Consider the following 72,089-nt stretch of genomic DNA (forward strand, 5'->3'; position numbering starts at 1 on the left):
AGCCATTTGAACTATCCATAAGGAAAGAGGCAAAGTAGGCTTATGTTTCTGAAAAATACTGATTGTGACTTTTTGGTCCGATAAGCCTATGCATTCCTAGTCAAGACTAAACCATTGAAAATCTTAAAACACTTGGGTAAAGAACTTGAATAATAAGAAAAGACATAAAATGATTAAGTGCATAACTCAGATGGAGCATTCATCTATCATGACTATTAAATTAAAATGCTCTCATATTCTTATATGGTTTATGCCTATATGCCTATATGTATATAGCATTGCAGCACTATCCATGATTCAATAAATGGTTAAAATTTCTTTGATGGATAGTTTATGTCCTTTCCTAACTCGAACTACTATTGATCTATATTGAATATCTTGAGTTGATTATACTACTAGATTGCATGCTTGTGTTGAATGTCTCATGCATGGCGAATGCAGTTAATGTGAATTGCATGCTGGTAGTGGATTATAGGTTCTCGCGTGCTTAAATTGAATTATATATTGCTTGCTTGGATCTATTAGGTACTGGTTTTATGGAAAAATGTCCAATTTACAGACGGTATGCTGTCGAAATTTCAGTAGATTTTTTCCTAAATAAAACCTTATACAAAGATGATTATGTTGAAATATATAATAAAACATTTTTGAAAGGATGATTGAAAACTAATTTAATATTAAACTTCATCCTAACATAATCATCAAATATTTAGAAAGGCTAAGACTCATCCCTATAGGAAGCACATTAATGACTTATATGCATCATTTCGTTTCTTTTGAAATATTGAGGCTCTTTTGAAAATCCTTGAACACTATATCCAGCACTTAAAGATTAATGATTAGATATGGAGTGTACTTGGGTCATGACCTACATAGCATGCATCTATGGTCTATAGGGACAACTATACTGATGAGGATAAATATAATTGACAGATATTCAGTATAGTTGGTTTAAGGAATGCAAAATAGTTGCTTATACTACTTGGCTTGTTAAATGAAAATAATTTTTGATACGTATAAGTACTTAAAAGCATCTAAGCTATCATTCAAATTGAAACAGGAAGCATCTAAACATAAAGTTCTATCATGTTATGCTCACCAATATTTTTAGCTTAGATCTGGCTTAAACTCTTTGTGGCATGAGGTTAATTGTTAGGATTTTATTGAATATTTTAAAATGAAAATATATTGATTTGTAGCAAGTTGTTTGTGTTTTCCAATGATCTTGCATTTAAATTGTCTGAAATTTTTAGGATCTATATGGTTATCATATTTTGGTTATCTTATGAAATCATGCTTAAATGCTAAACCAAAACATTGATGCTTGCTTGTGCCTTATTTTAAAATATCTCTTTTCAGCAAACAACCCATGGTGCCATTTTGCAAACATTATAAGAGGGATATATATTATAATTATTATATACATATATATCTTTAAACTACATAACTGGTTCGGTAACTTCAAAAAAATGCATGTGAACTTGTTGGACTATTTTTATGCTCAAATCTTCTATTTGCTTTCATATGTCGTGTGTTTTGAACTAAAATCTTTCACGGGTCTTATGAAATATTTGAACTGAAATAGTTTGTGAATAATTCTGGTCTGACCTTGTTTTCATGTCATTTGAATCATTTAAAAGACCAGTTTTATTGTTTGTGTGCTCAATTGTTGAGATTATCTTTGTCATTCATTTTGCATTGTATGACTATTCTATCTCTTGAATGATTGAAAGTTATATCTCTATTTTATGTCTTGATCATACTGGATTGATTGAGTTGCTCATCATGGCAAAATTGTATTCTCATACTCAATTAGGTCGTTAGAATACATATTGCTTTTGGGAAATATTCTATTTTCAAATGACATATTGCTGAAGTTTTTTAAAGTTTTCCCAAAACCATATTTGTATTTGAATGATAATTATCTTTTATTTGCCTATACATACTTAAATGTTTATCTAAGCCATTTTTGTTGTTGCCAAAAGGGGGAGAAAGGGGCAAGTATTTGTCATCATAAAAAATAAGGAGAATGTTAACCTCACAGGTCATATCCGGTTTTGATAATGACAAATACTCAAGTATTTTATGGTTATCGAGTTTGTGTGCAAGTATATATTAGCAAATCAATTGATGACACATGAAGACTTAAAGTCTAAAAAACCCAAAAACTTCTTTTATTGTAATTAATATTTGCTCTATTCGGGTCTATAACAGTAAATATAGGAAAATATCTATAATATTCTCTGCATATCATGCATGTAGGCTATTGTAAGCTCAAAGACCTTAGAAGGCCCTTAGGTCTCTACACAAATGCACAAAATAGTCCCCATAATCTCTTACATTATCATGGGAATCAATTAAAATAAATTGGACTTAATAGGAAAAATCGGTAAGAGGTCGGGCGACTGAACCTGTGGTGCTCAAAACACCTCAGGCACCCGAACCATGGACTAGTCAACATATTGACTTGAGTTCGGAAAACCGAAGTAAAATACACGTACCATCCACAGTCAACCAAACTACTGATCTGACCTTTCCCAGCAACTCGGCAGCCTGAACCTCAATGTTCAAATCATCCTCAGGCGACCAAACACATGAGTTTGGTTAATCGAACTTCAGATCAGGCACCTGAATCTTGGACAATGCGGGAATCGCCTTGGTTTGACAAACCGAACCTATGCTCAAGTGACCAAACTTCAAAAACTGATTTTTTTCATTATCTCTGTTTAGGCGACCGAACCTTGGATCGGGCACCCGAAAACTCTCAGGTTGTTTTATTTTTACCGTGGTTAAGCACGGCTAAACGGGGTTAATATTTCTTAATGGTTTTAAAACAATATTAATAATTCCTCCTATGTCCTTAACGGTTATAATTTGCCTTACTTCTATATAGTATAGGATTACCAAGATCATTAGTGAAAATCCCTCTTAAATTCAAATAGCCTATCTTGCCTATACTATTTCAAATACTCTTATACATTCCTTCCTTTGATCAATCCAAGTATTGTAAGAGTTTTTATTGTGCTATTGCTTCATGGTTGTTAAGCAAGAGTAATCCTACAAATTTAATTTGATAAATCTAGTATTGGGAAAAACTCATTAGTTTGAGGATCTTAACATTGTTATTGCAAGATTCTTATAATAATAATTTTTGTGTGCAAAGTATTTTACAAACTATATTTTTCAAACAACTCTTGTGCTTATTTCATTGACGAAAATATTTTTGCGTTGGTTTGAATATTGATGTGAGCATCTTTTAAACCCTAATCTATTATTGAGATATGTTATATCATGTTTTAAAGATTAGCTTGTTAGAACACTTTTAAGCATGTTTGAGATTATACATTGCTTATTGTTGCTTGCACAAAATCACATCACCGAGCTTACAATTGTAAAGTATACTGTTGATGTGTGGTTGATTGATTAGTGCTTGTACTTAGTGGTACAAATCTGCTTAGTTAAGAAGCATTTATCTTTACGCAAAATTGTACTATATTGGTTTTATTCCAGGTGTGGGTCTGAAGAGGGAGACTAGCCCTATTGAATAGTCCCGGATTGACTTAGATTCGATTAGGAAAGTTAGGTGCATTATCTTGGTAAGGTGTAGACTGAGGTTAGCCCCATTAATTGACTTGGTTGGAAATAGTGCCGCTCCACTCATTAAGTGAGTATTAGTGGAATTCTCGGGCTTGCGAGTTAGAGGCGGGGATATAGACACACTTGGCCAAACTCCGATATAGCCCCATACATGTGAGTATGGGGAATTCTCGCTTAACAACATTGAAATCATGAACTTTCAATATCAAAAGATGTTACAAGATTTGAAGAATACATAATGGAAGAGCTAGAAAAAAGATGAAGGAGAAGATTCTACTTATAAGATCAAGGAAGCCCCATAGGGCTATATCCCCATAGAACAAAGTCAGAAAGAGACGCAGTAAGTGTGGACATCAGCAGCTGATCTTGCTGAACCCATCGCTGGTAATCGACATTAGGTTTGCTGTGAAGCTGGGAAGGAGGTGGTGATGGATCCATACCCAGTCAGAGCAGAAGGCTGCTGCTCCTTCAACATCTACGGCGCCGGCTGCTCCTCCGTCACCCTTTGCTGCTCCACCTACTCTGCCGGACATGTTGACATTAAGCCATCGGCCGTTGAATTTTTTGCTCCCCCTTGTATATATATATATATATATATATATATATATATATATATGTGTGTGTGGAGTTGTGATATGTGAAGTGAGAAGTGAGTGTGGTGAGTTGCAGCGTGCATAAGAGAGTTGAGTGAGAGTTGAGTGATTGTATCCTCCTCCTCCTCTGTATTTTTTCCTAGTACATAGTAATCTCTCGCTCCCGTGGATGTAGGCCGGAATTTGGCCGAACCACGTAACTCTGGTGTCAATATTGGTATGTGTGTGCTTTATTTATTTTTATCCATTAATTACTTGATCTGTAAAACCCCAACAAAGTGGTATCAGAGAGTATTGTTGGAGTAGAATTTCAGATCGGAGAAATTTCCCAGATTTTGAGCCTTTGTCCAGTAGCTCAAAATTTAATTTTGAGGCTACCAACGAACTCCACTCGTCAAGACGAAGCAAACGGTGTCAACCGGAGCTCCAAACAGCATCAGAAGACGTCGCACGTGCCCACACGCGCCGGCTACTCTTCGGGAAGTAGCATCACGCGCTTTCACGCGCCGGCGAACGTCCGGCGCACATTCGCAGGAGGAAGACGACGCCACGTCAGCGCCACGTCGCCGGGACCCGCGCCTCGTCAGCGTCCAGTCAGCCTGACGCTTCAGCGCCACGTCGCCAGGACCCACGCCGCATCAGCGTCCAGTCAGCTTGACGCGTCAGTGCCACGTCGCCGACCACGTCAGCGGCCATGTCATCCGGGACCCCGCCAGTCAACGACACGTGGCGCCTAGTCAGCAACCCAGTCAGCGCCACGTCAGCAGCTGAGTCACCTGCCACGTCAGCTTGGGTCCCACGCCACGTCAGCAGTGGACCCCACAGTGGGCCCAAACGCCACGTCAGCAAACTGCCACGTCAGCATAAGTTGACCAAGAGTTGACCAATTTTGACCAAAGTTTGACCAGGCTTTTCAAGGCCATTCTAGGTCCGTTTTTCGAACAACTTAAGCCATTTCCAGGGTTTTCGACCGTTCCAGACGCAACCGTATATTCAGTTTCTCAAGATTCTATACCAATTTTTCTGTACAAGTAAGTTAGTGCTTAAAATCAATGGAGGAGTCAGACTCGGGGTACTATGATCAAGCTCACAGCCTCCAATTACACTCTGTGGAGGTCTCGGATGGAGGATCTCCTTAATTGTAAGGATCTGGCAGACCCTTTGGATTATAAAGGTATGAAACTAGATTCCGTCAAAGATGATGATTGGAGAAGAATGAATAGGAAGACCATTGGTCAAATCAGACAATGGATTGACCACAAGGTATATCATCATGTCGCACAAGAGACTGATGCTTATAGTCTTTGGGAGAAGCTGGAAAACATGTACTAGGCCAAGACTGCCCGCAACAAAGCCATGTTAATGAGACGGCTTGTTAATCTGAAGTTAAAAAGCGGGACCTCTATAGCTGAACATACTAGTGAGTTCCAAAACCTAGTAAATCAGCTTTCATCTGTGAAGATGGATCTTGGCGATGAAGTAGAAGCATTGCTGCTTCTTAGCTCCTTACTAGACAGCTGGGAGACATTGGTTATTACTCTCAGCAATTCAGCTCCTGACGGCAAACTTACCATGACGATGGTAAAAGATGCCTTATTCAACGAAGAGGCCAGGAGAAAAGAAACAGGTGCAGATCAGTCACAAGCCTTTGTTACTGAAACCAGAGGCCGACCTCTATGAACTACCAGTACCAGAAGTCGAGGTAGAGGCAGAGGTAGAAGCAAATCTAGAGGAAGATCCCAGAATCGCGGCAGATTCAGTGATGGTAAAAATTGGCAGAGAGGGAAAATCTCTTGTTACTATTGTGGCATTGAAGGCCACATGAAGAAAGATTGTTGAAAATTTCGACGGGATCATGGTCAAAACTGCCAGCAACAAAAGAAAGAGGAAGGTGAGAACTCGGTCACCTTAACCCAAGATATATCAGTTTTTTCAATTGATGAAGATACATGTTGTCATATTGGGAACCACGACACTGAATGGGTGGTAGACACAGCAGCCTCCTACCATGCCACTCCCCACAAAGAATTCTTCACGATGTATAAATCTGGAGATTTTGGTACAGTAAAGATGGGGAACACTAGTTCTTCTCAGATCGTGGGAATCGGAGACGTGCAGATTGTGACCAATATTGGTTGCACCATAACACTAAAGGATGTTCGACATGTCCCAGATCTTCGACTCAACCTTATTTCTGGGGCAGCCCTTGATAAACAGGGCTATGAAAGCTACTTTGGGAAAGGTGCTTGGAAATTGTCAAAAGGTAATTTGACAATAGCACGAGGACGCATTTACTGCACATTGTACAAAATGCAGGTGAAGATTTGTACTGATGCCATCAATGCAGTGGAAGATGAAGCATCACCAAACCTATGGCATAAGAGACTCGGACACATGGGAGAAAAAGGGCTCCTTACACTGGCGAAGAAGGCATTTATCAAAATCACAAAAGGTATTGCCTTAAACCCATGTGATCATTGCTTATTTGGGAAACAGCATAGAGTTTCATTTAGTTCCTCTATGAAGAGAAGGTCAAAGCCATTGAGTTTGGTATATTCTGATGTATGCGGACCCATTGAAGTAGAATCAATCGGCGGCAACAGGTATTTTGTTACCTTTATTGACGACGCTTCAAGGAAGGTGTGGGTATATTTTCTGAAAAAAAAAGGACCAGGTATTTAAATATTTCAAGGAATTTCATGCTATGGTGGAGAGGCAAACAGGGAAGAAATTGAAGTGCCTCCGGACAGACAATGGAGGCGAGTATACTTCCAACGAGTTCAGAGCATACTATACTGAACGTGGTATTAGGCATGAAAAGACGGTCCCACGTACCCCACAACATAATGGTGTAGCTGAAAGAATGAATCGAACCATTATGGAGAGAGTTAGAAGTATGCTCAGTATGGCTAAATTACCTAAGCCATTCTGGGGGGAAGCTGTTCGTGCCGCATGTTACCTTATCAACAGATCACCGTTAGCACCACTTAATTTTGGAATTCCAGAGAAAGAATGGACCAGAAGAAAAGTTTCTTACACTCATCTAAGAGTGTTTGGGTGCAAAGCTTTTGCATATATATCTAATGAGCAGAGGCAAAATCTCGACGTGAAGTCCATTTCATGTATCTTTATTGGCTATGGAGATGATAAATTCGGCTACAAATTATGGGATCCAGAGAGGAAGCAGGTCATCAGATCGAGAGATGTGGTTTTCCATGAAAACCAGGTGTTTGAGGACTTTGAACCACAAACAAAGTCTAACCAGCCTAGTTCTAGTGCTCTAGTCATTGTAACGGATCCTACACCATCATATTCTCCCACAAACCATGGAGAATTGCAGGATGATCCTTTGGAAACAGATGTAGACGGTGTTGAGCAGGGGGAGCAACAACCCCCTCCACCAGAAATTGCAGAATCATCACATCAGTCAGATGATGAAGTATATCCTCCTCCAGAAGAAGTTGAGCCCAGAAGATCTGAAAGAGGTCTTGTTCTGATTCCGTCGAGAAGATATCCAGAATCAAAATATCTTTTACTCACTGATGAGGGGGAGCCAGAAAGTTTCCAAGAGGTCCAGTCTCATACCGACAAAGCCAAATGGATAGAAGCTATGAAAGCAGAGGTGAATTCTTTACATAAGAATCAAACGTATGAACTGGTAAGACTTCCCAAAGGAAAGAGAGCACTAAGGAACAAATGGGTGTTCAAGCTTAAGAAAGATGGTACTGGACAAATTGTGACGCATAAAGCCAGATTGGTCGTCAAAGGTTTCGAGCAGAAGAAAGGAGTTGACTTTGACGAGATATTTTCGCCAGTAGTGAAAATGACAACAATTCGAGTCATACTCGGATTAGTAGCCAAGTTAAATCTAGAGCTTGAACAAATGGATGTGAAGACAGCCTTCCTACATGGAGACTTGGAAGAAGACATCTACATGGAGCAACCAGAAGGATTTGAAGTTCCAGGGAAAGAACATCTAGTCTGCAGGTTGAAGAAAAGTCTCCACGGTCTTAAGCAAGCACCGAGACAATGGTATAGAAAATTTGACTCTTTCATGGTGAGTCACGGATACAAGAGAACTGCAGCAGATCAGTGTGCATATGTTCAGATATTCCCTGATAGTAGTCTTGTCATACTACTACTCTATGTTGATGACATGTTGATCATTGGTCAGGATGCAAGCAAGATCAACAAGTTAAAGATGGAGTTGTCTAAGTCTTTTGAAATGAAGGACTTAGGCCCAGCTTAGCAGATCCTAGGCATCAGGATCCATCGTGACAGGAAAGCCAGAAAGTTATGGTTATCACAGGAAAAGTATATTGAACGGGTAATCAAAAAGCTCAACATGGAAAGTGCCAAGCCAATAAGTACTCCACTGGCTAATCATTTCAAGTTAAGCAAGAAGTTGTCTCACTCATCAAGGGAAGAAATGTCAATAGTCCCATACTCATCAGCAGTTGGAAGCTTGATGTACGCAATGGTGTGTACGAGACCAGACATTGCCCACGCTGTAGGCGTTGTGAGCAGGTTTCTTTCCAATCCAGAAAAAGACCATTGGGAAGCTGTGAAATGGATTCTCAAGTACTTGAAAGGTACATCAGGATTATGCTTATGTTTCGGGGAAGCTGAACCAATCTTGGAGGGTTACACTGATGCAGACATGGCTGGTGATCTTGATGGAAGAAAGTCCACATCAGGTTTTTTGTTCACCTTTGCAGGGGGAGCTGTATCATGGCAGTCAAAATTGCAAAAGTGTATTGCCCTATCCACAACAGAAGCAGAATATATTGCCGCAGCGGAAGCTGGGAAGGAGATGTTGTGGGTAAAACGGTTTCTTCAAGAGTTAGGAGTCAAACAGGAAGAATACAAGGTACATTGTGATAGTCAGAGTGCACTGGACTTGAGCAAGAATTCAATGTACCATTCCCGAACAAAACATATTGACATTCGCTATCATTGGATACGTGAAGTGATGGAACAACAACTATTGAAGTTAGTCAAAATTCATACTAAAGAGAATCCGGCAGACATGTTAACAAAGGGGGTAACTTATGAGAAGCTCCAGCTATGCAGGGATATAGCTGGGATGGACGTCAGTTGAAGATTAACATATTATTCTCCTCCTATGGGTATGGAGGGGGAGAATTGATGGATCCATACCCAGTCAGAGCAGACGGCTGCTGTTCCTTCAACATCTATGGCGCCGGCTACTCCTCCGTCACCCTTTGCTGCTCCACCTACTCTGCCGGACATGTTGACATTAAGCCACCGGCCGTTGAATTTTTTGCTCCCCCTTGTATATATATATATGTGTGTGTGGAGTTGTGATATGTGATATGTGAAGTGAAAAGTGAGTGTGGTGAGTTGCAGCGTGCATAAGAGAGTTGAGTGAGAGTTGAGTGATTGTATCCTCCTCCTCCTCTGTATTTTTTCCCAGTACATAGTAATCTCTCGCTCCCGTGGACGTAGGCCGGAATTTGGCCGAACCACGTAACTCTGGTGTCAATATTGGTATGTGTGTGCTTTATTTATTTTTATCCATTAATTACTTGATCTGTAAAACCCCAACAGGTGGCAGGAAGGAGCCATCAATAAAACCAAAGAGTTGATGGCCCTTCAAGAAGGGAACCATCTGAGTTTTCTAGAGAAGGTAGTTGTCGATGGTAAGTTTAGTTGTAATGAAATGAGAGGAGGTAGGGAAGGATGAGGGGTTAGGGCACGGTGGTGGAGGGCGTGAAGGAGGAGAGGGTGGAGCAGTGGAGGAGTCTGAATCGGAGTCAGAAGCCATTAAGACTACTGTATGTTGGATCGAGACGTGAGTCCAGTGAATGGCTTTGATACCATGTTAAAGTGAGAAGAAAATGCAAGAAAGGTATATGATAAAAGGGCTAAAGAAGATACTGAACAACAAGTTCATCTCTATTATTAATCTATTATCTGCCTGACGTACACAGTGAAGGTTCGAATATATAGGCAATTAGGCAATTACAAATAACGACATAGCAGAAAAATACAAAATTATCTTGCCAGCTCAGCCATTCTATTAGCTTGAGATTCCACTGGAGTATTGGGCCGTTGGGTGGTTTCCTTACTGTGCACTGAGAGCTTCATGTTGGTGTGCTGAGGTGGAGATGAAGCTGTATCTCCAACACGCCGCAGCACTTATATGGGCAATTTTTAGGCAATTTATTGGAGATGCAAGTAGTCGACATGAAAAAACTAGTATAACAAGGAGCAGGCTAATCTATATACATCTGCTCACACATTAACCCCTACCATAAGCAAAGGTTGAAGGAATTTAATTAAAGATTGTTTTGCATCAGAGTAGGAAGAAATTCCAATCCTGGACATGAGAATGGTGGAGCATACATTACCTATCAAGGAGTCTTATTGGCTATATAGGGCAAATGGCCCAGGAAATAGTCCTACAGAATGGAGAAGAGGCAGAAAGACTGATACGTGGAGTGTTTATCTAACATAGTTTTGGTAATTGAGAATGGAAAATTATGCGGGAGACCCAGTCTCCATTGACGGGGGAGCAGCATGGCCCATAGAATGAAGTCTTTTGTATTAACCCTTTTCCCGGAGACCCACTCTCCATTGATGGATTAGTTTTCTTATTTTAATTAATTCTAACTTAGGTTTTATCTCTGTGTATTCCATTAATTTTATATTATCCAGTCATGTTTTAAGATGCTAGAAAAAAGTTATAGTATGAATTAATTATAAGTTAGATATACACAATTTTTTTGTCCAAGAGAAAAAAAAAAGATATAGATAGTTATGAATAACTATAAATTAATTATGAATATTTATTTATTGGAGAAAAATGATTCTAAGTTTGTCATATAGTTCGTATTGTTTTCTATTGATATAACTATAAATTAATTATGAATATTTATTTATTGGAGAAAAATGTTTCTAAGTTTGTCATATAGTTCGTATTGTTTTCTATTGCCATGACTTTTTATGTAACTAATACTTTCATAAGATTTAAAAAAAAAAAAAAATAGAAACAAATGTTTATTTAATTAATATTTTTTTTTCTGCAATAGGACACACACGATGCATGCATAACATGTTTTAATTGGCTTTTATATTATTAATTATTTCTCTACTTTTATTTTTGTTTAGTCTTATAATTTAGTTAAATTTATATATTTCTAGTGTTGACACATTATCAACTTATATTAAGTTATTGGACAATATATGATTCAATAATATTTTATTTGAATATAAAAAACTATTTTTTTAGAATATTTTAAAATAATTATGAAAAATAGACATCAAAGGAAGAATGGTAGTTATAAATTAGTTAGCAATTTGTTATAACTTACTTATGTGTTAGTTTTAATTAATCACTTAATAGTCTTTTATATTACATTTTTTAAGGGCACTTTAGATGGAAAAAAAAAAGTAGGCCGAAGTGTGAAAATTCCTTTATGTAATTATGAATTTGTGCATGCATAAAAAGGACATTCTCAATTGTATTCTATTAAAAATCTCACATACCCCTATTTTATAATGATATTTTTACTTGACAATGAGAAAATAAATTATTAGATTCAAGGGTGAGGTCAATTTTAAATAGGTAAAATTTTAAAGTTTAGAGTGAAAAATATGTTAAAACAACTTTAATTTATCGGTTTTTTTTTATATAGAAACTTGATTATAGTACATGGTTGGGGTTTAGCTCCCAAATACAACGAATAGTTTTGATCCTTATTATTATTATTATTATTATTATTATTATTATTTGGGAACTTACACACTAATTGAGCTCATTTGGTAATTTAAAGAACTATTTATAAGCATTTTTCCGTTAACATAAAATTTAAAATCTATTAATAAAAATGAATTGCATTAGTACTTGAATTCACATAAATGAGAGACATACTTTAATTTGGATCTAACAAATCTTAAGTTAATATAACGTTTAATGAATTAAAATAGTAAGCTATACAAGACTATGATCCCTAACAATAAGACACAACATTAATAAATGAAGAGAGAGAGAGAGAGAGGGTATTGGACCATTTGGTCGTCGTATGAGCTGAATCAGCTGATGGTGGGCTGGGCGCGCTCCTTCCAAATTCGCACCAACGGACCCTACCTGAAACCGTGTTCACAACTGCATTCCAAAGCACTCCAACTCAGACTCTCTCTCTCCTTCCTTCCTCTTTTTGCTTTCTCTACCGTTTCTTTCACTGAACTCTTCCCCTTATTCTCCTCCCCTTGCTGTGCTTACTGGAGCCATGCCCATCGCAAAGGACCAAAAGAACATTTGAAGGCCAAAATCATGTGCGGTGTGCGCGGATGCTGACTATCAAATCGTGGATTTTTCAGCTGATAAGGTACCGTGTGTTTACCAAGATTCATAGTCTTTGGCTCTTGGTTGGTCTTGGGGAATTTGGCTTACTTGTGTTGTTCTGATGTTCTTGGCTCTTGGGCTTCTTGTGTTCTGTTGATCTTTTGGTGGTTTCGGCTTTGTGGGTGCTGTTGTTTTGGAGTTCTGGGGAAACCCGTTTAATGTTATTTGGTAATATGTTGATCATTGTTGTGGTTCGATCATAAAAGTAACATGGGATTTGGCTTTGAAATTGTTATTTATGCTTAGTTATTTTTTTCTAATAGATTATTGTAATTGGGAAATTTATATTTGTGTAACCATATATGTGCCATATACAATTAGATATATTCATCTTCTTTTTTTTCTTTTTCTAAAATCTGCGAGCAGCAGGTGTCACAGGCGAGAGTTAGACAGTATCAAGGAATTTCTCAGTATATATACACACACATATATTGTTTTATGACAAATGAGGATTTAGAACAAAACATGGATGTTTGGTGGAGAAAATGTTTCCCACGAGCAATTAAAGAAGTAGAGCTAAGCAGTCAGAATTGCCATTGCTTTATTCAACTTCAAGATTGCCCTTCTGCTTCCAATATTACTTAATCTGAAATTTTTAAAAATTTGTGAAAGAAATGTATCAAACATCTTCATACTCTCTATAATTCAATTCAATATTTATTACGAGGGTTTGCTTTAGGGTGGGTAATATTGAAGGAACTTGTTAATTGAGTTTTTCTTTGTTTCTTTAGAGGATAAGTTTGTACTTTAGATGGTTTTCTCTTACACTAAGGTCAACAGCTCAGGCGAGCTTTGATGCCTATAGCTGTTGCCTGCCGTTTCTTTTAATCTTGCCATGTATTTTTCATTGATGACCCTGATACAATCTATAATCTACATTTTCACTGCTCTGAGCTATGCTAACCTGTTATATATTTCTATTTTTTTCTGGGTAGTTGGATCATTGTGTAGCACCAAGATATTTGCCTCTGTTATCCACTTGATTAATATATATATATATATATATATACATATTTTATTTGACATCTTTATTGGATACAACTTCCTTTTAATCTCTTAAAGGGTGCTAATACTGCCGCAATGTTGCACTGGCTGGTATCATATCTCAATGTTGTAATCTATATATATTTATTTATATCTACATATATATATATATATATATATATATATATATATATATTAATATGTACCACTGGGTAGAGCAGGATCCTTTTGAGCATCTGCCATATTGTAATTTCACTGTTATATTGTTTAGTTGTTGAGCAGTCTTTTACATCTTCAAAGTAACGTGGAAAACTTATATTTATACATATTTCCCATGAGGTGAACATTTTACCTTCTAATTTTATTTGTCATTTTCATTGCTTGTGTGAACAAGGTTTCTTAAGTACACAATTGACATAGTGTCTGCTTTGGTTCCATCACAATGAATCTGCAGCTATTCTGCCCTGCAAGATGATTTCATCGTTTGAATCTGAAACAAGACCAAAGAATGGTTGATCAAGCTGATTTGGTTATTATTGGTGTCACTGTTGGCGTCGCTGTTGGCATTATAATAGCCTCTCTTGTATTTTTTGGCATAAAGTGGTTCAGAAAGCATTCTCGTCTTCAACAAAGCGCAAATGAGCATAATACAACAACTCTTCCTATGCGCACAAATGGCCTTGATTCAAGTATTGATTATAGTGCATCTCTCTCAAATTCCATAGTTACTCCAGGACCTAAGTACCCTGCCAAAAGTTCTCAGCCTTCTCGAAGGAGTCATCCTAGTAAAGATGGGTTTGCTTCGGCATCTGGCATACCAAGATATGCTTACAAGTATGTAATTTCCCAAACCTTGGAGTAGCTTATGTTTGATGGATCATCTTGTCAAAGTTGTTTTGTTTCATTACAGTCTTTAAAACATTTTCTTGGCTGATGCTTCACAGTATCTAGGATGAAATTGCAAGAATTATGCCGTGCAATTAGATCAAGCTAAATTAAGAGTAAAGGAAACTGTAGCCTTTTATATTGAATTTTTATCAATAGATATACGCCAACTTTTGATAAATTTTTCTGTGAATGCATTTGCACCAGTTTTAGTGCTATCTATGGGTATTCTTCTATTAAATGTAGGTCATCATGTTTTGCGCCACCACCACAACCTCCAGTGTTTATGGCCTCCAATTGACATTGTAGTGCCTTATTCCTTAACTAAATCTTTTCCACAGCAGTTATTAGTTTTTATGTTTCACATAAAAATGAAATCATTTCGAGAAGCTCTCTTGCATATTGACTTGCAATTGTGCTTCTGGCTAGTGCATGTATATGCATAGTGCCTTTCTCGTTCACATTTCTTTTCAATTAAACACTCTTTTCATAGGCAATTTGTGTTCAAGCTGCTTGCTATTCAATGTCCTAAAGCATGGGTGGCCCTAGAGCTAATCACATGGCTCCCTTGTTACACCTTTTGTTGTAAAAATTCTGGAGATTTGAGGCATGCAGTGTAGAGGATATCATTAATAAAGTTTTCTCCTATTTGCCACTGAGGAAGCTATACATTTTTTCCTTTGATAAAGAAGTTAATAAATCCCTCTATGATGATGGGTTATAATAATTGCGTGAAGCATTCATTAACGCAAACCTGAAAATGTGATATTCGCTGTGGCTATTGATGTTTAACGCCTTTTTTAGTAAACTATCAAATAGCCTTAAATCTTGTAAAAGTTTTGAGTAAAGAGATCTGCAACTTATTATAACGAATAGTTAAGAAATTGGTTGGAAAGTACCATTTTCAACTTATTATTACTAAAGTACTAGTGCTCACCCTTCATGCTGCCCCTTGAGGATCACGTTTATCCAGAAAAAAAAAAAAGTATAATTAGCAAGGTGACTATGCCATAACTTGACCAATCAAACAAGCACCTGCCATGCGAATAAGCACCTGCCATGTGTCAGATTGGGACATAAAATAAGTTGGGTGCTTCTCCACGAGATTTGGCTACATGCGGGAATTCCTAGAAATTAGGTTGAGTTAGTATGAAGATAAGCACGTGCCTTAGAAACTCAGCTGAGTACCTTGCCAACAACTTCCATCTTTTGGGTTTTCAAGTGAGGTAGAGATATGAATGATCAAATTCATAGAATCTCATGCAAGAAGATCAATAATGATGGATATGAAGGGGGATTTGAATTTGAAAAGGAAGATATCAAGGCACATAAAGATAAAGCAAGAGGGTTAGAATCAAAGGATTTGAGAATTAGGATCCTTTGGGAAATAGTATAGTTAGGGGTTAAGCTGGACTCATTGGGAGTAATCTTCCTCAAGATTAAACACATGTCATTTCAATTTATCCATTTCTGCAATGTTATTTAGTTTTTATCTTTTCATCTCAGTTCATTAGCTAGAATAAATGTAGTTCTAATAATATTTCTTGTTCTCTCCCCCCCCCCCCCCTCCCCCGCCCCCTTTCATTTCCGTTTCTTCCAATATTCTTGTCCTAATTTTTTGAAGATGCAACCTAGATCTACTCCCTATATCCTATTTCATACTAATTTCCAAGTTCCCACGTCAGGAAGCATTTGTTGGAAACAAAAGCATAGGCTTTCAATGTGAAAAATGTTGTTCTAACAATGAACAAAAGTCTCTAATCGGTTTGATCTTGACATCAAACATGGGCAAGGTTTTCCTTGGGAACATATTTGCTTTAGAGAAAATAGGAATAGTGGTAAGGTTTTTGTTGATATTTTGAGTGATTATCTCCAAGCTGTTACACCTCTGTCCATAATCGAAGATTGTCTCCTTCTTTCCTTTTTTGTTTCCTTTTTTGTTAGCTGACATAATAGATTAGGATCTCAATGATTTTTAGTTTGTATCTAGGTATTTATTGCTTTCCTAGATTAGTCCATCATGATCTTAAACTTTAGGATTCTACCTTGTACAGTGGCTATTTATACCTTCGATTAGAAGAGAAGTGTAAGCCTTTCAAAATCTATTTTTGACTTGGTGTTAAAGCAGGTTCATATCACTGCTGAATCTCATATTCTTTGCACCATGTCTAATGACACCTGAATCAACCTCAACACCAATTATCCATGTTCAAACAGAAAACACTGGTTTCACAACCAGCGTCATTCTTACTGAAGTCAACTATGATGTATGGTCCCAAATCATGGAGATGCAGATTGCATAACGTGAGAAGCTTGAGTATATTATGGGAAAAACATCCTTTCCATAGACTACCGATGCTTCCTATGCTAAGTGGTATGTTGAAAATCAAAAGGTCAAGGGATAGTTGCTCACTTCTATGTCGTCGGAGATTATGAAGCACTATATTCGATAGCGCACTGCACGTGAAATCTGGGGTGCTCTTGCCAAAGATTTCTTTGATGGGTCAAACAAATCGTAGCTTTTTTCACTAAATCATTAAGCCTTTTCTGCCAAATTGGTCAAATGCCCTTTATCAATCTATTATGGTGATCTAGTAGAAATCTTCCAAGAATTGGATCATCGTGATAGGATTGTAATGAAAGATCATGATGATGTTATTGCCTATAGAAAATCAATGTAACGATTGTGTATGCACAATTTCCTGAATGGACTAGATGCAGAATTTGAACAGATCCGAGGTGAGATTCTCAAGAAGGATCCTATACTGGATCTTGAAGAAGCCTATGCATACGTACATCGTGACTCTGTTCGCAGAGCAACGCTAAGTAGTGAACCTAATCGTGTTGAGTCATCTGCCATGGTGGCTCGCTGTGCCAAGCCTAAATAAGATCAAGTAGCTGGTCCCATCACTAACCAAAATCAGTCATCTAGATTGCATAATCGTAGCTATGAAATTGGAACAGCAAGATTAGAACGTATTTATACTCATTGTGGTGCAACTGGACATAGTAAGTCACGATGCTATGAGCTAAATGGGTATCTAGAATGGTGGGATCATGCCAAGGCACCCCGCAAAAGGAACTCAAAATCAAACCACCATGCTTTAGCTGCAGTGGCCAAACCTTCCACCAACACTCCTGAGGAAGTCTCATCTTTAATTACTACATCTGGTAAGGTTCTTCGTACTTATGCTCCTATTAGTAATTGTGAATGATAATTGATTCAGGTGCTACTGACCACATGACCTTTGACAATTATCATATTCAGTCTATGAAGCCATTTGAACAACATATAGTATCCACAGCAAATGGTATTCCCTCTCCTGTTGTTGGAGAAGGTTCTATAACTCTTACTGAAAATTTGAGTCTAGAATTTGTTCTGGTTGTTCCTACCCTCTACGATAACTTATTGTCCATTTCTCAAATAACTCTCACTTTGCATTGTATTGTGATTTTTTGGCCTAACCTCTATGTTTTTTAAGGACATCCGAACTTGAAAGACAATTGGTTATGGTACTAGAAGAAGGGAAACTCTATTATCTTGATCTAATGCCAGCAAACTCCCATCAGTTAGCTCAAGCTTTCTCAGTGAATAAGTCTGCAACAACACATAATTCTGAAATCTGGTTGTGGCACAGACGGTTAGGTCATGTATCGTTTGGATACTTGAAGAAATTGTTTCCAAAGATCTTTACTCAGTTAGCTATTTCAGATTTTATGTGTGACATTTGTGAATTGGCTAAAAGCCATCGTGTTCCATTTCCTACAAGTATGAATAAAAGTCCATTAGCATTTATGGTTATTCACTCTGATGTATGGCGTCTAGCAAATACCTCCTCTATTGGTGGTAAACATTCGTTTGTTTCACTTATTGATGATCACACCCATATGACTTGGATTTGCTTAATGAATTCGAAAAATGAAGTTTGTTCATTGTTCCAGAAATTACACAAAATGATAGCCACCCAGTATCAATCTAATATATAGGTTCTCTGCAGTGATAATGGTGGAGAGTTTGTTAATCAAAATCTGAAACAATATCTAGAGGTTCATGGCATTACCCATCAAACAACTTGCCTTTCTACCCCTCAACAAAATGGGGTTGTGGAGCGCAAGAATCGTCACCTTCTTGAAGTTGTACGTGCTTCCTTGTTTGAAGCTCAAATGCCTACTAGTTACTAGGGTGAAGCTACCACTGCTGCACCTTACCTCATCAATCATATACCTTCTAGTGCATTACAGTTTCAGACCCCTTTTAATGTCCTTCATGGGGCCTTGAGTGCTCCTACTGTGTCAAGTTTGCCACATTGAGTATTTGGGTGTGTAGACTTTGTGCATCTTCATACGCCATTAAGAAATAAGTTCGAACCTCGAGCTCTTAGGTGTATATTTGTTAGCTATGCCCAACATTAGAAAGGCTATCGGTGCTATAACCCCCCTTCTGGCAAGTTGTATGTCACTCTTGATGTTGTAATTCCCGAGGACAACATGTATTATTCTACTCCCAAGTCTTCAATTCAGGGGCAGAATAGTAACAAATTGCAAACCCTTATTCATCCTCTTGACAACTTGGATCTTATAAATGGTGAAAAATTGGATGAGAGGGGTGAATGTCCAAGTGGTGAATATTTGGATAACAACAATGAATGTCCAGATAATAAAAATGAGCACAATTTGGAGGATGAGAATAGTCAAGATCAAATAGAAGTGGTACAACTAGTTACTCAGCCAACTACTTCCCCCTTCCACGGTGTACCAGTTGATCAAGTGCATCAAACAGCCGAGCCCATGTCTGAGTCTTAGGTAACTTCTGAAACTCAACTAAAGGTACTGCCCAATCGAACCACAAGAGGAAAACCTGGAGTAAACTATGAACGTCTTCTTAAAGCTAAGTCTGAGTATCCTATAAGTAATTTTGTGTCTTAGCATAGATTATCAAAGGAAAATGAAGCATTTGTGAATCAATTATTTACTATATCTATTTGTGGTAAGTTAGGTGTAGCTACTATAGTAGATAAGATAAGGGAGGGATGACTCAGATGGTATGGACACTTGCAACGTAAGCCACATAGTGCACCTGTGAGGAAGAGTGACTTAGTTACTATGGGGGGCAGTAGAAGGAGTAGGGGTAGACCTAAAATAACTTGGGAGGAGATAGTGAGTAAGAATTTAGTATCCTTGAATCTATCAAAAGAAATGGTCTATGATCACATAAATTAGTGGAAAAGGATTCATATAGCCGACCCTACCTAGTGGGACTAAGGCTTGGTTTTGTTGTTGTTGTTATCTATTCTTAGTAGTGTGTAGGAGGCTTTGAAAGATCCTAGATGAAGGGAAGCAATGAATGAAGAAATGAGGTCCCTCCAAAAGAATTCAACATGGGAAGTGGTTGACTTACCTGTAGCGAAGACACTCGTTAGATGTAAGTGGGTTTTCACTATTAAATACAAAGCTGATAGTACCATTGAACAGTTCAAAGCAAGGCTTGTTGCCAAGGGATATACTCAAACCTATGGGATTGATTATATGGAGACATTTGCACCCGTGGCCAAAATCAATACTGTTCGTATTCTACTATCTCTGGCTGTGAATCTTGACTGGCCCTTATGGCAATTCAATGTAAAGAATGCTTTTTTGCATGGAGATTTCCAAGAAGAAGTATATATGGAGCTGCCTCCCGGATGTATTATGCAGACCAAAGGAAGCAAACAGGTTTGTAAATTGAGGAAGTCCCTATATGGTTTGAAGCAGTCCCCTAGGGCGTGGTTTGGAAGGTTCACGAATTTTATGAAGTCTATTGGATACAAGTAAAGCAACTCATATCTTACTCTCTTCTTGAAGAATAATAAAGAAGCCATCACAACTCTTATTGTGTATGTTGATGATATGATAGTGACTGGAAATGATCCTGAAGAAAAGAAGGCATTTCAGAGTCATCTTGCCCGAGAGTTTGAAATGAAAGATCTCGATCAATTAAAATACTTGCTTGGAATTGTAGTGTCAAGATCAAAGAAAGGTATTTTTCTATCTTAACGAAAATATACCTTAGATCTGTTGAAAGAAACTGGTATAACAGCATGTAGTCCAGCCAGCACTCCTATGGAAGAAAATCTGAAACTAGGTACCCATCCAAATCGGGTTCATGCTAACAAAGAACGTTATCAGAGACTAGTTGGGAGGTCAATGTACCTCGCGCATACCAGACCTGATTTAGGCTATGTACTAAGTGTGGTCAGTTAGTTCATGCACTCTCCAGAAGAAGAACATATGAATGCTGTCATTCAGATCTTGCACTACTTGAAATCATCTCCAGGAAAGGGAATTCTGTTTAAAAAAGGGTACAACTGAATATTGAAGGTTATACCGATGCTGATTGGGCTGGGTCAATCAAGGATAGATGATCTACATCCTGAATACTTCACATTTGTAGGCGGAAATTTAGTTACTTGCGAAGTAAGAAACAAGAGGTGGTTGCTAGATCCAGTGCCGAAGCTGAGTACAGGGGAATGGCCAAGGCAGTATGCGAATTACTATGGATCAAGAATCTAATGCAAGAGTTACATATTGAGCAGATAAGGCCTATGAAACTATATTGCGATAACAAGGCAGCATGTGATATTGCCCACAACCAAGTTCAACATGATCGAACTAAACATGTTGGGGTTGATAGGAATTTTATCAAGGAGAAACTGGAAGCAAAGTTTTTTGAAGTTCCTCATGTTTGATCACAAGACCTGCTTGCTGATGTGCTGACCAAGGCAGTGTCCAAACAAACATTTAACAGCTGTCTCGACAAGTTGGGCATGAGTGATATCTATGCACCAACTTGAGCGGGAGTGTTGACATTTTGAGTGATTATCTCCAAGCTGTTACACCTCTGTCCATAATCCACGATTGTCTCCTTTCCTTTTTTGTTTCCTTTGTTGTTAGCTGTACATAATAGATTAGGACCTCTGTGATTATTAGTTTGTATCTAGTTATTTATTGCTTTCCTAGATTAGTCCATCGTGATCCTAAACTTTAGGATCCTACCTTGTACAGTGGCTATTTATACCTTCGATTAGAAGAGAAGTGTAAGCCTTTCAAAACCCATTTTTGACTGTTTTATGCAAGGAAGGGTTTCCAATGGGTTCAAATCTTGTCCCAGTTGCCTGGTTGCTGGGGCTGGATTTGGAGGAACCAGCACATGGAGGTAGTGGAGCATTTTACAACCATGCCCCTCTGTTATTTAAAAAAAAATCTTCTACTCTTTTTCCCTATAAGAGGGTTGGTATCCACATGGATGCAAAAGTTCCATTTTAACACTCGCTACTGTTGGAAACCTAATCATCATTAGAAATTGAATCCTATTTGAGACACAGACAGTTTCATGGATTGAAAGTGACAGGTCAAGCAACAGAAACAATCTGGCACTTTTAAGTGACGTTTTGAAAAGATGAATTGTTTCAGTGTGAAGTATTAGAGTGGTTAACCTGGCACTGTGAAGCTCGTTGACCATCTAAGCTTAGACATGGTTCAAACATGGGTATCATAAGGAAGCAAGCAGATTCTAAGCACTGAAATTTTGGGGAAAGTGAATAAGTTTATAAAGTTGTAAATATAATGATGGGACTCAGGATCCACATAAACTCCCCATGTGTCATATTTGTTCTCTTATATTTTACATTGCAGATCCCAAGGGCTGAGAAAGTTGAAGGTTTACATAAAGTTGACAGATGATACAAAAATTATTGCCATATGTTATGAACATGTTTGAACTGGGGTATATAGAAAATAGTGCCCTTGATAGAGAAATTTTTTTTTTTTTTGGATAGCCCTCGCTTATGGCGGAAGAATACCGTAGTTACAAGGACACATGGGATTTACACATAAACTATAAAAACCATCCCAGGTAAATGACATTAGTGTTTATTGAAACTTAGTTAAGTTCAGCTTCCACATAAATTCCTGGAAAGACCAGATGTTGAGTTGCATTTGATTTTGAAGAAATTTAACAATAAACTGCCATTTCTTCACAGTTCAATGTATACAGAAGTTACTTCACTCTGCCCAAAGATTTCAATTGCAAAAGTTTTGGTTCTTCTTCGTCTTCTAACCTCTTCGCCAAAAAGGTGGGGATGCTAATGAAATAAATTAAAAGATAGGAAATAGAATCCCTGTCTTAGTTCTTATATCCTACATTAATGCTCATACTTGGGAAAAAATTTCAAGATAATGCCTGAATGACTATATCATGTACTTTCCATTGCATACTCCTTGGCGTTTAATTTTCATTTAAATATATATTCCTGCCAATCGCAGTTATGGTTGTTGTTCAAGTTGTAACACATTCTGCCATTGATGAAAGGGGTGAAATTGTAAAGACGCTGTGTATGCAGTGGCCCACCCAAGTGAAAAATATAGGGGTTGAGTTGTGTAAACTTGAAACCATTTTTCCTTTTTTGGCTGTGTGACACAGACCCTGGTTTAGAGTACAAACAACCCACGGAATTTAGCCACTAAGCTAGCTTATTCAATTGCTCTTTGGTCTTCTGAAATTCTGTTTTTAGATTATTGAATTTGCAATTATAACTAGTTAGGTCCTTGTCTTTTTCAGAGATATCCAGAAAGCAACCCAAAACTTTACAACTATTTTGGGAGAAGGATCATTTGGTCCAGTATACAAAGCCAAAATGCCTACTGGTGAGATCATTGCAGTAAAGGTGCTTGCTTCTAATTCAAAACAGGGCGAAAAAGAGTTTCAAACAGAGGTAATGGCCAGATAAACACTTGGAATGGGAAAAATTATTTTTCTTTATTCTGGCTGAACATCTATTTTGTCACATGCAAAGACTATTAGACCTAATTTTGTAAAAGGAACATTTTTAATAAATACACACTGCATGTTTGGGGGAAGAAAAACTAAGAAATTAAGGGTCTATTTGTTATCATTTCTATTTTCTATTTTCTGTTTTTGTTTTTGTCAGTGAAGAAACAGAGTGTTAAAACACATTTGTTTTATGTTCTAGTGCTCAACTTTTATTGTCGGTTTTTAGCTGTTTTTGAAAAATTGAAAACCAAATTTTATAGTTTTCAATTATTTTGGCAATCTGTTATTGGAATATTTTAATATCCAAAAAATAACTTGTGTTTATTTATTTTATAAGTAATTTTTACTTAAGATAAGAGAAAATGACCATATGAGGTTTAAAATATAATTAAAATAAAAATATCTATAAAATTTTGAAAAAATAATGAAAACTATTAAAAAAGATATTTTTACTTTTCAGTTTTATGTATCACAGGATTGTTCTGGTAAAGAAAATTATGAAATATAATAACTAAGTAATTACAATAATTTTAGTTTTTACAATATTTTTAATTTGTATTCTTTTGTTCTTTTGTTATTTTAAGCACATTTTTTAATTTTTATTTTGATTCAAGGACAAAAATTTCAATCAAAATTTTAATAAATTTTAGTTTTTGAAACATTAACCAAGATTGCTAGTTTTCAGTTTTTAGATATTTTTTTCTGTTTTTAGTTTTTTTTTCTTGTTTTCATTTTCATAACTTTTTATAGGAATGCCAAACAGCCCCTAGTAAATGCTTCAGCTTTGTATTCATTATTTTCTATTAGAACTGTTTCAGACCATAGTTTCTCATTTGTGAAATTTCAGAATTGGAAAAATGTATTCTTTGTGCTTTAAGATCAATAGAAATCACTCCCAGAAACTATGCAGTTTGTACTTTGATTGGAGCCTCTATCAAAGCATGTTCAGTTCTGCAATATGGGCAGCTTTTTCCTTTGTTTCCTTGCAGGTAGTTCTGCTTGGTAGGCTGCACCATCGGAATCTTGTGAATTTATTAGGATATTGTGTAGATAAAGGCCAGCACATGTTAATTTATGAGTTTATGAGTAATGGAAGCTTGGGAAATCTTTTATATGGTAAGCTCATAAACTTCTCTGGTTAGTAATGTCAAATTGCCTTTTTTTTTTTGTTGTTGTATTAGTGAGGTCTAGAAATTTTTGCTGGTTTTTGAGTTTGTTATTTGGATAGAACTAAGTGCTTCCTTGCATCTTTTGAGAGTTCCATGATATTTCCTACATGAACTTGGAGCATCTTTCCCATTCCTTTTTATAGTGCACTTAGCTGGAAACTTGGACTAAGACTTGCCTATAAAAATGGTAACTATTGAAGTAATAAGTTACTGTTATCATTGAAAACGTTGGTACACCTATAAAGTTTATTTTATATGCTTAAGAATATGCTTTTTGAATTTGATAAATATAGGGTCATAAAATGCTGTTTTATACTGTATTGATGTGCTACTTCATTTCTATTTACATTTGGAGCTTGTGGCTACCTTACGGAAATGTGCTAGTCATCATCCAGAGTAGCTTTGATTGGATATAGAGAGATCTAGATTGAATGTAAAACAATTGATTTTTTGTTAGAATCTTTACTGCCTCAATGTGATAATCACATACCGATTGAACAAATAGATACCATGCTTCAGTTTATATGCATTTTCCTTTGTAAGATTGTGTTTTATGTACCAACTCTCAGTTTTCTGCCATGTGTGGGAAATTTGAGTTAGCAATGTTTATTCTACAACGGACCAATCACAGCAATTGCATATTTTCTTTCTAGATGAGGGACTCAGGTTGAAATTTGAATTACAATACATTGCCTAGAATGATGTAGAAACATCTATTTTGTTTAGTTCCAAATTAAGAATCGTTTTGGTGTAATGCACTTAGGTGAAGAAAAACATGTTTTGAGTTGGGATGAAAGGCTTCAAATTGCTCTTGATATTTCGCATGGAATTGAGTATCTTCATGAAGGGGTATGCTGGGACATGTAATTATTTTTTTCGTGAAAAGCTGTTTTTTTTTTTTTTCTTTTTATTTTTGTTTCCTCCCTAATCAGACAACTATTGGTTCAGGCTGTTCCCCCCGTCATACATCGGGACTTGAAGTCAGCTAATATATTGTTGGATGAGTATATGAGGGCTAAGGTAAACCCAGAAACGAATGACTTGCAGGACCTAAATTAACTAATAAATTTCCAAAATTAGATCACAGGGTTTTATTGCAGTGGTGCTTTGTTCCTTCAAGAACAAATAAGAGAGAGATGATTTGAGGTGGTGTGAGTTTGGGTTTGAGACCATCCTCACTTTTGTAAAGGGGCATGGTAAACTAATAATGACTATATTGAGGCAGAAGATTAAAAAAAATTGTATGAAAAATAAAATAATTCATCCACATGAAGCACAGAAACCTGCATTTGTGTGCTTGCACATGCATGGTTGTTATTGAGCTCTGCTTCTTTGCTGTTCCCTTTTCAGGTATTCACTCTGTCTGCCTGATGCTTAACTTCTTCCCATTTGATTAGGTTGCCGATTTTGGGCTGTCAAAGGAAGAAGTTTTTGATGGTCGTAAGTCAGGCTTGAAGGGTACATACGGTTACATGGACCCTGCTTACATATCAACTAACAAGCTCACAATGAAGAGCGACATCTACAGTTTTGGGGTCATTATATTTGAACTTATCACAGCCATTCACCCACACCAGAATCTATTAGACTATGTCAATCTTGTGAGTTTTTTTGTTTGCCACGAGAGTTCATTTTTCCTTTGGTAGTTCTGATTGCCCTTCTTTCTAACTTCTTTCTAACACACAACATTCTAACTTTTTCCCTTTTTAAGGCGGCTATGAGTTCAGATGGTGTAGATGAAATACTTGATAAGCAGCTCGTTGGAAGATGTAATCCTGAAGAAGTAAGAGCTCTGGCTCATATTGCTCACAAATGCTTGCACAAAACACCAAGAAAGCGGCCATCAATTAGAGAAGTTTCGCAGGCTATCTTGAAGATCATGAAGAGACGTCTTACCAAGGAAGATACCATGTCTTTTGCAGGAGATTTTTCACTAGTTGTAAGCCGCATAGAGCATCAACAAGTAGAGTTGAGTAATATGACCAGCATGAAGGAGAGAGTAACTGAATGACCAACTATTTTTTTCCCCTCTCTTTTGATGGGCAACAACTAGATGATATCTTTCCTGTTACTGCCTTTCATTTCGTTGCTCCTTTCCCACTCTGATCCCTTTTTCAAACTTGGGAATTATTGGGGATAGCACACTGCACACACAATATAGGAAAACAAACAGGGGGGTTTTCTGCAGAATGAGTATTTTAATGACAATATAATGCAATCCCCATTCTGGTCTGAAGGTCGTCATTCTACGCCCAAAATGGTTTAATGGCAACACTGGTTAGAGGCCAAGTATCAATCTGCTGATTTTTATGGCTGCAGGAATTGTCTATTTTCATGACCAGGCAGGAAAGCATATAAAAATTAGAATATTGATGTCCACATGAAATTAGAACAGGGATGAAAAGGCTTGTTTAGACATTGTAAATGGAAAAATGTCAATGTGATGAGTGCGCAAATGGTTATCGTTCAATTAAATGAGAGTTTTTCGTTGCATTGATGTCATTAATTTTTTTATTTATTTTTTTGAGTCCATTGAGACACCCATTGATTCTAATATCCTTGGTTTGAACCTAAAACGCCTTTTTTTTTTTTTTTTTTTCTGAAAAAAATAGTTATTTGAAAAAGTACTTACTTAAAAGTAATATAGAATTGCTTACTACAAGTACTTTCTTAGACAAGTGCTTTTGTTAGAAAAATATTTTTTTTATAAAGTACCTATTTTCTTAAAAAAGTAGTTTTGAAAAGTACTTTTGGAAATAAGTACTTATTTAAGTGTAAACCAAATATTACATATTGATACTAGTACTAATAAAAACCAATTTTTTTAGAAAAAGTAAGTACTTATTTTTAAGACATTTTAAAAGGGCTAAGACTGCAACTTCTTAATTATAATGGTCTTGTTAGGATATTTTGGACTTGGAATGAACAAGTTTTAAACTAATTGAAGGAGATTTAAATAAAAAATTTCTAAGTTTGAAGAAAGTGACCTATATTTGATTAAAGTTGGGAATTTTTTTTTGAATGCCTTGACTCAGAATCTTAAGAAAGTCATCTGCTTGGGGGAACTACTCCCACAAGAGTGGAAGGCCTCTAGATGAGTGGTGCTCTCCCATATGCTCTACTCAAAAGGGAAGTAGTGATGAGCGTCTAGAATGGCCACGGTGTGTATACCCTTTGCATGTTCATTTGTATAGTGGACTATTTTGGTGATCTTCTTCCAAAATTTGAGGCCAACACTTTCAAATGCCTTACTTTGTTACACTAGATCAAATGTTGAACCAAGTTTAGACCCTTGGATGCCCTCCTTTGCTTCTCAGGCAAAACGTTGAATGTGTGAAGACTTTTGTTTGCCTCTAAAGATCTTATGGTGCCTTTTTAAGGGAAGAAAATCAGTCTCTGTGTGTGTGTGTGTGAGAGAGAGAGAGAGAGAGAGAGAGAGATACAAGGCTTTAAATGCATATTTATTAAAGGTACATTGTTGAATGTTTATTTAAAAAAAGATTTAATATAGATCATTGCGTAGAAACATGATTAGGATTTGAATCCTTGTTGATCGCAATTCGCATGTTGGTGTGTTGTGTAGTCCTTGATGTTGGTCTTTCTTAAGGTGTTCCAATATGAACCTCACTTTCTCTTATCGCATGTAGGAAGATTTGGGAGAGTTTTTCCCACTTCATCCTCACCAAGGGCTTGTGTTAGAGGCTTGACTAGCCTATAACATGCACGCGCCTTGCGTGTGGCGCCTTGCGTTGCTTCACACGCATGGATTTAGACTAGCTTTTACACTGTGTTTTTAAATTTTTGAAAGATTAATAGACTTACAAGGTTTTTTTTTTTATCAGTAAATGATAAATTATATTGATCAAATGGATATGTACAGAAACTCTAGCATACCCTAGAGGAAGGAAGCAAAACTTCCATCGACAAAATATACACTATTACATCAAAACCTGGGTATTCCCAGGGGCAAAAAGCCATCAAACTAACCAAAAATAAACCAAAACCAAATATCAAAAATGCAATAAAAAATATCTTAGAACTCAAATCATCACCAGACAGAAAGCCATAAAAAATTATGAATATCCAATCCAGGAGGAATCAAGGTGCATCACCCTCCAACAAGTAAAGCCAAATGTCGAAGAGAGGAACGAAATCTTTAAGCAGCCCTCAAGCTTGAAGAGGAACATCAACTTGGCCAGTACACCATCCACAATGAGAAAGAAGACCAGGCCCAAGATGAAGACTAACTTCAAGAAATCAAGAAACTCCAACCGCCTCAGAGTATTCCGAAAACCCATTGAGAGATAAGAAAGAAAAAGAAAAGAAATGGAATGAAAATGGGATGATAGAAAGGGAAAATTAGGAAACAGTTTTTTTTTTCATCATCTGAGCTAACTACTAACTGTAAATTAGATGCCAATCCAAAAGAGAACAAGTCCCTTCAACGAAGATCCAAAAGCAGCACCTCACACAGAATAAGACCCCAACACTTCATCTAACAAACTGACCTTTACTGTTCACACCAGAGTCCAATAGCTCAAAGCAGATCTTCTATATTGAACCTGATCCACCAGAAATGAAACACACCAACTTCCAGCACAACCAGATTAATACTGCAGCCCAACACAACAACATCAACAAAGGATAATACATTCAGTCTTGTATTAATCCTGAGATTAGGAACTTAAGAACCCTTCTTCACAACCCCAGAGAAATAGTAGCCTGGAGAGTCATTTCCGATCAACATAGCACAACATAACTAAACCAAAATAAAACATCAAAATAATCAGCAGATTAGGTAAGCAGGCTGAGCCAATGTAAAGCAGGCAGTAAGCATCAACAACTGGAGACACCTGGAACAAAAACCATTACTCCAGCCCCTATAGTAGGCCAACTCCAGAATAGTCCTACCATTACAACTCAAAACCAAGCCTGAAATCAGTAAAGATCACTCACATTCTGCCGGTTCCCAAGTTTTTACAAACCTGGGAAATATGTCGAATACAGTTCTGTATGTATGCATTTGAATAACTCGAACAATGGCTTCTAAAGGAGTGACCTTACCCTAAAATATCTTCTTATTGCTAAAGTGCCATAAATAATACACTGTGGTAGCAAAACAAACTTTTTTAGCCACTGATTGAACCCCTGTACCTCTAGCTTCTTTATGCATCCATTTTAGAGAAGCCTTAAGGGTGGTTAAAGCTATTGTGATGCCCAACCAACTCCTCAGGTGACCCCAAACTGCTGTTGTAAAAGTGCATTTAAAAAAGAGATGGTCTATTATTTCCTCCTCCTTATTACAAAAGCAACAAGAATGGTTAATCCCTTCCACATGAATATTGTCAGTAGTAGCTAGTCTACCTTTTGCACCAAGCCAGAGAATAAAGGAATGTTTAGGAGTGCAACCATTCATCCATACAACATTAAACCACGGAACCTTACTTCCTTTCCTTCTCCAGAAATGATAGACTTCTAAACATGAGATTTTGTCACCAATCACCCATTTCCTTAACTGATAGTCAGCTTCTTGTTGGTCTCTACAATGCAGCAATACATTATTCTTAATTTCAATGATCATCTTAAACAAAGGAGAGTCCTCATGTTTAGAAGAAGCCTCCCAAATGTTACAGCCTCTCAAATAATTCTGATTTATCCATTTCACCCATAGAGAATCTTTTTTATCATGAATATTCCACAAAGCTTTTATAAGGATAGCTTTATTCCATGTTTTAAGATCAAAAACTCTCAATCCCCCTTCTTCTTTTGGTAAACACACATCCTTCTAGGCCACCAAGGGTTTCTTCCTATCACCCCATAAAAACACCCTACACAGCTTGATAATGTACTCTCTGATAGAGCTGGGAATGGGAAAAATTGAAAGCCAAAAGCACTCTGAACCCTGAATAACTGAATTGATTAACTCTAATTTCCCAGCATAGGAGATAGAATTCTTCGGCCACAGACCAATATTATTGGATATCTTACTAATTAGTGGAGAATAGTGCATCGCATTCAACCTAGTCGATGCTAGAGGGATGCCCAAATAACGAAAGGGGAATTCACCACGAGAAAAACCAGTTAGCTCCATAATTTCATCAAGATCATTATCTCTAATACCTGCAGTAAAGATATTAGATTTCAGTATATTCGCTTCAAGACCAGAACACTCTGAGAATTTCCTCAAGCACTCCATGAACAACCGAACCGAGGAAATATCCCCCCTCGAAAACAAAACCAAATCATCTGCGAAGGCTAGGTGAGAAATCTTCAATTCCCGACATTTTGGGTGGAAGTGAAACTCAGAATAAGCTTCTAGAGATTTTAAAAATCTAGAAAGGTATTCCATGCAAATTAAAAATAAAATAGGGGATAGAGGATCCCCTTGTCTGAGTCCCTTTTTGCCTTAAAAAAATCCATAGTAACTCCCATTTACTATTCATGGTTGCATTCTTGGACTGTGATTACAATTCATATCCATCACAATATCACAATGACCTTTTTGCCTTCCTTTCTGTTGTAATGCTACATCCTTGTCTCTGTTACACATGTTATATGGCTTATTAGGCAATCTTGGATGGTTGCGATGTTTATATTGGATGGGTTTTGTGGTGAACATGGATTAGACTATGGAGATATCATAGGATGCTTTCTAAATGTCATTGTGATATTGTGATGGATATGAATTGTAATCATGGTTGCATTCTTGGACTGTGATGTGTGATGATTAGACCCACATATGGTTGTATCTGATTTATAATATATTAGAAAAACTTTACTTTAAGGGGAACACCAAGTGAATGACCTACCTCCCTTAGTGTCCTATTGGGCACTAAGTGAGCATCTTTAGGAATGCTAAGGGGTGGGCTCTTGACATCTTTGATGGGTATCTTGGGCTTTCATGTCGGATTCAAAGCCCCATTGATGAATCATTGGAAAATGAAGAAATGCGTCCCTCTTGACCCAAAGGTTGTGATGTTCACTTTTGTTGGCCCTTGGGTATAGTCTTGGGTGAGTGATGACTTATATTGTATCGGACTATTGAGGGACATTGATCATTTGTATGTCTGTGTTGAGCAGTGTATGGAGCCATTTCCATTAGCTCTGTCTAGTGAGTAGTAGGTGATGGGTGCTCTTACATGAGGATTGCATTGTGGGTATGAGTGTTATCCTTAGTGCTTGGGATTGTGATTTCAACAACCTTACTGTTAGAATCATGGGTCCTTAGTGAGATTGTCAATTAGAACAAGAGTTGTTATGTTGAGAGACTTGACTATTGAATTGGACATTAAAGTGTTTCTACGGATAAGGATCAGTAGGCTAGACAAGACTTGGTATGAGCTTGTTGCTGCACAAGCATGGCTCTGCCACATTTTAGGGAAACTAAGGTGTTGACTTTGTGAGTCCTATCCCATTTTGATTATGACAAATCCAAAGTATCTTACTTGTGCATCTAGTATTTGAACATATTCTTCTAATGGAAGGCACGATGATTTGTGGTACAATGGAGGCCATGAGGACCTGAAAGCTTAATTCACCTGGCGTGTGACATAGAAATGTGAAGAGTAACAGTTGAAGAATGAAAACATTTTTTTTCATTTAAATTGTAATTGCATTAAGTTTGGTCTGTAATAAGCATATCATGCATGATGTGGTTTGATGCTCAAAATGACCATAGACTAACTTTAGGATCCAAAACCTTTCACTTAAAATGCCATAACTCATACAAAAAGGGTTGATAAGTTTTTTTTTTTTTTTTTTGGGATCAAAAGCACGACTTAAATTATGCTTTAACTAAGCTCGACTGACCGGCCTTGTAGTGACCCGAAGAATAATAGTATTATAATAATAAAGAGGAAGGAAAATGAAAACATGAACAGAAGGAGGCAGTAGACTTCGTCGACGACATTGCATTTTTGAGGTAATAATAATTTTAGGAAACTACCAGGTTTCGTCAATGAATACTGGGATTCATCGACGAAGGTCTTCAGGATCTCGTCGACGAGGCTCCATTTCGTTGACGAGAAAATACCGAGCGAGGGTAATGGGCTACTATGAATTTCGTCGACGAAGGGTAAGGTTCATTGACAAATTTCCTTAAGGACTCGTCGACGAGATGACGTGGCTCATCAACGAATCCGCAGTATAAATAGCCCTAAACTGATTTTTAATCGCAGAATTTCAGCCGAAACCCTCTCTCTCTCTCTCTCTCTCTCTCTCTCTCTCTCTCTCTCTCTCTCTATCTCTCACCTCTATGGCTCATCCTCCTTCTTCCTTCAATTTTGGCCCCGTTAGTCACCAGATCGACGATTTGAGGCCACCACGATGCTCTTGACGGAGTTCTCTTCAAGTCTGCCGGAGCGGATTGTTGGTGAAACGAAGTTGGAATTCACCTCAAATCTAGGGTAAGGTCTTTTATTCAGTTTTTTGCTTCCTAGCAGTTGTAGGAAATGATGTAGGCCAAGAAATATTGATGTTTTGTTCTAGAATTTATGTTTTCAGGGTGTTGAGTGGAGAACCTTGCGGGTGTTGGACCCGTTATAGTAGGGGATTTTTAGCACAAAACAAGTAAGGGAAATATGCTATACTAGGTTATATGAATATGTTTTCAGTATGAAATTATAAATGTTCCACCAAAGTATTATTTACAGCAGAGATTTATACAGTTTATCAAATGTGATTAATATGTTTTAAAATTACTGTGTGGCTTGAGAATATAGATATAGTGTAGAAACATGTTTTACAGTATTTTCAGAGATGTGTTTTACAGAATATATAGACAATGAATGTATTTTACAGAAATTACAGAAATACCATGATTATATAGTTTTACAGTACCATGACATACAAATTCATAGTTAATTACAGAAATACAGTTGATATAGAGATACAATTTTCTACAGCGTCATGGTTTATACAGTTATTACAGAATCATGGTAAAATAGATAGTTGTATATAGAGATTTATTATATAGTATCAGACCCTGTTGGACCATACAGTTACAGAGCACGGTATCGTAGCTACATATAGTTTATAAAGTGCAACTACCTATTCAGATAATACGTGGTATAAAGGTCGATCGCATAGAACCCACGAGTGGACAGGCTCCCTATTAGATATGGGTTAAGAAGGGCTGATCAGACTGTGGAGTATAGTGATTTATTCCTGGTTGGCCAGCTAGGGTAAATTCCGCCTACGGACCGCACAACCCTATCATGGAGGGTTAAATCATGACACATAGTTATCCACAGGGAAGTTTACAGTTATTATTATGTTTATACAGCTTTACAGAAATAGAAAATGTATACATATATTAGCAGTATTTTGAATAGAAATCTAAAGTACAGAAATGTTAAGCAACAGGTAAAAGATGAATATTATATTTCTAGTATTGTGTTTTACAGATTCAGTGATACATGACTATATAGTAATAGATTTTCTCAGTATTGTAGCTCAATTGCCACACACTAGTAGTAGCATATTTTGTCTTACTGAGCTTTGGCTCATCTCAGTGTTGAATTATTTTTCAGGTGAGCCAGTTGAGCGAGCGGACTAGGCTCGTAGATAGAGAGGTCACAGTACTAACCTGTCAGAAAGAGTGAGTATATTTTGGGAGTATTTTTATATAGCCCTCACCTGTTGAGGATATTGGGGGAATAGTCAAATATGTGTATTTTGGGAAACCTACTAGCACTCTGGTGTTGTATATAATTATATATGGATATGTTTATTTGATTTCTGCTTCCTGCTGCTTAGGTTAGTGATTGGGTTCAATCCAGCATGGTCTCAGAGCATGTTAAATATCATAGTATATATAAAAAATAAAAAAAACCAAGTTAAATAGAAGGTCGTTACAGGCCCCCTTATGTGTTATAAGCCCCCGTGGACCGCCCTTAATATTTGGGCAATTTTATATAGCCTCGTCTGACCGTCCATTGTATACTTGAGAAAGCCCAGCCGACTGGCCTTAGTAAATTGGCTAGCTTATATAGCCCCGACCGACTGGATCATCTGGCCAACAGGCTATTTCTCGGACTTTAAGGAAATTGCCAAGGGCCAGCCGACTAGCTCGTTGCCCAATCGACTAGACCCCTCTAGAATTTGAAAAAATGGCTTAAGGCCAATCGACCAGAGCAACACCCAGTCAACCGAACCTCTCGGGTTGGGCAAAATTTTCAATGCTAAATATCATTACTTTTTTAATTAAACAATTCTAAAATGCCCAGCGTGTCCTTAACGATCAAAATTCTTTAGAAATTTTATATAGCCCACTTATAAGCATAATTAGCAACTTGATTAAGCTTGAAATTCTCTCAATTATTTTGTGCAATTATTTTTCTACTCTCACATATACAAGCATACTTTTCATACTCTTTCTTATACTCATTTGCAAAATCATCTTAAAAAGAGAGCATTAATTCATCTCCTTCATTTGCAAAATTTATTGCAACTTGAAGATTGTTTGAATACTCATTCTTGTGGGCATTATACATTTCATTTAAAAGCTTTTACTCCCACTTATTCATTAGATTTTGAAATCATTTTTTAGGGTAAGCTTTGAGTTCTTCCCATATTATTTTTTGTTGATAAATATTTTTGAGAAAAGTCCTTATAGCTAGTGAACCTTTGTGCATATCCATTGCAAGGTTCAAAAGCTCATTTTGTGTTTATTGTAAAATATATTTGTGAGCTAATCTCCAACATCTCCTACACTTCTTTTTGAAAAACATATTTGGAGATACTTGTTGAGTTTTAGATCTTTGAAATACACTTAGTGAAAATTACATATTTGAATCAAAGATCATTTTCATTATCATCTCTCACACTATTTCATAAATATATTTTTGAGATATAAACTACAAATACTCTACTGAGCATAAACTCCCATCATACAAGAGTGCATTGAGCTTTATATTGTACACATTTTCTTATTGTAGAAGCACTTTATTTGTACACAATATTTTCATATCTGTGAACCGATTTTACTCCACCAGGTAAGTGAGCTAGGGAGACTCCGCCCTTTAAGGAGAACCGGTTTGACTCCACTTGGTAAGTGAGTTAAGGAGACTCCGCCCTATAAGGGGACCTGGTTTGGCTTCGTCCGGTTAAGTGAACTAGGAGGGCACCATCCTGTAAGGTGTAACAGTTTGGCTCCACCCTATAAGTGAGCTAAGGGAACTCCACCTTGTAAGGAGAACTTGTAAACGGCGTTGCTCTGCCCGGTTAAGTGAGCATATAGTGAATGCCCAAGTGGGTTGGCTTGAGGTGAGGATGTAGGTACGATTTACTAACACTTGTAAAAACCAAGTGTCACGCTTTCCCTAAACTCTTTACATTTCTGTATTTGCTTGTTTATCTTTATCTATTGAGATTACTGCAATCGCATTTAAATACTGATTGTGATTGATTGGGAAATACTAGAACTATCATACTTATTTAAATTATTTGAAAATTTATATATTTGCTTGATTTGTGTTTGATTAGACAGACCCTAGGTTGTGCAATACTGGTTGCGATTTTAATTTGACCTATGAATTTTAAAATATCCAAATCACCCCTCCTTCTTGGGATTACACCAAAAATCACATTTGGTATCAAAGTCTAGTTGCATTTGACTTAATCGTTTTTGTAAAAGATCGTAATGACTTATGTTAGTGTAACCCCTTTGGAGAGGGACAATCGTCCACACATCCACTAATTTTAATTGGTGTTAATTACACCTTCTGGAAACAAAGAATACACATTTTTATTCAAAATCTTGATTAAAAGGTGTGAAGGGTTGTCTCCAAAGGAGATTTTATCCCTATGAAAAGTGTAGAAGGAAAAAGTGTACTTAAGACTGAAGATGAATTCACTAATGATGATATGAAAGGAATTCAGGTTAATGTCACTGCCATGAATGCCTTATACTATGCTTTAGATGTTAATGAGTTTAGTAGAGTCATGGCATGCCAAACAGGTTAGGAATATATAGGGAAAATTAGAGTTTACATATAAAGGCACTAGAGATGTAAAGGATAGTCTCATTGACATATTAACTAGTGAATATGAGGCATTTAGGATGACCTCTAGTGAATCCATACAAAGTATGTACACTCGATTCACATATATCACTAACTCGTTACATGCCCTTGGTAAGACTTACCCTATATATGAAATGATCAGGAAATTTTTTAGGGGTCTACCATCTGTCTGGGAAGCAAAATATATTGCCATAGCCGAAGGAAGAAACTTAAAGGCAATGATGTTGGATGAGCTCATCGAATCGCTCATCATCTACGAAATGGAAATAAATAAGAGGATGGGAGAGAAGTACAAAGCAAAGAAAGTGACAACTCTAAAAGCATCCACCAATAGCTTTAGTGAAGGTAGCGATTAGGAGTCAGAGGATGACATGGCGTTGCTAACTAAGAAGTTCAACAAATTCTTCAAAAGAACGGGAGATCACCCAGAAAGTTCCAGAGCTCGAAGTCAGAAAAGGGAGAGTTAAGAAAAAAAAAGCAAAAATAAGATCCTCCCACTTGTTACAATTGTAATGAAATCGGGAATATTAGACCAGAATTCCCACTACTGAAGAAGGATTCGAAAAGAAAACGAGGGGAATGAAAGTCGGCACATCTTGATATAGACATAGTACCAGTGGTTCAGACATCGAGTCCAAAGACACTGAAGTCGTGAACTTGTGTTTAATTGCACATAGTGACCACGAGGTACATTCATTATGTTCTTTATCGTCTTATTATTCTAGTGATGATTCTGATGTTGATAGCATGCCTACATATAAAGAACTGTAGCTTGAGCATATTCGTGTTCCTAAATTGCTTGATAAAATGACTAGGAAAAATGATGATTTGAAAGAAAAAATGTAAAGATTTATCTAAATGTTTTGAAAAAGAAAAGGAGACCTATTCCTCTTTAATGAAAGAAAAAGATTTGAAAATTGCTAGTCTTAAGAGAAAAATGGAGGATAAATCCAAAATCATTTATAAATTCATGGAGGGCCAAAACAACTTTGAAAAACTCCTTGGGGCTCAAAGAAACTTTCTTGACAAAGAAGGCCTTGGTTTTAATGGAAAAGAAAATAGGAGGTAGAAAAATCTTTACATGGGATATTTCATACAAGAATCAAAATTGTATATTCCATCTAAAGACTCCTATAGGCATACAACGTGTTTTAAATGTAAAAGAAAAGACCATATAAAATTTGATTGTCCCATTAAGAATGAGGATGTTAAACTTAATAAGGTTTGGAAAGTCAAGGGAGATTCCGGCACTAACCCCTATGGACCCAATAGAATTTGGGTACCAAAAGTAGTCACTTGAATGTTTATTGCACGTATGCTTGAGGTTGTACTCCTCTAAAAATAAATGGTACATGGATAGAGGCTGCTCAAGGCATATGATAGGAGATAAGGCCAAGTTCGCATCCATCACACCAAATGATGGAGGATTCGTGACCTTTGAAGGCAATGCAAAAGGCAAGATCATCGGGGTAGGTAAGATCGGTAAGGAACCCTCTCTAGTCATAGATAATGTTTTAATAGTGGATGGTTTAAAGCATAACCTGTTGAACATAGGTCAATTATGTGATAGAGGTTATAGGGTGTCTTTTGAACATGATAAATGCACTGTAGAGAACATATCTGAGAACAAAATATTGTTTTCTGTTGAACGAAATGAAAATGTCTACACTACCGGTTTTGATAACTTAGCCTCTCAATATGTAAAAGGCTTTTCTACTATAAATAAGGCTAGTTAGCTTTGGCATAGGAGATTAGGACATGCTAGCATGGATTTTTTGTCAAAGCTAGTTAAAAGTGAATTAGTCAAAGGCTTACTGTTGGCCTTACAAGGCTTAAAATCTTGTTATCTTGTTTTGATGCTAACAAACAAGTGAAATTTAATGTATTTGTGTGAGTAATGATATTTCAGGGTTCGTATATGTGAAAGTAAGGTCAAAGTGCCCACAAGGATCAAATATGATGAAAGTAAGGTCAAAGTACTCACAAGGATCAAATGAAGCTTAAATGAGCCAAGACATGAATTACTTGTTGAAGAACATGAGGACATGAATAAGTTGTTGAAAGTCAAGTCATATTAAAGTCAAAAGAGCCAAAGAAAAGCAAATTAAGAAAGCTTAAAGAATATGGAAGCTTGAAGAAAATATGGATTCAATCCAAGGACAAAGCATGAAAACTCAAGAACTTAGAATGTTAATATTTTAGAAGTCTCATGTAAGTGCTTTAATGTTTAAAATATCGTTTGAAATATTTTGAAACTCTTAGGTTAACTTATTAGACCTAGATACTTTTTAAAATACCTGAATAATATTTTTATAAGGTTAAAAATTATTTTAAAAAGGTTAGAATCATTTTTGGAATAATGAGCACCAAAAAGAGTTTTTTCCCAAATGCTGTCAGTTTTTATACAGCTGCATTGAGGTGAATTTTTATCTATCAAAAACTCATTATTTTAAAAAATAGTAAACATAAAAGTTGTATGATTTTATCTTAGCTTTCTTTTGACACCAAGAACACCTAATTTAGAGTTATAAAAATAAAGTTATGGCCAAAACACTGAAATGGGGTCACTGCTATTAGACATTAAAAAATTGTTCAACGGGCAAATTTTTAAAATTCTAATGTTTTAAATTATAGCCGTTTGAACCTTAAATATTCTAATAAATAGGGAAATTCTTTAAGGAAACTTTTGCAAGTTTGAAAGCCTATAAATACATGGTTTTGCAAAACAAATAAAATGCTAAGAATTGAAAATTTTGTTTTGAGAAGTTGAAAGTATTCTTGTTCTTCCTAAGTTCTCTTGCTCACTCATTGAAAAATTCTTTTGCTGAGAACTCTGAAGTGTTGATCCTTCTTCCTTTGAATTCCTACTGCTAATCCTCTTCTAAGAAGGATATTGGTGAATTCTACACTTGAGCTTCATTCTATTTCCTATTGATATTTTACATTTAAGTATATAGTGTTGAAATTGTACTAACTTGCTCTTTGAGAGAGTATACTTGTACGCAGATTTTATCTTATGTTTCTTGTAGTTCATTGATGTTCCAAGGTGTTTGGATCGTTGGCTAAGCAAGGGGATATTGCTTAGAGAGGCGGACTCTAGCCTATGTAAGGAGTGACCGAACGAGGGAATATCGTTTGGAGAAGGCAGGCTCTAGCCTTAACCAAGGAATGTTGTAATCGGTTTTGTTCCACCAGTCAACGGAACAGGTTTAGTGAATCCTTTGGTGGTTTGCCAAAGGCGAGGACGTAGGCTGGGTATAAGCCGAACCTCGTAAAAATCTCCATCTCACTCTCTCTTTCCCTATTCTTTATTTTCAGTTCATATACAACTGCGTGGATGATTTAAATATCTAAATTATACATACTATGCATATTTGGAAATCAAGTAAACTTAAAATTCAATTTTGATTTGGGTTGCGGAAACCGAAAGGGAGTACGTTGGTTACACCATATCTTACGGAAACCATACGGGAGTACGTTACTTAGTTAACACCCCAAAGATAAATTTACCAAGAGTTTATTTGAATTCTAAATATTTGGAAAGAGTGATTGGATATATTTATACAGGGCTTTACTTCAGTAAGCATAAATTATAATTCATAATCACAGGGCTTATATAAACAAATAAACTATCTCAAGATCTTATATTACCAAAGTGCTGAATACTTTATATCTTTGTTTGGTTGTTTGTTGTTTAACTTGTACTTGGCAAATAAATTGATTGTTTGGTTTGAAGATTGTGTTTAATTGATTGGATAAAAGAACTAAGTTCTTGATTGATTAAGGAATTAAAAAACAAGTCAAGAATTGGTTAAAATAAATAAAAGAAGTTTAAGGTATTTTAAAAGGAATCAAAAGAAATTTTTAGAATCCAATTCACCCCCCCTCTTGGGAAGCTATTCCTAATTTCACTTACCAAAGACACAATTTGTGAAAGATAAAATATGTTATGCATGTCAATTAGGTAAGCCAACTAAATCTAGCTTTAAGAAAAAAGAAAATCATCTCCACTACTAGGCCACTTCAAATGTTGCACCTAGACTTATTTGGTCCTAATCATGTTCAGAGTCTAGGAGGTAAATCATACGCCTTTGTAATTGTTGATGATTATTCTAGATTCACATGGGGTATTATTCCTTGCACATAAAGATGAAGCATGTGAAAAATTTTCTAAACTATGTTGAAAAATTCAAAATGAAAAAAGCTATACAATCACACATATCCGAAGTGATATGGGTAGAGAATTTAAAAATAAGGATATAGAGGACTTTTGTGATTCACATGGTATATCTCACAATTTTTCTACACCTAAGGCTCCATAATAGAACGGTGTAGTTGAGAGACAGGAAATGGGTAGAACAATGCTTAATGAACATAACCTACCCAAATACTTCTAGGCTGAAGTAGTTAGTACTGCTTGCTATATAATTAACAGAGTTTTAATCAAGCCCACTCTCAACAAAACCCCTTATGAATTGTGGAATGGACATAGACCTAATATCTCATACTTCCTCGTCTTTGGATGTAAATGCTTTGTGCTTGGAGATAAAGATAACCTAGGGAAATTTGATGCAAAATCCGATGAGGGAACTTTTCTAGGTTATTCCTTAGATAGTAAAGTCTACTGAGTATTTAATAAAAGAACATTGACTGTTATAGAGTTCATCCATGTAGTGTTTGATGAGTCAAATCCCTTCACCAAAAAAACTGATGGGGGTGATCTTGATATAAGGAAGGGAATACAAAAAATTATCCAATAAAAATAATGAGGGTATGAGCACAAAAATTAAAGAAACATCTACTGAGGATAATCAAGTAGAAAGTGAGATACATGAACTACCTAAAGAATGGAAATTTTTGAATAGTCACCCCAAAGATCAAATCATAGGTGAATCATCTCAAGGTGCAGCTAACCAATCATCCTTTAGAAACCTGTGTAGCCACTTTGCATTCTTATCTCAGAAATAGCCTAAGAATATTAATGAGGCCATCGAGGATGAATCATAGGTAATGTCCCTGCAGGAAGAGCTTAATCAATTTGAGAGGAACAAAGTCTAAAACTTGGTTTCTAGACCTGATGATCATACTGTTATTGAAACTAAATGGGTTTATAGGAACAACAAAGATGAAAATGGAATAGTAATTAGAAACAAAGCCAGACTAGTACCCCAAGGGTATAACCAAGAGGAAGGTATAGATTTTGAGGAAACTTATGCTCCTGTAGTTAGGATGGAAGTCATTCGAATGTTATTAGCATAAGTTGCTTTTAAGAACTTCAAATTATATCAAATGGATGTTAGAAGCGCATTTCTAAATGGCTATATCAATGAGGAGGTAAATGTAGAACAACCTCCAAAATTCGAAAACCACAAATTCCCTAATCATGTTTATCGATTGACTAAAGCCTCATATGGATTAAAGCAAGCTCCTTGAGCTTGGTGTAAGAGGCTTAGTGGTTTTCTACTAGATTATGGGTTTACTAGAGGGGAGATAGACACAACACTCTTTATAAAGGCTCAAAATGATCATATGCTCGTAGTACAGATATATGTAGATGACATAATATTCGGGGCTAAAAATGATAAGTTGTGTAATGAGTTTTCCAATTGCATGCCAGATGAATTAGAAATGAGTATGATGGGTGAACTTAATTTTTTCCTTGGACTTCAAATAAAATAGGCCAAACATGGAACATTTATATGCCTATCAAAATATGTTAAAGGCTTGCTCAAGCAATTTAATATAGAAGATAGTAAAATTTTAGGAACACCTATAAGCTCTTCCACAAAATTAGACAAAGATGAGTAAGGTAGACTGATAGATGTTAAGCTCTGCCGTGGTATGATTGGTAGCCTGTTATACATAACTGCGAGCAGACTTGATATTATGTTTAGCGTATGCATGTGTGCGAGATTTCAGGCTGCACCTAAAGAGTCTCACTTGTTAGAAGCCAAGAAGATACTTAGATACCTTATTAGGACTATTGAATTAGGATTATGGTATCCTAAGCATACCTCTTTTGAGATTGTCAGTTATTCCGATGTTGACTTTGCCAATAGTAAAGTAGATCGAAAGAGCATAAGCGGCAACTGTTATTATTTAGGACAATCTCTGGTTTCCTAGTTTTTCAAGAAACAAAACTTAGTTGCTCTGTCCACAGCTGAGGCTGAACATATTGCAGTTGGGAGTTGTTGTACTCAAATGCTTTATATGAAGCAACAACTCATGGACTATGGATTGCATTATGACAATATTCCCATAAAATGTGATAATACTATTGCAATAAATATAACAAAGAATCTCATCTCACACTCACAAACTAAGCACATAGAAATTGGACCTCATTTTATTCATGACCATATGCAAAATGGGGACGTGGCACTTGAGTTTGTGTGCACTAATGAACAATGGACCGATATATTCACGAAACCTCTTTAGGAAGACAAATTTATATAGATTCGATCTGAATTAGGCTTACTGCATACTCAAGAAGTTGCCTAGAGATTTAATGAGTGTATGACTAAGGGGGAGCAACTTAACTTAAAAGATACTACGGCTCTGAAAATTAAGCATTCTTACAACTTTATCTTGTTTTACATTTATATATTTTATGACTTGTGAGAAATGCAATTGCTATCCATTATGTATTGATTTCTTGATTTTATTTAATTGATTTTTATTATCTGGTATTTTGAACTATTAATTAACTATATTTATTGAGAATACTGGATTGCATGCTTGTATAGAATCTGCAAAATTGTTGCAGAATTTGTGTATGCATGTTGGTAGTGAACTAGGTTATTGCATGTCTGAATTGAATAATCATATTTAATACATGCTATCTAGTTGATTGTGTTGGAGAGTTTCTCTAAGCCAAGGATTTCTTTAACAATTTATATTTTTACCTTAGCCTTTTCTACTAATGTAAAAAAGGGAAGAAATATCCTTGCAAAATTGGGAGTATAAGTGTAACTTTGAGTAAAAACTATTTGGGGAACCATACTTGGCATCTGAGCTTAATTGTCAATCCACACTTTGTATCTGAGCTTCAATATCAAACTTAAATGCATGTAATGTCTTCTTTCCTTAATATGCTCGAATTGTACTAGAATTTTTAAATTATGCATATTCTTAGGGAGAGTCTTTTCAGGATATACCCACTTTTACTCTTGCATTTGTCATTATCAAAAAAGGGGGAGATTGTTGACTTTATGAGTCCTATCCCATTTTGATTATGACAAATCCAAAGTGTCTCATTTGTGCAACTAGTATTTGAACAGAATTTTCTATTAGAAGGCATGATGAGTCAAGGTACAATGGAGGCCATGAGGAACTGAAAGCTTAATTCACCTGGCGAGTGACATGGCAATGTGAAGAGCAAGAGTTCAAGAATGAAGACACTTTTTCATTTAAATTACAATTGCATTAAGTTTGGTCTATAATAATGCATATCATCCATGATGTGGTTTGATGTTCAAAATGACCATGGACTGACCTTAGGATCCAAAACCTTTCACTTAAAATGGCATAACTCATACACAAAGGGTTGATAAGTTTTGTTTTGTTTTGTTTTTTTTTTTTTAATCAAAAGCAGGGGTAAAATCATATTTTAACTAAGCCCGGCCAATTGGCCCCCTTATGTGTTATAAGCACCAGTCGACCGACCTTAATATTTGGGCAATTTTATATAGCCCTAGCCGACCGACCATTTTATAGTTAAGAGAGCCCAGCCGACTGGCCTTAGTAATTTGGCTAGTTTATATAACCCTGGCCGATCAGCCATAATAGCACATTAAAGTCCTCATCGACTGACCTTCAAAGACCAGCCAACCAGATCATCAAGCCAGCAGGCCGTTTCTTGGTCTTTAAGCAAATCGCCTAAGGCCAGTTGACCAGCTCGTTGCTTAGTCGATTGGACCCCTCTAGAATTTGAAAAAATTGCTTAAGGCTAGCTGACCGAAGAGGCTCCCAGTCGACCAAACCTCTCGGGTTGGGAAAAATTTTCAGCGCTAAACTTCATTAATTTTTTAATTAAACAATTCTAAAATGCCTACTGTGTCCCTAACGGTAAAAATTCTTTAGAAATCTATATATAGCCCACTCAAAAGCACAATTAGCAACTTGATTAAGCATGAATTTATCTCAAATATTTTGTGCAATTATTTTTATACTCTCACATATGCATGCATACTTTTCATACTCTTTCTTATACTCATTTGCAAAATCATCTTAGAAAGAGAGCATTAATTCATTTTCTTCATTTACAAATTTATTCTAACTTGAAGATTGTTTGAATACTCATTCTTATGGCCATTATACATTTCATTTAAAAGGTTTTACTCTCACTCATTCATTAGATTTTGAAATCATTTTTTAGAGTAAGCTTTGAGTTCTTCTCGTATTATTTTTTGTTGATAAATATTTTTGGGAAAACACCTTATAGCTAGTGAACCTTTGTACATATCCATTGCAAAGTTCAAAAGCTCACTTTGTGTTTATTTTAAAATATATTCGTTAGCTTGTTGCGGGATAAAATGTTGAATAATCTCCAATGAACTTTCCGATCTCAATGGCTTGAAAAAGAAGAAAATGAGTGGCTTGGAGGACCTAGGGTGTACTCCTGGGGATCACTTCGATACCTAAGTAAGGGACTGCTTTATAGAGGTTGCAAGCAATAGTAAAGATGGGTTAGAATGAGATACCTTAGCCTCTTTTCCGAGTCCCTATTTATAGTGAAAGAGTTTGACTCGAGAGTGATATGTCATTTATTGGTGAATTACGGTGCAGGCATGAATCGCTTCGGTTATTACCCCGTTGGCGTGGATTGCTCTGGTCATTATAAGGCAGGTGTCAATTGCTCCGGCCAAGCGATTGAAGTGGGCGATAACTAGCCTTATTAATGTTGTGCTCTGGTTTCCTCTAGGTAGGTGATATATTTGGGGTCTATCAGTTCACCCCCCCCCCCTTTAGTTTCAAATCTTGATGTTCGTTTCAAAAGTTCGAAAGTTGTTCCTGTTGGGCTTCGTGGAGCCTAGTTGTGTTTGACCCGGATGATGACCTGATCTTAAATAATGTTGCATGGTTTTTTAATGGGAGATTTCTTACTTAGGGTTAGTCCATGAGCACTATGGCTTGGGTTGATTTTTTTTACACCCTATTCGGTTGCTTCTTTATCTATAACTTGCTGAGCTGGGTTTGGGGCGTGCTCAACTTATCGGAGCTGATTTTGCGGCGCTTCTGGCTTTACTGACATAAAATCATGGGGGTTTCACTGATCTGATCTGATGTGGAGGCTATCATAGCTTTTTCAAACCGATTAGTTGCGTTCCTGGCTTTGATTAGCCGAACTCAAAAGGGCGTCGGTTGGTCCAAGCCAATATGGAGGCTTGCTCGACTTATCCAAGCCAATCTTGCAAAGCTTATGGCTTTGTTGAGCCAAACTCAATAGGGCATTGGCTGGTCTGAGCAGATGATGCCGAGCAAGTCTTTGTGGGGCATTTTGTGCTGAGCAGTATCTGTAAGGCATTTATGCCAAGCAGCTTTTTGCAAGGCATTTGTGCTGAGCAGCTTTTTGGAGTCATTTGCGCCAAGTAGCTATTTGTGAAGTATTTGCTCCAAGCAGCTTTCTGTGAGGAATTTATGTCAAGAAGCTCTTTGAGAGGCATTTGAGCCGAGCAGCTATTCGTGAAGCATTTGCTCCATTCAGCTCTCCATGAGGAATTTGTGCTGAGCAGCTCTTTGTGAGGCATTTGCACCGAGCATCTTTCGAGAGGCATTTGTGCTTAGCAGCTTTTTGCAAGGCTTTTTGTACCAAGCATCTCTTTGTAAAACATTTTTGTCGAGCAACTCTTTAGGTGGCCTTTCATGTCGAGCAACTCTCTGTTATGCCGAGCAGCTCTTCGTTGGGCCTTTGGGCCAAGTAGTTCTTCTTGAGGTTTTTTGTGTTGTCTTCTGACCTAATGAGTTGTGCTCATATTTTGGTATGTTGTCTGGCCTAATGATTTGTGCTCATCTTTTGGGACATTGTCTGGCTTAATGAGCTGTGCTTATCTTTTAGGTCGTTGTCTTACCTAATGAGTTGTGCTAATCTTTTGGGTCGTCTTTTGGCCTAATAAGTTGTGCTCATATTTTGGGTCGTCTTCTGGCCTAATGAGTTGTGCTCATATTTTAGGCCATCTTTATGAGGGAGGCTCTCTCATTGGGCCACACTTGCAGAGTTTTGAGATTTTCATTATTTTGGTCGTACTTGTAGAGTTTCAAGATTTCTTGTTATTTGGACCATACCTGCAAGGTTTTGAGATTTCTCTTGGGAGTTGTGGTTACATCCCTTTGGTGTCCTATCTGGTTGGAACACGTGCTTATATTAGAGTATTGTTAGCATGCGTCTGTTTAATTTCTATATCTAACAGGATATAGATCTTCCTTGGACAGCATGCTTGTACGAGGACTTGTATTTTTCCCTTGAGATGCAAACCAATTAATGATTTCAAGCCTTCTCTAGATGCATTCCTTTTGGAGATTTAGGCCAACTCTTCTCTATAAAAGGCGTTCATTTTCTAGTTTCTTTCTTGTCTCGGTCGATAGGTCTCCTTTGTCTCTACTAAGTACGCTTCTCCGTACTCCTTTCTCTTTATCTTTCGGTTCTTTTGCTTGCTTTTCTTTGGCATTGTGTGTGTTATTTTTTCTTTGTTCTTCACATGTTTTTTATGTTCTTCAAATTTTGTTTGAATGTTCTTCATATTCTTCATTTCCTTCTAATGTGCTCCTATTAAACTGTTGAAAATAGGAACTGTTGATCCAAATCTTTGAATAGCGTAAGTTGTTTTTCATTTTGACTTTTCAAATCTTGATCCTCATGAAGTCTTCTCAGGCTCAATCTCATCCTCCGATTACTGTGAGGACCGCTCGATCAAACATCTCCCCTACATATATGCATACCATAGGTCATTTATCCGTTATCCCTAACAATATCCATATTCAGCTACCCAACAGCTCTATGTCGTCACAAAAGTCAGGTCCCCATGAGATCTGCCTATACACCAACTTCCTACCTTAAGCATATTTTTTATTCACATATCTTTGGTTGAAAAGGTCTCTCATTTTTTTTTTTTAGCATAAATTATTTGAAAGCAAAACCCTAGGTTCTCCTATACTTTGATTGAGAATCTTTTTGGAGAAAACTTTTATTAGGGTTCAAATTTTTGAGCACTCATAATATATATATATATATATATATATTTATTATTCTAAACTTATTTTGAGAAAAATACCCATACTCACTTAAGCTTTATCTCATATCGTGTGTGAGTATATTAAGCTTAAATTTGTACATATCTGCTTAGTATAGAAGCATTTCCATTGTACACAAATTTCTTATCTATTGTATTCCATGCGTGGCCTAAAGAGGGAGACTAGCCCTATGAATAGTCTCGGATAGACTTAGACTCGGTTAAGAAAGAACTGGATTGATTCAGGCTCAGTTAGGAGAACTAGGAGGTGCACTTTCCTATGAAAGGGTGTACGGTGTTGGCTCTACCCGGAAAGTGAGCTGGGGACTCTCTGCTCCATAAGGAGAGTGTAAGTGGCATCGCTCCGCCAAGTTAAAGAGAGCATTAGTGAATCCTTGGGCTACGTCTTAAGGCAAGGACGTAAGCCGGTTTGGCCGAACCCCGATAACAAATATTGTGTTGGCTCTCTTATCTATTTTATTTCAAGTACATGTATGTTTATATTTGACTTATATTGAATGGTGTGCATGATTTAAATATTTCCATATATTGATTGTTGAATTGGTAGACGCTTAGAAAGACCTTAGATTGTACTATACTGATTATGATTCGAAGTCAAACTAGGAAGAAATTTTTAGATGCCCAATTCACCCACCTCTTGAGAATACACCATTCCTAACAATTAGTATCAGAGTCTCGTTGCAAAAAGCTTAACCGCTTGTGTTAAAGATTGCAATGACTCTTATTGGTGTATCCTTATTCGACGAAGGACAGTCACCTTCAAGGCCTCCAGTATTTTGCAATGTTGATTACACCATCTGGAAAATTAAAATAAGCATATTTATAAAATCAATGGGCTAGAGAGCCTAGCAGGTAACTGTTAAATGAATTTGTATGCCTGCAAATAAAAATGATATTAATTTAATGCATGCAAATTCACATGCCACGGATTTATTATATTATGCTTTAGATTATAATACTTTCCTTGAGATTATGGCGTGTAGAAGTGCACAAGAAATATGGTATGAACTTGAAAAGAAATACGGAGAATCCCGAGAGAATGAGACCACCACTCAGGAAGTGGTAAATGATAAGATAATTGCATTAACAGAAGAGAAGGTATATGATCCTATCTCTACCTCTATAGATGATTCTTGTGCTAAATATTACTATACATCATATATTGAATCATTTGTTGAATTTGGTAATAATACTGTTAATGACACATGCATCGGTTCATATGACTGTTATAGTGATAAATCTTATATTGAATCGTGTGACAATTGTATTGATGAAAGCTTGCTTTTGAATGAAAAACTAGAAAATGTTTTATGTAAAATGCATAAGCTTCTAGATACGTTTTCTAAGTAGAAAACACATTTGAAAAATGAAAACAAGTGGTTAGCTAATCAATTAGAAGGGTTGAAAGATTATCATGCTAACCTAGAGAAAAAGATTAAGAAGATATTGGAAATTATCTGCTTAGAGGAAGATATAGATGATTATTCTAAAGTCACACTCAAAGTTAAAAATGAAAAGAATAATCATAATAAACCCTTAGGAGTTAAAAGAAATATGTCTTTCAAAAAGGGTTCATGTTTAGATTATTAAACTCATAATCATGCCCCGTTAAATAAAAATAGAACAAATAAGCAAATTCCTTCACATGCACATAAAGCTTGCTTATTTTGTAAAAGGAAAGGGCACATCCATGTTAAGTGTTTATTTAGAAGTGCCAGAGGCTTGGACAAAAAGAAGATATTGGTAATCATGAAGACAAACCCCTTAGGGGCAAATGAAGAATGGATTCCAATTGATATTAAATTATTATTTAATATTTTTTTTTACTCTTAGGTTTAGAGGAAATGGTGACATAAAGGCTTAGGAAATGGTTCGGGCTTTAAAATGTAAAAACTTAGTATTTGCATTCACTGTATACTATTTTGTTATATTAAGAATCTAAATATCTTCCAAATGGACTAGGTATCTTTGCTACGTAAATAATTCTAAATGCTTAACTCAGGCTTAAACATGAACATCTTAAGTTAAGCATACTTTGTCCATTGCACATAATTGAGTTTTAAGGTATCTATTCTTTACTACACATATTTAACCCTAAACTCATTTATTAAAGTTTAGTCATCACATAGATCATAAGCACTATTAATCATAAATTATTTATTCTATTAAGTGCTTATTAAAAGACACTCTCCTCGTAATCAAAATTAGAGGCATCCACCAAGGGATTTATGTTTTATTGTTAAATCAAAATATTTTCTTTGAGTTTAAAATATAAATCCTCTAATCTTGATCCACCCATCACCTCCATAGGAAATCTCTACCATACTGGTATGCTCATCAAGGCTTGGGTCCTTAACTACCAAAAATTATATTTATAAAACCTAACTTAATCCCAAGTTTAGTAGAAAGTGGGGAAAGTCGGGTGCCGATCCACAGTTAAAACGTAGTTATCAAATCACTTACAGATTAGTTGAGTAAAGTCTTATGTAAAAGAAAAGTAAAACGATGATATTTTTCAATGAAGGATTGATTCTAACAACTATTGGAAAGCATATAAAGGAAAGCAAGTAAATTTATTCTAACGCTACTCCTACAAAGCGATACCAAGATGTGAATCAGACACTAGATGCCATGCCTCTGTCTATGCCCAGCCAATACACCATACAAGTACTAACCCGATTGCTTAGGCCAAAGTGGGAGAAGGTTAGTCGAATGCACAGTGTAGCAAGGGTGTACCAACCATCTGGAGGACGATTAGGAATCAGAGTATACCCTGTCTCATTGATCGCGTGAGCACCTCTACATATTTGTAGCCAACAACTTCCTCCTGATCGACACCGTAGCAGTGCTTATCCTTATCTGTAGCCTTTCATCAACATCACAGCAGTAAATATAAAGCAATAAAGGTGGCTTCTTTATCGTAGAGTAAATCTTCTGTCACTAACATTCATTCATATGTAAATAAAAACCAAGAAGAAAAGTTAAATACAAAAGAATGTAAAGAAGAAGATCAAATCTTATTGCAACCAGATGTTTGTCACTAACACTAGAGAATACAAGAGATTGATCAAATAATATACACTCAAGATCACAAGAGCTCTGCCAGTTGTCACAGGCCGTTGAACTCTTCTTGCACCATCCAAAAGACTACACAGCTCCTACTCTAATGTGGCTCTCAATGACGTCTTAAGTTTGTCACTAACCTAAGAGAGGTTGAAGAGGAACCCAGAGCTCATGTTTGAAGTGATTATTTATAGGCTCTAGGGTTTTCAAGGTTTGTGTTACAATTTAGGAAAGCTTGCAGCTTATCTCGTGTAGCAAATCGTCATCATCGACCAAGTCGCTCATATACTCCTCCTAATCGCGCCCTGGTCGAGTCTCATGGGAAGTCAGGAATTCGAAACTTTAGAGTCTTCAACTAAGTCACACATCAGGGTCTTGTTGTTTGACTTTATGGTCAAACCTTGCAAGATCTTGCTCTTTAGGAAATCTCAGGAGCTCGACGTAGTTGCCCCTCAAGGTCTTTTGGTCGGCCACTTGGTCGATGCTCTCGGTAATTTTGGGCTCAGGAGACTTCAGCATCTTGTCTAAGTCGCCCTTGAGGGTCACATGGTTGAGAACTTGGTCAACCCTTGTGGCAATTTGATCTCAGTCTAAACCTTGGAATTTGCAGTGGTTGACTAAGTCGCTCCTTGTGTTGCTTGGTCACTCCACTTGGTCGAGCATAGACTTCTTCTCCTTTTAATGCTTTGAGGTCCTTGGGAGCTGGTTGAACATCTGATTTGATCTAGAATTGTCCCCAAATTCTCCCCTTACTTATCGTATCCTTTAACTCCTTGGTTTTAACCTGTTTTTCTTGAAAAGACCAACAAACCTTGCATAGCTCCGAACAAAGATAACAATGGGTAATTACATAATAAAGGAAGACAAAGCAAATGTAAATGAGGGTCTAAAATCATACATTTTAGGGACTCATCACATACTACGATCATATCCAGTACAGATTCATCCTTTCAATAGTTAGTATCCTTACTCCAATTTATGATCATTTCTAGAGGACACTCTCCATTTTTGGAAAATGAGAAATACCCAAAGAGCAACATTCACAAATTCATATTCTCCTAAGACACTCTTTGTTTAAGTTGTTTGACATATTCACTTTCAATAAAATATTTTGAATCATGTCCACTCATAATGAATACTCTTATGAACTTAATAGGAATTTAATTGTTAAGAGTATTTATCCAACTTCGTGTTGTAAGCTCTCGTCTTTAAAATTCAAATTATTTAGAGCTTCATATCTTTTGAATGTAATGAATGGCTAAGATGATTGCACTAGGTTTCAATTAAAATAAATTTTAAATGTCTAGGAAATTTGTGCTCATGTAGTTAAAATTAAAAGTCATTCAAACTAGTGCCTCTCACGCATTGAGATTCATGAGATAAGAGGCAAATATAGGCTTAGAACACTTAAAGAGATATTTATTGTGACTTTTTGGTCCAATATGTCTAAAACTTAAATTCAAGCTTGAACCATTGAAAATCTTAGAAATCCTAGCTAAAGTATTTGGAAAATAAGAAAAGGCATAAGATGGATTAGTGCATAACTGTAGGGGAGCATTACTCATTATAATTTCATGACCTTATTTAATGCTCTCATAATTATATCTTGTGTTCATATGCCTTTATGAGAAACAACACTCAACTGAACTCATAACTATACGTTGTTCTATAGTTTTTTATCTTTAATGGATGGTTTTATATATAAAGTGTTATTTGAACTTCTAGAATGCATGCTTGTGATGAATGCCTCTCGCATGGCTGATGCAGTGTATTGTGTATTGCATGCTAATAGTAGATATAGGTTCTCGCATGCTTGAACTGAATGGAACCTGCATGATGCAGAGTATTATGAATTGCTTGCTTGGATCTATCACGTATATTTGCATGGATTTTAAGGGAAAAATGTCTAATTTACAGACGACATGCTACCTAAATTTTGTTAAAATTTTCCCAAAATAAAACCATGTGATAAGATGATTATGATAAAATAAATGTTAAAATATTTTTGAAATGATGAGTCAAAACTAAATGAATTTTAAACTTCATCCTTGAGCTGTGGCTTAAGGTGGGGATGTAGGCTGGTTTGGCCGAACCTCGATAACAAATATTGTGTCAGCTCTCTCTGGCTCTCTTATCTATTTTATTTCCTGTACATGTATGTTTATATTTGATTTATTTTGAATGGTGTGTATGATTTAAATATTTCCATATATTGATTGTTGAATTGGTAAATGCTTAGAAAGACCCTAAGTTGTGTTATACTTATTGTGATTTGAAGTCAACCTAGGAAGAAATTTTTAATTACCCAATTCACCTTACCCCCTTTGGGAATACACCATTCCTAACACTTTCTAGTCCTACTCTTCGGCGTGCAGTGCACATTGAGGACCTTGTAGAGGTGAAGCTAACTCTCCTTGAAAAGTTGGCTTATAGTATTCGGCACACCTCCTATCAGGTAGCCTTGTTAGTTCTGTCTATGAGTTTGTTTTTGCTCCTCATTATTGTGTGCTAATTTTGATATTACTTTCAGTTGGTGACTGGGTATGGAATAAAAAGTTGCTAAGATGTACCATGTTTCCATAGTGTAGAGAGAAAAAATATGTTGCTGCACAAAATGAGCTGTTCGAAGCCTGTGCTGATGCTGATCGTCAGGAGAAGGCTCTTCAAGATGAGATTGCAAGGACTCAAAGTGAAGAGAACGCTATTGTTGCCAGCACTGTAGTATCAGATTATTGAAACTCCAAGGAGTTCATTCTTGATATTTTTAAGATGTACCAAGCAGGCTTTCAGAGGTGCCAAGAGCAAGTTAGGACGATGCATCCTGACATTTCTTTGACTAGTGTATATTCATACGGTTATGGAAATAAGAGCCCAAAATCAGCGAAGGAGATGGACGAGACCAAAGAGTTCGAGGAAAAAGGTGAAGAAGGAAGTAAAGCTGGTGATTAGGAAGCCTAGCCTAACATTTTATTGCTTTTGATATTGTAATTTGGCTTTTCGAGCCTTTTTAACTCAAGTGTACAAATTTTGCAATTAAATTTTAAGAGTAGTATTTTTTCAATATATTCGAATTTCATGTGCTTTTTATCTCCTTCCCCTCCAAGTCCTTTAAAGTGTATGCCCCTGGCTTGATCTCTGATGCTATTTGGTACAGTCCCTCCTAATTGGGCTTTAGTTTGCTTGAATCGAGTTCTGTGGGGCTGCTTTGTACCTTCCTTAGGACCAAACCCCCAGTTTAAACGTTCGTGCCTTAACCCGAGTGTTGTAATATCTAGCCACCTTTTGTTGGTATGCTGTGATTTTCGTCTGTGCTTGGTCTTGTCTTTCCTTTAGGAGATATAATTTCGCTCTTAATTCTTCATTATTGTTCTCCTCATCAAAATGTTGCCTTTTCCAAGAATAGATTCCAACTTCTGCAAGGATGATCGCTTTGGCTCCAAATGCAAGCATAAAGGGAGTTTCCCCTATGGCTGTTCATTGGGTCATGTGGCATGCCCAAATAATGGATGGAAGTTCCTTTACCCATTTTCCATATGAAGCCTCGAGCCACGTTCTTAGACCATGCAAGATTGTCCTATTCATATTCTTTACTTGTCCGTTACTTTAAGGGTGTGCAACAAATGCAAATAGTAGTTTGATGCCTAGGTCAGCGCAAAATTTTTTGAAGTGGTCATTGTCAAACTATCTCCTATGGTCTGTGACTATTGCCCAGGGGATGTCGAACCTACAGACCACTGAAGTCCATTAGAACTTGGTGATGTTGCTCCGTTTTATGGTCTAGGGCTTCTACTTCTACCCACTTAGTGAAATAGTCAATAGCCACCAACAGGAACTTCTGTTGCCCCATCGCTTGAGGTAGCGGTCCTAAGATATCTACTCCCCATTAGGCAAAGAGACAAGGACTCATCCGGGGGGAGAGAGTGCTGGCCAACATGTGTGGTATGCTAGTGCACCTCTGGCATCTGTTGCATCGTTTAAGCATCTTTACTACATCCTTCCTCATGGTGAGCCAATAGAACCCTTGCCATAGAGCCTTATAAGCTAAAAATTTTCTGGCTAAGTGATTTCTTCATATCCCTTCGTGAATCTCCTTTAACACGTATTCTCCTTCTTTGATGCCTAAGCACCGTAGGTAGGGCAACGTTAGGGATTGCCTATACAAATCTTGATTTATTGAGTGCGTACCTTGCGGCCTTCCTTCTTACCTTCATGGACTGCTTCTTATCACCTAGTAAGGACCCATCACGAAGGTACTGCATCAAAAGGGTCCTCCAGTCATCTTTTTTAGTGTCTACTACTGCCATGTAGACCTCCTCGTAGGATGGCTTCCCAATTATTTCTAAGTAGATGGCGTTCTCCTAATTCGGCTTTGAGGCTAAGGCCAACCTTGCCAGTGCATCATCCTTTGCATTTTATGCTCGTGATATGTGTTCTATATCCAATTGAACGAATGTTCTGATGTACGCTTGAGCCTTCTCCAGGTATTTCTTCATATCTTTGATCTTAGCTTCAAATTCTCTCTTCACTTGTTCAACCACAAGTTAAGAATCACTTGAGACTTGAAGTCGGGTCGCCCCAAGCGATTCTGATAGGCGCAGACCTACTAGCAAGGCTTCATATTCCGCATCATTGTTAGTTGTTGCAAACTCCAATCTCAGTGCATACAAAAATTTTGAGTCGTCTGGTGCCATAAGGATTAACCCTGCGCCTCCTTTGGCTCCATTTGACGACCCTTCTACATGTAGTACTCAAGCATTTGGTTCCTCTGTTCTTTCGCAGGACTGTTCTACCATGAAATCAGCCAGCACTTGGGCTTTAAAAACAAGCCTTGGCTTATAGTCTATGTCAAATTCCCCTAACTCAATTGAACACCTCACCATTCTCCCCAAATTCGTCGGCCGCTGGAAAATCTTTCTCAGTGGTAAACTGATTAGCACAATTACCTTGCGCGCCTGAAAGTAAGGTCTCAACTTTCGAGCTACACAGATGACAACAAAGGTTGCCTTTTCCCCTGTTGTGTAGTTGATCTCAACCCCACTTAGCACTTTTCTCGTGTAGTAGATTGACTTGTGTTGCCTTCCCTTTTTCTCTAACCAAGACCGAGCTGACCGCATGTGGGGTGGATGCCATGTACAAGTAAAGGTCTTCTCGTGTCTTCACTTTTGTTAACATTGGTGGGGAACCATTGTACTGCTTAAGTTGTTCAAAGGCTTTACCTTGTTCCTCCCCAAAATCAAATCCTATAATTTTCCGCAACGCCTTAAAGAATGGTAGGCTCTTATCTCCCAAACAAAAGACAAACCTACTAAGCGTAGAAATCCTTCTAGTCAGGACCTGGATTTCCTTCTTCAATTGGGGGGTTTTCTTTCCAACAGCATCTATATTTTGTCAAGGTTAGCTTCTATTCCCCTATGTGTCACCATGAAACCTAGAAATTTCCCTACAGAGACACCAAACATGCATTTAACAGGATTTAACCTCATTTGGTACCTTCGTAGATGCCCCTTTTAAATCTTTGCAATGCACCTTCAGGCTTTTCACCAGCATGTCATCAACATATGCCACCATTATTTTTTGCAATAAATCTTTGAGTATCTTGTTCACTAGCCTCTGGTACGTTGCTCTCGCATTATTTAACCCGAAAGGCATCACCCTGTTGTAGTAAAGCCCCCTTTCGGTTATAAACAACGTCTTCTTCTTGTATCTAGGGTTGCATACGAATTTGGTTATATCCTAACGATACATCCATGAAGCTCAGGAGCTCATGTTCAGATGTCGTGTCTACTAGCTGGTTGATCCACGGAATGGGGAAACTATCTTTTGGGCACGCCTTGTTCAAAACCATGAAGTCAATACAGGTATACCACTTTACATTTGGCTTTTTTACTAAGACCACATTGCTGAGCCATTCCAAATAACTCACTTCCCTAAGAAAATTACCCTTTACTAGTTTTTTTTCCTCTTCATCCATCACTTTGACCCGTTCCAACGCGAAACTCCTCTTCTTTTTTTTCACAGGCTTATGGTTAGGGTCTACTTGTAACCTGTGCTCCATGATTGCAAGGTCAATCCCTGGCATGTCATTGGCTGACCAGGCAAAGAAATCAGCATACTCACTTAGTAGTCAGCTCAACTCTATTTTCAAAGAGTCTGATAAGTGACTCCCAATCTGTACGCACTTCTCCTTATTGTCATTTATTGGGATACCCATAAGGTCTTTGTCTAGCGTGCTAATTTGTGGATATTCTTCCCTTACCTCCAGATCTTCAACGATCAAGGTCTCCCGTGCCTTTCAAATCCATTACGTAACAATTTCTAGTTGCCATATGGTCTCCTTTGATCACCTCAACCCCGTGGGGGGTAGGGAATTTCACCTTCAAGTGATAGGTGGAGGTTATGGCTCGGGCTACGTTGAGTGTTGGGCGGCCCAATATGATGTTGTAAATCGATGATCGATTGACCAGCAGGAACTACCTCATCAAGGTAATTTGTTGTGGGGATGTTCCCATCGTCATGGGGAGTGCTATCATACTTATTGGATGGACCACGTCTCCTTCTAAGCCAACCAATAGGGTGGAAATAGATTTTAGGCATTCTCTATCGATTTTCATCTCTTGTAGCACCGACCAAAATAGTATGCTGGCCGAGCTCCCATTATTTATCAGCACTGTTCTTACCTTATAGTTGGCTAGCAGTAGCGACACCACAAGGGCATCATCATGAGGCTGTTGCACCCTCTCTTCGTCTTCGCTATTGAAGGTGATAGTGTCTTCCTGCTTCTGCTTCTTGTCGTTCGTCTCCTTTCCATGTGTTAATAGCACCTGTTTCGCATATAATAGTTATGGTGAGATCCCAAGAGGGGGGTGAATTGGGTATTAACAATTTCTTCCTAGGTTAAGTGTAATGAGTTTTAAACCTCAACCAATATTACTCAACCTAGGGTCATTCTAAGCAGTCTCAAATCCCTTGAATAATCATGTATGTTTATGTTTAACGTAAATATGACAGTCTCAACACATTTGACATCAGCATACCAAAACCACTTCAAATCCCATTTAAACTTTGAAGCGTGTATGTAAAATGATTAGCAACTGAATGCGAATTTACATGTGTGCAGCATATCTCATTTAAATTAAATTTGTGCATGAAAATAATTATAATAATAAATAAACAAGCATACACATATGGAAATTAAAGTGAATAAAATAAAGGAGATAGAGAGACACACACACACGATTTGTTATCGAGGTTCAACCAATACTACCTACGTCCTCGCCTTGGGCATACCCCCTAAGGATTCTACTAACCTACTCACTTAACCATGTGGAGCAAAAGCCGTTACGACCTGTCCTTATGGCACGAGGTAAACCCCAACTCAATTACCAGGTTAAGCTCAACTGGTCTCCCTTATGGGGTAGAGACTCCCTAGTTTAATTTACCGGGTTGAACCAAACCTATCTCCTTTATGGGGTAGAAACTCCCCAAGTCAGTCAACAGCTTAAGCCAAACTGGTACAACGAAAATAAAATTTTTTTCGTACAATTAAATGCTTCTACAAAAATAGAGATGCACACAGTAAAGCTCAATGCACTCTCATATGATATGAAATATGCTCAAGAGAGTAAGGGTATTTTTCTCAAAATAATTTTGTAATCTTTGAAAATGATATATATAATAAACTCCTTCAAAGATTTGAACCCTAATAAATATATCTCCAAAAATATTTTTAATAAAAATTTAGGAGAACCTAAGGTTTTGCTTTCAAAGCATTTTGAAAATATATGATCTTTGATTAAAAATTAAGTATGCAATGAATACCTCAAAGATCTTCAAATCCTCAAATGAAATCTCCAAAATATTTTCAAAACAAAGCATGGGAGATTTTAGAGTTTCAGCTCAAAAAGGAATTTGTGCAATAAAGCCAGATGAGCTTATGAATCTTGCAATGGAAGTGCAAAAGATTTACAAGCAAGAACTTGGTTTTTCCCAAAAATATTTATCAAGAAAAATGTATAGGAAAAACAATAAGTAACTCTCAAAAATTGATTTTCAAAAATTAAGGAATGCATGAGAGTATTATGCTTTGAATAAAAATGAATGCCCAAAAAATAAAATGCTCTCTTCCAAAAAAGAATTTTTCAAAGATTAAAAGGAAAGAGAGTAGGAGAGAGATTTTTACAAAAATTCTCTTCAACAAATGATTTTTGCAATAAAAAAATGTTTGGGGGAACTTTGATTAACAAATTTGCCTAAAAAATTAGATATGAATTTTTGTCTAATCAAAGTAGTTAATTTAGCTTATGGAAAGGGTATTTATAGATTTCTTAAAGATATGACCATTTGGGGACACACTCGGTATTTTTAAAATTATTTAATTAAAAAAAATAATCGTGTTTAGCGCTGAGAAATACTAAAACCTGAGAGGTTTGATCGGCTGATGCTAGCATCGATCGGTTGACCTCACATGCCAAATTTGAATTTCTCAATGGGTTTGGTCGGCCGAGGAAAGGGGCGGTCAACTGTCCTTGGCCGATTTTCCTTTCTTCATAAGTTCAGTCGGCTAGCCAAATGACTGGTTGACCGAGCCTTGAAGGCCGGTTGGTTGAGGTTATTTTTGAACTAAAAGCATCGGTCGGCTGAGGAAGGTAGAAAAAGCCAAGTTCAGAGGTCGGTCGACTGCAGATGCTAAGTTCAAAAAATGATCGGTCGACTAATTTTAGTCAAACTTTGACTTCTGGCCTAAGGTGTGGTCGGTCAACTGAGGCACTTTGAACGTGCATAGGATGGTCGACCAAGGTTAGTGAAAAACTTAAGGTTTATCCCTATTTTTGACCTTAAATTAGTTAAACCTTTTTGTATAATTTTAGTTGTTAAGAAAAAGATTTTTCTTTTACCGTGTTGCGTGTCTCAAGGTCAGTTTAAAGTAATTTTTAGCTTTACAATCATATCATATAAGACCTGCATTATTACAAACCAAATATAAAAACTAAATTCAATACAAATTAAAATAGATGTTTTTTTTCTTTTTCTTTGCTCTTCAGTCTTCATGGAATACGCCAGATGGTATAGGCTTTAAGTCCTTCAGGCTTCCATTTCTATTCCCTTATGTGTGTGATAAATTAGAGGACCTATTCACATGCTAAATACACACATAAAAAAACTTGTGTTTTATCATCATCAAAACAAAGATCAAACTCAAAAAGTCAACAATCTCTCCCCTTTTGATGATAACAAACGCACTAGAACAAAATGGGTATAGCCTAAAAAGGCTCTCCCTAAAAATATGCATAATTTAAAAATATAAACAATATAGCACAAGCATATCAAGAAAGAAGACATTACAAATTAATTATGCATTTAATTTTTTACGTTAAAGTATATTAAAGCTCAGATATTTTACCCCTATATAAATTGCCCCTATATTTGTCCCTAAAAAAAAATTCAACATTTTGCTCATAAGTCTTTCCCCCTTTTGGCATCAGCAAAAATCGTTAAGCTAAGGAGAAATCAATTTTAGCATTTAGTACATTTTTAGCTTAAAAAAGAGACTCCACCTTTTTTGAAATAAATTTTATTTTACTTGAAAGACTCTCCCCCCCCCCCCCCCCTTCTTTTGGTATAAGATTTGGGCATATAAAAAAAAAAAAAAAAAATTTAACTGTTTTTAAAACATTCGACAATTTTGCACACAAAATAGTTTAATTGGTCATTTAAGAAAAATGACATGATGAATAAGGCCAGACTAGAATCATACACAAACCATTACAATTCAAGCATTTTATAAGACCCGCAAAAAAAAAAAAAGAATTTAAAGCATGCGGCATATGAAAAAGTAGGTTTGAGCATAAAATCGGTCTAACTAGTTTACATGCATTATATGCATAATTAATGAACTAGTTATGCAACACCCTTAAAAAAATTGAGATTTCATGACATAAAATTTTAACACAAAGATGACACAAGTAATGAAAACATTTAAGCACATAAGCAAAGATAAGATATATTCTACATAAGTTTATTTCTTGCTTTTAAAGATGAATGTGTGTGTGTGTGTGTCTATATATATATATATATATATGTATGTATGTATGCATAAAATTTTATATCCCTTTATGATTTTCGATAAATGATGGGGGTAGGGGTGCCAAAACGGGCGGCGAGCCGGGTCATAAACAGGTCGGATCATAAACGCGTTAATGTTAAATGGGTCACACACATGTCAACCCTAACCCACCCGTTTAATAAATGGGCAAGTCACGGGTCAACCGTTTAATAAATAATTATATATTTTAATTTTTAAATTTATTTTTTATTTTTGAAAATACTTATTTTATTTATTGAATATTAAAAAAAAAGGTGAAATGTGAAAAGAAAGATGCAGATCATCGGGGTTTGATTGCCTGAGAGAACCAAGAGAGGGAAATTGACCGTTGACACCGTCACGCCAAACTGAGAGTGAGAGGGAGAGTCGAGATCATGAGCTCACTAAGCTAAGAGGGACTTAGGAACTAGGAAGACTGAGAGTGAGAGGGAGGGGGACGGGTTGGATAGGCAAAGAGCATGCGACGTGGGCGATGGCGTGCGGCGTGGGCAAAGGCGACGGCGTACAGCATAGGTGATGGTGATGGCGTGCGGTGTGGGTGATGACGTGCGGCTGGGCTACTAAAAATGAGAGGAAAGGACCGAGATGAGAGGCTGAGAAAGTGAGAGGCTAAGAGCCGAGAGGTTGAGAGCCAGAGGAGAGCGAAGCATTGAAGGCTAAGAGCCAGAGGAGAATGAAGCGCCGAAGGCTGAGAGCCAAAGGAGAATGAAGCGCCAAAGGCCGAGAAGAGTCAAAGGAGAGCGATGAGCGAAGCCTAAAGGCTTGAAGAGATTAGAGTTTTTTGGTTAGGGTGGACAAAGTGAGTGATGACAGATGCATATAATATAAAGGATGCAAATTAACGGGTCACCCACCAGGTGACCCGCCCGAACCCGGTTGAACCCATTTATAACGGGTCAACTCGTGACCCGCCTAATTATTAAACGGGTCAACTTTTTAAACCCGAACCTGTTTTAAAAGGGTGGGTTCGGGTGTCCCGATGGGTTATAACTCGTTTTTCCAGGCCTAGTTAGGGGCTATGCTTGCTGAAAAAGAAACTTTAACATGAAAGTTCAAGCAAGTTTCATTTTTCTGGTTTAGCATTTAAGTTCATTCCAAAGTATAACCAAAAAAATCAACCATATGGATCCTAAGGACATGGAAATTTAAATCAAGATCATATGGCATAACCTAAAACACCTGTGGCGAGCAACATATCTTCATTTACGATTTTCAATAAAATCATCACATTTAATCATATGCTACAATGAATTAAAATACAAATCTAAGAAAAACATGTTGGTGAGCATACAAGATAGAAATTTAAATTTAAAAGCTCCCCCTATACATTTTGAATGCATGCTTAGATTATGTTCACTACTTATACTGATGTTAATTGTGAAAATTCATTAAGAGTATAAACAATATAAGTACTATTTTCATTCTTAAATAAATTTTACTGAATATATGATAAACCATTTGTATTTCACTAGTAAAACTATTCCTAGAACACTCATGCACTAGAAATCTAATATTAAGTCATGTGCAAGGTGTTCATATGCCTCAAGAACAATTCATATCAAATATTGATTCAATAGGCATAGGATATGATGTTCATGGTATTTTAAAAAGAACTTCAGACTCAAAAAGTAGAAACAATAGAGGATGTGAGTCCATGGGGCAGGTGCTTTTATTCTTTTTCTCAAGGATGGGGTTTAAACTCCCCTGTATATTTGCATGTACACATACTTGCATTTAGTTCAAGGATGATGTTCATTTAAGAGCATTCATCATATATTCATCCGTTCAAAAGATTTCAACATGCAGCAAATATAGGCATTTAGCACACAAGCATGACATATTGCATTTTAATTTAGAACATGATAGCCAGTCAAGGCCATATTCAAGATTATGCAATATCTTTGTAGATGGGTTTCAATATAAGGATAACATAACTCAAAATATTAATGAATGTGAGACATGAAAAACTACCCAAATTGTCATGCATTTTCCTTAGTTACATGGGCTTGAAATTTATGACATGATTATTAACCATTTAGGTCCAATATGATGTTTATAATTCAAAGATTTCGACCGAATGGTGTCCATGAACTAGATTTTCCTAGACTTAAAGAATTTGCCTAATTTAAAGTATTCTAGGAAAAATCAAGGATAATTAAAATTGTACATGTTTTTCAATTTGGCATATAGCATTAAGGATTCAACATGTACTAACTTGTTAAAGTATTTTGCATGCGTTTTCAACTAGGGATGAAAATTAATATTCTTTTATCATTCACTCATCCTTTTCAAAAATTATTTAAGCATGCATTTTATCATAATCTTCTTAATGCATGATTCATGGACTTTTGATTATTTTGGGAAAGATTTAATGAAATTTCAGCAGCATGTAGTCTGTAAATAGAACATTTCCCAAAAATTCATGCACCTAAAACCTTGTTGTTTTTAGCAAGTAATACAATTTAAACATGCAAGAACCTAGATCCACTACCAGCATGCAATTCAAATCACTGCATCAGTCATGCAGTTGGCATTCCAGATAAAGCATGCAATCTAGTAGTTCAAGAAATAGTCCATAAAGTATATACATATATATACTATCCATTAGATAAAAATAGGCAATAAGCAAAAATGGATAGTGGAATTCAGCTCAAAGATTAGATCATGCTAAAATATAAATCAACCATCAATTAAGATCAAGCATTTAATTGAAGAATGGGTTGTAAGCATTCAGTGCATTCTAGCATGCAACTCGGTATATCTCAAATCGATTTATGTCATAAATTATCCATCCATAATATAACCATTTAGCGAAGATGGATATTTGCATTCAACTCAAAGGATTTAATGAACCATCCATCAATTGATATAACTTTAAAGCTAAAAATGGATGGTTGGTGTTCAGCTCTCAAATCATCCAATATAAAAGAAACAATAAAATATTTCTAAGTTAAGCACAATACACTTGATTGCACATTGGATGAATTTTAAAGAACTCCCCCTTAGTTTTACAGCCTAAACATTATTATCTTATGTTCTTAGATTTTCATTTTTAATGCTTAAAACTTAGCCAAATACTCTAAATTTTCAATTGACTCAAACTTGACTTTTATGATTAACTTAAACTAGTAATTTTTAATGGGGGAATGAGCGTCAAATGTGTTTGAGTATGTTTTCTCAGTTAAGCTCTATTTTGAGTTTAGGATTATATGATATGATATATCTACATATATACAATACTAATTCCCTAAACCTCAAATCTGTGTGATGGACAAAAATATACTATATTTAAGATATTCATACTAAAGCATATATAGCATTAAAAATCTTTTAACAAATAAATGTTCATTTGTCCATCTAAAGGGGAATTTATTTGAGCAATCTATAGCAAATATATTCAAATGATAACCAATCATAATAATGTGTATACTTTAAGAAAAATGGATTGGATTGGATTCTTAGTATTATACTAGTGTATATTAAAATTTAAAATTTAGACAAAAAACACTATTTTGTCGTTTAAAGCATCATAACCTCTTTTTCCAACTTAATCCTAACATCTTATGAGTATTAATGAAATTTCTTTTTAAGCATCTCACAAGATAACATGCTATAACATATGATTCAATAAAGGGTTTAATACAATGTATAACGCAAGAATCATGACATGAATTAATTAATAAAGTAGAAAAAAATATACCTTTTCAATTTAACTCCTTCTTAATCATTTAAGCTCAGAGTGGCATTCTCCTCCCTCTCGATTTTTCTATACCACTTATGGTTCCCAAAATCCTTAGCACTTAAAAAAAATTTAAACTTTGTAAAAGCATTAGTGACTAAGGCCCAAAATAATGCATGACATTCAAATGATATGCATTAAAACTATGTCTTACTCATTCAAGACATTTTTTGAAAAGCAAGGTGTAGTCCCAAGAGGGGGGTGAATTGGGTTTTAAAATTTTTTTTAATTCTCTTCAAGAATCTTTAACCTCTTTTAAGTCTTATTAATGAATTCTTGTTTTCTTGTTGCTTTATCAAATACACAATAAATATTTGAAAACAAAATTCAATCCACAACTACAACACAAATGACCAAAACAAGGTTCAATCAAACAACCAATTGATTTGCCAAGTATAAGTTAACTGCAGCACTATTTAGATTGATGAAAGCTTGCAATATTCAGCACTCTTTGAAATATAAACACATTCCAATAAACTTTAAACCATTTAACCACAATTTAATCAATATATTAGTTTCAACTTTCAGCTTTTGTTGTCAGCTCTGGGTATATAAATTTGAATCAAGCCCTGTATATATGAAATGGTTTCTTCAATGCAATCCACAACTCAAATCCCAAACAACTCAAAATTTAAATAACCTCTTGGTTAATTTTTCTTTGGGTGTTAACCAACCAACGTACTTCCTTTTGAGGTTTCTGCAAAAGTTTGATCAACCAACATACTCCCTTTCGGTTCCTCAATCCCAAATCAAAATTGAACCTTGAGTTTATTTAACTTCTAAATTACATAGTTTGTATGATTACCAATTAAACCATCCACGCAATATAAATATGCTAAAAATAAAGAGTAAGGGAAAGAGAGAGTGAGACCGGGATTTTTACGAGGTTCGGCTTATACCTAGCCTACGTCCTTTCCTTTGGCAAACCACCAAAGGATTACTAAATTCAGTTCCTTTGCCGGGCGGAATAATACCGTTTACACACTCCTTCACTAGGCTAGAGTCCGCCTCTCCAAACAATGTACCCTCGTTCGGTCACTCCTTCAATTAGGCTAGAGCCCGCCTCTCTAAGCAATATCCCCTTGCTTAGCCAACAATCCAAACAACCTTTAGAATCGTCAACCTACAAGATACGAATCAAATATTTTTGTACAAAGAATTTGCTCCTACAAGAGCTGATTAATACAACAATTCAAAACTATATACTTCAAAGTAGACAATACGAAATTTAACTTGAAGCTCAATGAAGTATATCACCAATTAATTCTTTCAATGATTGAAAGATTTAGAATTTGTAGCATAATTCTGGTGGAAGAAGATCATCAAAAACTCAGTTGAATTCATGCACAATATGTGAGCTTGAGAGCCTTTGAATGATGAGAACAATTGAGTGAGTATTGAGTGCTGAATTTGATCCTTGGTTCTTAGTTAATTAATTCAATGATATTTGAGACTTATTTATAGATGTAGTCAAGTATTTAACTTGTTCCCCAAGTGACCTGGAGTATTCCCCAAGTTTTCACAAAGTTTGAGCTCCAAAAAAATTCGATCGTTATGAAAATTTCAAAACAGCCGTGTGACAGTTGACTGTCCATTTTTGGCAGTCGGCTATCTAGTTAAATTAAAGGGACAGCAAGGTGGCAATTTCCTGTATGAACACGGACAGGCATCTCAAAATGCACAGACAGTTGTCTGTTATGTTGTCAGCTTCGACCACCCTTCAGTTGTTTGGCCATAACGTTTTCTGTATAACTCCAAATTTGACATTCTTGGTGTCAAATGAAAGTTAAGGGAAAATACCAAAACTTTCATGTTGAACACATTTTAAAATAAATATTTTTTTATGGATAAAAATGTACATCAATTCGGATGTAGAAAAAATTACAGCATTATGAAAAATCTCTTTTTGGTGTTTTTCATTCTAAAAATAATTTTAACCTTTTTGAAATGTCTTTTCACCTTATAAAAATATTTTCCAAGAATTTTAAAAGGTATCTAGGTCCAAGAAATTAACCTAAGAGTTTCATGCATCTATATTGAAATTCTTTGAAGTACTTACATGAAATTTCCTAGAATCTTTTGAATTTTCAATTCTTGAATTCCTTGAGGCTTTTATACTTGTTTCATCGTTATTTGAGTTTTCATCAAGTTCTATTTAATCCTCATGCTCTCATGATCTTCAAGCTTTATCTTTAAATCCATTTTTGAATACATGCTTTAAGCTTTATATTGATCATCTTTCTTTGAAATATAAGCTTTTATGAACTCTTTAACCTTGCATTCATCATTGAGTCCTGAAAATACAGCACTTAAACAAAGCATGTTAAGTTCTACTTGTTTGTTAGCATCAAAACAGGTAAGCCTTGTAAGACCAACATTTTCAAGTTTGGGAAAAAATGCATTTTAAAAACATTTTCGAAAGGATATGGTTTCCTTTAGAAAACGCTTTTCAAAACTTCCAATCAATTGTTTTTATAAAAATCATTTTCAATATTCAAATAGTAAAATCTATACAATAAAAGGAGTGGAGGATTTGAAAAGGAATGACCCTCAAAATAGGGACACATCAAAAATGAGTCGCTGCAATCTTTATGCAAATGCAGTTAAGCTTATTGCAACCAAGCTCTGATACCAATTGATTGTTATGATGAGATCCCAAAAGGAGGGTGAATTGGGTATTAAAATTTTCTTCTTAGGTGTGTATTCGGTTTTAAACCTCAACCAGTATTACTCAACCTAGGGTCATTCAAAGCGGTCTCAAAACCCCCGAATAATAATGTATGCTCATATTTAAAGTAAATATGACATTATCAACACATTTGAAATTAGCATACCAATACCACATCATATCCCATTTAAACTTTGAAGCGTGTATGTAAAATGATTAGCCATTGAATGCGAACATACACAGGTGTAGCATATCTCATTTAAAATAAATTTGTGTATACAAATAATTATAATACTAAATAAACAAGCATACACATATGAAAATTAACGTGAATAAAATAAAGGAGATAGAGATAGATAGATAGATAGATAGAGAAAGAGAGAGAGAGAGAGAGAGAGAGAGAAACACACACACACACACACACGATTTGTTATCAAGGTTCGGCCAATACTGCCTACGTCCCCGCCTTGGGCATACCCTCCAAGGATTCCACTTACCTGCTCACTTAACCAGGCGGAGCAGAAGGCATTAGAACCTCTCCTTACGGGGCCAAGTAAACCTCAGCTCAATTACCAAGCTGAGCCCAATTGGTCTCCTTTACAGGGCAGAGACTCCCCAGTTCAATTTATCAGGCTAAACCAAACTAGTCTCCTTTACGGGGCAGAAACTCCCCAGCTCAATCAACAGGCTGAGTCAAACTGGTGCAACGAAAATAAAATTTTTTCATGCAATTAAATGCTTCTACAAAAGCAAAGATGTATACAATGAAGCTCAATGCACTCTTATATGATATGAAATATGCTCAAGAGAGTAAGGGTATTTTTCTCAAAATAATTTTGTAATATTTGAAAATGACATATATGATAAATTGCTTCAAAGATTTTAACCCTAATAAATATATCTCCAAAAAAAATTTTAATAAAAATTTAGGAGAACCTAAGGTTTTGCTTTCAAAGCATTTTGCACAAGTATGATCTTTGATTAAAATGGAAGTATGCAATGAATACCTCAAAGATCTTCAAATCCTTAAATGAAATCACCAAAAATATTTTCAAAACGAAGTATAGGAGATTTTAGAGTTTCACCTCAAAAAGGAATTTGTGCAATAAAGCAAGCTGAGCTTATGAATCTTGCAATGGAAATACAAAAAATTCACAAGCAAGAACTTGGTTTTTCCCAAAATATTTATCAAGAAAAATGTATGGGAAAAACAATATGCAACTCTCAAAAATTGATTTTCAAAAATTAAGGAATGAATGAGACTATTATGCTTAGAATAAAAATGAATGCCCAAAAACTAAAATGCTTTCTTCCAAAAACAAATTTTCAAATGATTAAAAGGAAAGAGAGATGGAGAGAGTTTTAAAAAAATTTCCCCAACAAATGATTTTTGTGATAAAAAAAGTTTGGGGGAACTTTGATTAACAAATTTACCTAAAAAATTAGATAGGAAATTTTTGCTAATCAAAGTTGTTAATTTAGCTTATGGAAGAGGAATTTATATACATCTTGAAGATATAACCGTTTGGGGAAGTCCTCTTTATTTTTAAAATTTATTAATTAAAAAAATAATCATGTTTAGGGCTAAGAAATACCAGAACCCGATAGGTTTAGTCGGCTGACCCTAACATCTGTTGGTTGGCCTCACACACCAAATTTGAATTTATCAATGGGTTCAGTTGGCCAAGGAAAGGGTCAGTTGGCTGTCCTTGGGTGATTTTCCTTTCTTCATAAGTTCAGTCCGCTGGCCAAATAACCGGTTAGCCTAGCATTATAGGCCAGTCGACTGAGGTTATTTTTGAACTGAAAGCACCGGTCGGCTAAGGAAGGCAAAAAAGGCCAAGTTCAAAGGTCGATCGAGTGTGGAAGCTAAGTTCAAAAAATGGTCGATCGACTGAGCTTAGTCAAACTTTGACTTCTGGCTTTAGGTGTGGTTAGTCGACTGAGGCACTTTGAACATGCATGGGATGGTCGACCGAGGTTAGTGAAAAACTTAAGGTTTAGCCCTATTTTTTACCTTAAATGATTTAAACCTTTTTATATGATTTTAGTTGTTAAGAAAAAAGTTTTTTTTTTTACCGTGTTGGGTATCCTAAGGTTAGTTTATGGTATTTTTAAGCTTTGTAATCATATCATATAAAACCTGCATTATTACAGACCAAATATAAAAACTAAATGCAATACAAATTAAAATAGATGTCTTCTTCTTTTTCTTTACTCTTCAGTCTTCATAGAATATGCCAAATCGTATAGGCTTTAAGTCCTTCAGGCTTCCATTTCCATTTCCTTATGTGTGTGTTAAATTAAAGGACATGTTCACATGCTAAATACACACTTAAGAAACTTGTGTTTTGTCATTATCAAAATAGGGATCAGACTCAAAAAGTCAACAGCATACCTCTTCTGGGCATCTTCACTATCTTCGCCGCTGGCAGGTCCGCCCAAGATTACGGCGATCTCTTTGACAATCTACTCTCCTTTCTCTTCTACATCAGGTTTTGTTTGTTCACAAACTTCCCTTCGGAGATCTCCCCTTTTCACGAACCCTAATAGGTGCCCTCTTTTTATTAGGGCTTTGATTTCATTTTTAACGTGAATGCACTCCTTTATATCATGCTCGTGATCCCTGTGGAACGTACAGAACTTCGACATTTTTTTCTTATGCGAGGGTGTACTCATAGGCTTAGGCCATGAAACATATCTTTTTTCTCTTATATGCATTAGCACGTTTGTTCAAGGTGCATTTAGGGGAGTATAGAACTGAAATTTACTTGTGTGTCCTAACCCGCTGGAGCTACTTTGTAACTTGTTGCTCTCTTGTTCTTTTCTTACTCTGGAAGCTTCGCCAACGTCTCTCGCACCCTTTCTTTCCAACTAGGCCCAATCTCTCCTCGTATCCATCACTTCCTCCAAGTTGATAAATTTCTATGCCCATGCCATAAGCTCTCCCATGTTAGCTGGGGGCCTTTTCCCCAGCGAGTATAGGAAGTCTCTAAGTTGGAGGGCTATGGTTAGGGCCGCCAGTGTGACCCCGTGATTGCGGATCTCTAGGGCTGTCGTGACGAAACAATGTATAAACCTTTTCAATATCTCTCTTTATCCTTAGACCAGGCTCATCAGATGGGCCAAGGTTTTGGCTATCCTACGGCTACTGATGAAATGGCCGATAAATTGCCGCTCCATCTCAGAGAAAGCACTAATCGACCCAGGCTTCAGGGTCTGATACCACGCCCTGGCATTACCTTTAAGGGTGGAAGAAAATGCATGACACATGATGGCATCAAGTGCACCTTGCAATTGCGTAAATACCTTAAAGGTATCTAGGTGATCAACTGGGTCGGTCGATCCTTCATACCTGTCAAAGGTATTTGAACTTGCTTGCTAGCAAGACCTCCATCACTTCTTTGGTGAAAGGCGGATCCGAGAAGAGGAGATGGTTCGACTCTCTTTCATCATATTTTCTATTTGTTTGATCTTCTTGATCCTTTCCTCTAGCTTGTTTGATCGTTGTTCATTGATTCCCACGATGTTTGCATCTTCCACCTTCTTTGCAAGGTTAGTTTTTCCATTGCTCTCCTTTGGGTTTTTTGCTTTCTCATGTGAATCAATATCAACTAGCTATTGGTAGGGAACAAATTCTCCATGACCCTTTTTCTATAAGAGCATGTTGAACATGTCCTCCATCTTCTTCTGGGTGGCTGTAATGTCCTCCATTCTCCTTTGTAAGATAAGGAATTTCTCTCGTCACCCCTAAACGGTCTCTGGGTGTAAAGTGAACGGACTGGGGCGATTGATCACCCACAACTAGATCTGACCTTGAGTTGGTGGTTGTTGCCGTGATCAAAGATCGGAAGTAAAATAAACACCTCTTAGAAGCGTTCCCACAGATGGCGCAAACTGTTGTGGGATAAAATGTCAAAAGAATCTTTGAAGAACTTTCCGATCTCGATTTCCTGAAAAAGAAGAAAACAAAAGTGACTTGGAGGACCCAGGGTGTACTCTAGGGGATAACTCTGATGCCTAAGTAAGGGACTACTTTAGAGAGGTTGCAAGCAACAGCAAAGATGGGTTAGAATGAGATACCTTAACCTCTTTTCCGAGTCTCTATTTATAGTGAAAGAGTTTGACCCAAGAGAGATATGTCATTTATTGGTGAATTATAGTGCAAACGTGAATCGCTCCGATTATCACCCTGTTGGCATGGATTGCTCTGGTCATTATATGGTGGGCGTCAATTGCTCCAACCAGACCATTGACCTTGGAGGTAACTACCCTCATTAATGTTGTGCTCTAATTTCTTCTAGGTATGTGATATATTTGGGGTATATTAGTGCTAATCTCTAACATCTCCTACACTTCTTTTTGAAAAACATATTTGGAGATATTTATTAAGTTTTATATCTTTGAAATACACTTAGTGAAAAATACATATTTGAATCAAAGATCATTTTCATTATCATCTCTCACACTATTTCATAAATATATTTTTGAGATATAAACTAAAAATACTCTACTGAGCATAAACTCCCATCATACAAGAGTGCATTGAGCTTTATATTGTACACATTTTCTTATTGTAGAAGCACTTTATTTATACAAATTTTTTTCATATTTGTGAACCAATTTGGCTCCACCCGATAAGTGAGTTAGGGAGACTCCACCCTGTAAGGAGAACTGGTTTGGCTTTGCCCGGTTAAGTGAGCTAGGAGGGCACCATCCTATAAGGTGTAACGCTTTGGCTCCACCCAAAAAGTGAGCTAAGGGGACTCCACTCTATAAGGAGAATTTGTAAATGGCATTGCTCCACCCAGTTAAATGAGTATATAGTGAATCCTCA

The 72,089-nt window shown here is 36.4% G+C and overlaps 1 protein-coding gene across 5 annotated transcripts; it reads left to right on the forward strand.

Moving 5' to 3' along the window:
• The first annotated feature begins 12,205 nt into the window (after positions 1 to 12,205).
• LOC131167284 (calcium/calmodulin-regulated receptor-like kinase 2) lies at positions 12,206 to 26,883 on the forward strand. 5 transcript variants are annotated; one of them, XM_058126041.1, is made up of 9 exons: positions 12,291 to 12,544; positions 13,817 to 13,884; positions 14,000 to 14,379; positions 23,027 to 23,180; positions 24,229 to 24,355; positions 25,172 to 25,257; positions 25,357 to 25,428; positions 25,806 to 26,009; positions 26,120 to 26,883. In XM_058126041.1, exons 3-9 carry the CDS (start codon positions 14,054 to 14,056, stop codon positions 26,417 to 26,419), a joined length of 1,269 nt encoding a protein of 422 aa, XP_057982024.1. In that variant the 5' UTR covers positions 12,291 to 12,544; positions 13,817 to 13,884; positions 14,000 to 14,053; the 3' UTR covers positions 26,420 to 26,883. The 5 variants fall into 5 exon arrangements, with proteins under 5 accessions (XP_057982018.1, XP_057982024.1, XP_057982033.1 ...); XM_058126058.1 differs by lacking the exon at positions 12,291 to 12,544 and adding an exon at positions 12,575 to 12,729; XM_058126035.1 differs by lacking the exon at positions 13,817 to 13,884 and having other exon boundaries at positions 12,206 to 12,544.
• Positions 26,884 to 72,089: the final 45,206 nt, after the last annotated feature.

Source organism: Malania oleifera, chromosome 1 (genome assembly GCF_029873635.1).
Source record: "Malania oleifera isolate guangnan ecotype guangnan chromosome 1, ASM2987363v1, whole genome shotgun sequence".
Taxonomy (NCBI): domain Eukaryota; kingdom Viridiplantae; phylum Streptophyta; class Magnoliopsida; order Santalales; family Ximeniaceae; genus Malania; species Malania oleifera.

Coding starts and splice junctions, on each gene's coding strand:
- LOC131167284 (XM_058126035.1), top strand. CDS start 14,054: ATGGTTGATCAAGCTGATTTGGTTATTATTGGTGTCACTGTTGGCGTC. Junction 25,429..25,805: donor ATGAGTATATGAGGGCTAAG/GTAAACCCAGAA, acceptor CCATTTGATTAG/GTTGCCGATTTTGGGCTGTC. Junction 26,010..26,119: donor TATTAGACTATGTCAATCTT/GTGAGTTTTTTT, acceptor TCCCTTTTTAAG/GCGGCTATGAGTTCAGATGG.